Raw genomic sequence first — 69,137 nt, 5'->3', positions numbered from 1 at the left:
CTCTAGCAGTCGTATTCATCGTTGATTGGTCCTACATGCAAACAATTCAAAAATTGAATTATTGTTTGAAAACATTAAAAGTTCTAAATCACCTGACATTGTTGAGTAAGGTAGTGGTCACAGAGAAAATGTCAATCTTGCGCATGATTTTTGAACCTCGAGAGAATTGACATGTGTCTATTCAGGATCACCGAACTTCTTAAAATGGTGATGGTTTTGCCCTCCTTCTAGATGGTGAGCATTTGTGCTTTAGATAGCTTTGCCTCAACAATAATCCTTTGAATCTACGGGGTTTTTTTGAAACCCATTTTCTCTCATTAATTTATTTTTAACTTTTTTGAGAGTTATAGTATAATCAATATATATAATTGACGTTGTTGGCCCTCATTTGATTTTAATTTAAAACTAGATATCAAAATTAATTGGATTGATTTTGAATACTTTGTGTATATTGTTTGCAAAACTGTTGTCAAACTAATTGACACAATATTGGGTAAGTGTAGATTTTTCCATATTTTCCCTTCAGTTATGGGCAGTGAACCAAATTAACCGTTTGTATATGATTTGGGTTATTACTTTTTAACTTAACTTTAATACAAAATTATTAGATTTATGACCTATTAAAAGCTATTTTTAAAAGATATTATTTAATACAAACCTAAAAAGTTAAAATAACTAAAATTCTAATTCCACCTTTATTTTTTAAACTAGTTTATTAATTATTTATTAATCCAACCCTACAAAAAGAACTAAAAACTATCATTTTCATTGCACAAACAATCTCAGTTCCAAACTGTCATCATAGCACACCGCCATGGACATATTTATCTTTGAAATATACATCTAACCGAAATTATTTTAAAGGATATATGGCTCTTGGACTCGATTTTCTTTTTTTCTTTAAAATTGTTAGTACTTAATAGTTTGGTTTAGTTTCCAAACACCCCAAAACCGAGTTCAACTAAATAGACTATACCTCTAATCATGGGGTAAACACACTCAATAATTGAACCAATGTTAAGGAAATTGGTTTGAAAGAATGGTACAAAGTTTTCATTTATTTCATGTTTTGCTTTCCCCTTATCTTTTCTTCTCTAAATTATTCTTTTAATCACTTTCTTAAATTTTAAGCTAACTCAATTGTTTATAGGTAAGATCGTTATCTTTAATTAGAAGCAAAGTACCATATTTAAATACAAAATCTTCATTGCTAGTTTTCAAGTCATTGAAATTGAGATAAAAGTAAACCTTAGCGCTTGACTACAATTTGTAAACACTTCTCCTCGATCTCCTTATTATTTTGCTATTTGGTTAAATACAATGATATAATTGTCATTTTTCTTTCTCTAACCATCAATTATTAATTTTGCCAATACTTTTTTAGGGTTGATGGACCAAAAGGAAGGACAATGAAAGAGAAATTACCTTAACCCCGGTGGTATTGTGTAACTATGTAACAACCCAACTACTTATATTAGACTGAAGTAATTACCAGTAAAACAAATATAAAAACTTCTTTTAAAATAAAAGAACATATTAAATCTTTTAAAGGAAATGCTTCAATTATTTATTTATAAAATATAACTAAAGTGCGTAAAGAAAATAATAAATAAAATATTAGATAAAATACTAGTTCGAGCTCTATTTAAAACAAAAGAAAATATCATAAGAATACTCATGAGTTCTGAAATAAAATACTATAAATCATATACTGAAACATAAATGCGGAAGAAAACATAAACTATCCCCTATGGCGAACTACGCTTACTCTTTATCATTCGTCAGCTTGCCTTTACCTTTACTTTTGCCTGAAAAATTAAACATAGAAAAGAGTGAGTATAAATTTATACTGAGTAATGGACCTATTACTAGTTCCACTACGTGTCTGTTAGCTATCTGTTAGAGTCCTATAAGAAAGTACCGCTGTCTTACATGACTGAAAAGTTGGTCACACAGACATAAGTAGATGGTGATTCCGAGGGACACCCATATGATACGACTCTAACAAACAAAGCTAACAGAACACTATAGCCTATACATATATATTATAACATAAATATCATAAGCTCAATCAAACATATCTCAAACATGGCATATCTAATCATAGCACGTCTCATTCATAATGTATCTTGGTCATAACATATCTCCATCATACATAACAGTCATCTATGTAGCCATTTATAAGAGTCATCTCTAATAGTCATTTTATGCATCTTAGCTAGGGGTGAAATCGGGTTGGGTTGGGAGACATTCTCAACCCAACCCATATTTTCGGGTTATTTGTGTTGGTAACCCGAATATAGTTTCTAACCCAACCCAACCCAACCCATGTTATATGTAAACCCTAAACAGTAAATATTTTTAAAATTTTTTTTCCCTTTTTCTAGTTTCTAATGGTTATAAAAGTTTGAAACTGTTACATTTAAATTTCAAACCTACATAATTCAAACTTTCATGCAATAAATTCAAAATTTATATATCTTTAATTTGTTTTTATTAAAATTATATATATATATATATATATATATATATATATATATATATATATATATATATATATATATATTAATTCGGGTTGGGTTGGGTTGAACTGAATTTTTCAACCCTCCAACCCGAGACCCACAACCCAACCCAAAAAAATCAATTTTTTTTAACCCAACCCAACCCATATTTTAACCTAACCGAACTCAACCCTTATAATATGGGTTGGGTAGTCCGAGTTATTCGGGTTCAACCCATATTTGTACACCCCTAATCTTAGCTACATTAATGCATAATAAGGAACATACATACAAACTTTAATGTCGAAGGTCTAATAGAAAAATCTCTTACCTCGAGATTAGCTCAACCAAATTTATTCCAGCTTTCCAACGGGCAAATCCTAAACAGTATGGAAAACCCAATAACTAAACCAATATTTGTAATAGTTGGCTACGAACCAAAATTTCTCTCAAATTACTTACCTAGAGTTGGGGTTGAATTCCAATTCAACTTTAGGTGGATGAATTCCACAATTTGAATCTTCCAATTTAGACAATTAAACCTTCAAAGCAACAATTAACCCAACTTAAATCCAATCGTCCGACTAAAATTTTAGTTAAGGACTAAAAAATATTCATTTGGGCATACCAAACCCAACATAAACTCACCCAAATGGCTCAAATAGGTTGCAAAAGGCTAAAGTTGAAGGTAGCTCAGCTAGAAGAGGCTTCGACGTGTGTGCAACTTGGTGAACGAGTACCGGCTCAACTCGAAAAGGAGAAAGCTCACCGAAAGCTCACACGAAAAGGATGACTTAGGTCTTGGAACGTCGGTTGCGCACGACTGGAAAATTGCATCAAATGACCAAAACATTTAGAGAAAATAGTTTATTTCACCAATTTTTTGCACATTGCAAATATGACAAAATTAGTAATATCAGACGATAATCATAAGTTATCATAGGGCTATCAGACAGTAATCATTGGATTATCATAGGGTCATCACTCACTTTAAAATTTGTTACTTTTGCAAATTTAGAAAATGTTGCGACATAAACTCTATTATCACGAAATTTTTTGTTATTTTTGCAAAAGCTCCTATATTTTTCATAATATAATTATTTTTATCTCTCAAAATATCTTTAAAATTTCATAATATACTATTCTTATCTTCATTAATTATATATACTCTTACATATAATTATGTATGATTTTACCAAACTAAATTATCAAATAAAATTCAACTTAAATTAAATCTTTCACCATACCAAGAATCCAAAATTCAACAATTAATTAAATATTCTTCCACTAAATATTTAAATAAATCATAATTTCCACAAAACAACTAATCTTCAACGAATATCTAAAATAACATCCAATAATTCTAATAAAATTAACTAAATCCAAGATAATTAAAATTAAAAATGAGGTTGGTGTTACAAATTATTTATTCTCTCTCCTTTGATGCAAAACATGAATATAGGAGCATATATAATGTGATATTCCTTTGTTCATTATTGGTATTTGTGATTGGATGATGTCCAACTCAACTGCTGTTCTCAATAAATAATTGACTCTAAACTTTATTGAAATCCTAATGTATATTCTTTTGTTACTCTTTTTCCAATTAGTTTGTTGAGATATATATGAATGCTCTAACCTTTTCCTTTCTTTTAAAATATATATATATATATATATATATATATATATATATATATAATTCACCTTTGAAAAAGAAGAGAACCAAATTAAAGAAAATCACCTCAAAAGTTCAAAAGTAATGGTACAACATTAATTATTTAAGTGCAAAGATCAAGACTTCTAATTCTTCAATTAAAAAGAAAAAGGCTCAACTATATACACATTTAATATTTTAATGAAAGCAAAAAATTTGTGGTATCAATAATTAAAGATTACACAATTATTACCCCTTAATTCATTCCAACTTCATCACACCTCTTGACCCTTCCTCCAATTTTTTTCTAAAGATACTAAACTTAAGCAGACCCTTATCTTTTTTTTCTTTTAGGTATATTATTGTAATTAGCGACCGTTGGATGTACACTTTTAAATTTGATGCAATTCATATGTTTGATATCCTTGATTTATTGTTAGTACACTTTCTATATTTACTTATATGCTTGATTGATTTGATATACTAGAGATTCTACTGATACACTTTGATATATATTATATGTTTGATACACTAAGTTATATAATTTATATTTGTATTTCTTGTACTGGACTCAGACTTACTATTAAAACTCGTACTTGGTGTGTGATTTGATTTAAAATATTTGGTTCGAATTTAGATGACAAAATTTATATATTTAAGGCCACTTTTTCTTTAAAGACTTACTAAGCTTGAGGAGTCTATTGGGTTTAGCTAATAGATAGTCCAACATCACATCATGCTGAATTACCTTATATAACATTTTTTTTTAAAGGATCTAGACAAAGTACATATTAGTACGTTAAGGAATCCATGTAAGGGGATCATAATGCACTATCAAGACATCAGATTTTATTAATGAACAAAGTGAAGTTACAAGTATGGCTAGAGGTGGACCTAAAAGAAAAATCTCATTGCCAACATGAGCTTAGCTCAAATGACACTTGTATATCCCTGTGGATAAGAGGTTCCGGATTCAAATCACCTCTCCAGATTGTTATTTCTGACCTAAAATGTTTCGTATGTTTCAAAATCTGACATAGTGATATTACTAAGATATCTAGGTGGGAAGCACAAAAAAAAAAAAAAAAAAGTTGGACTCATTAATCAAATGACAATATAGAACAATAACTAAGTGAAACTAATTAGTATCGTATAGTAAAATGGCAAATCACACTAGTTTGTAATGGCCTTGCATTTCGAGATGTGTTTGATTTTCATTGCCTATTTTTCTTTCGATTCTGATTTATGTGTTCATATGTTTTCTACTTTAGTGTGGTAACCGGTAATTATGGTGTTAGAATAGAACTAGGGTTTTGCTTTCTATAGTTCTATGGCATATGTTTTGGATGCCGAGAAATTGTATGGAAAATTGGAAGTTAAAGATTCTTCTATTTTTTCAATATTTTTTAGCTTCGATCATATCTATCGAGTTGTATTTCTTCTCGTGGTCCTGAACAATAAACTTATGAAAGTTCAACTTTTGCACTTTGATTAAATTTGGTCTTTCACGATATATTTTTTTCTTTCCAAAATTACTTTTTCTCTATCAATTATTGCTATTTGTGATTGTATTTAGAACAAAATGGACTCAATTGGATAGTGTAAACAATTGACTAAACTTTATAAAAATCGTGTAGTTTCTTTTTATCCTTTTATTCTAGATTTTTCAGTCACTTTGGGTCATACGTGGATATGTACTGTCTTTTTTTTTTAATAAAGTTAATTTACCTTTGAAAAAGAGAAAAACTGTAGCCATCTATTTTTATCCAACCAATAATTTTCTTTAAAAATAATATTAATAATAATGACTAAATTTTTATTTATTTACTTTAAAAAAAAGTAAAAAAATTAGTAATAGCATATATTATTGATATCTCATTTTCATTATTTTAAAAAATAAAAATAAATCAATTTATTTTAAATAAAATATTTTAATATCACATTTATCTTATTTGGACTATTTTAGGAAAAAATAAATGAATTTATTTTAAATAAAATCTTCTAATATCAATTTTGACTTATTTTATATCATTTTAATAAAAAAAGATAATTAATTTTCAACAAATTTTTTTTTTAATATCCACTTAATTTATTTATTAATTTTACAAAATCTCATCTAATTTAGTTTATTTATTTTAGAAAAATGAAATTTACCTTATTAATATAATATCAAATTTTGATTATTTTTTCCTAATTGTCTATAAATAGAGACTTTTTCATTTGGATGAAAAAATGGAAGAGTTTTTTTAAACAAAGAATTCTTTGGATGAAAAAAAGTTCTTACAAAAAAATCTTCAGAGAAAAGTGATTATAAAATTTTTTCTTTAGGAGAATCTCGCGAATTGGAAGAAAAGTTTCTTAAAAAAGGTAAGTTTTTTTTATTCATTTCATTAGGATAGTATCGTTACCCTTTTTTTTGTTTCGATACTTTTTCTTCTCTTTACCAAACCAAATCTCGTGTTGAAATAAACTTTGTTAGAGGTTGCGTGTGGTAGAGTTTTACTCTCAAGGATCCGCACCTCATCGAGGAGTAATTTTCTTTGGGATTTGATCTTTTTTTCTTTTTTTTTTCTTTAAAGATAGAGAGAAAGAAAAAATTGTATAAGATTTTTTAAAATGTTTATTGGCTTTTTTTACTTTTATTGTTATTTTTATATATATATAAAAAACCTTAGTCTTTTTCTTCTCCTTAAATAATAGAGAAAAAGAAAAAGGCATAAGATTTTTTTAAACTCTGCATCTTTATTTTTTTGTAATAGAAAATTATGTCATTAATTATTATTAAAAATTATATATATTATTGTTATTATACTCGTATCTTTCTATTATTACTATACTTGTTATTGTTGTCGATATTCTTTTTATATTATTATTTATTCTAAATTATTTTATTATTATTGCTTTTTTTATATATATATACTTTTGTTTTTGTTTCTTTTCTTATTTACTCGATTATGTTTTTCTTTCTTTTATTTATTCACATTACTACAATAATTATTGTTAGATGTACTTAAATGTAACTCTTTATATTAAAATTTTTTAATGTTTAAAAATCCTTCTAATTTAAAATTCTTTATGTTTTAAAATAAAGACTTTTTTAAAAAAAATCATTTAACAAATTTGTCTCTAATGCTATAAATGTTTTATGTTTTTTTAAAACTTTCAAATTTTAACATATGATTTCATAAGGTTTTCTAAACCAATCTTTTCTAAAAGTTTATACTGTTTCCCTTAAATCTAGAACTTTATGAGAATCCGTTATTTTTAGATCCTTGAGGTAAGGGATCAATATCTTTGGAAGTTCGAGATTTGATTCCAAGAAACAATGAATTTAATTAATGTTTAAAAAAATCTTTATTCAAAGACTAGCCTATAATAGATTTTGAGAAATTGTCTCATTTTCTTAAGGTGAGAAACTTTCCTTAAATATGTAGTTTTAATTAATGAAATATTATTCAACTTATTTTATTTTAAAATAATGTCTTATCTTCCAAAACCTTCACTATGGCTGAGGCCATTCTCTACATCGTTACTGCACACATCATTTTCAAATTGGGCTCTTTCGCGCTCCAAGAGCTTGGATCGCTATGGCGTGTCAATTGTGAACTTCACAAACTCAAAGACTCTCTTTCTGCCATTCAAGTCGTGCTTCACGACGCAGAGGAGCAACAATCGAAGAACAATCAAGTCAAAGATTGGGTTTTAAAGCTTGAGGATGTTTTGTATGAGATTGATGACTTGATCGATAAGTTCTCTTACCAAACCTTGAGAAGGCAAGTTATGGCCAAACACCAAAGGTACCGAAAACGAGTACGTATCCTCTTCTCCAAATTTAAATCTAATTGGGAAATAGGTTTCAAAATCAAGGAAATTAGGCCGGGGCTACTAGCTATTAATGAAGATAAAAATCAATTTAGCTTTACTAAGCATGTGATAGAGAGAAGAGATGATGATGAAGGGTTGAGAAAGAGTTGGGAGACTCACTCTTTTGAAGTGATTGGTAGGAATGATGACAAGGAAGCAGTCATAAATCTTCTACTAAATTCCAACACCAAAGAGGATATTGCAATAGCTTCCATCGTTGGAATGGCAGGATTGGGAAAGGCTGCCCTTGTCCAATCTATTTATAACTCTAAGAGGATTATGACTCGATTTCAGTTGAAACTATGGGTGTGTGTTTATGATGAATTTGATCCGAAAGTTATTATCCAAAAGAAACCCAAATCATTCCTTCAAATAGATTCATTACAACGTGGAAAAAAAAATCAATAATAAAGAAACTTCAATCTATTGTTAATGCCATCGATGATAAATGTTATAATTGATAGATGCCACTAGTGATAGTTTTTAAATTAAGAAATTCAATAAGAAACATCCAAAATGGTGGATGGACATGACTGTTTTAGTCTTTTACGGTTTTTTATGCTATATATGCAATTATTTTATCATCGTTGCATATATGGAATTATTTTAGATTTTTTTGGCCATTTATGCAACTAAGAGTTAAAAAGTGGAGTGTAGAGTAAAACTTGATTATTTTTCAAAATAGTAATAACCATGAATAAAAACGATGAAAATTGATTATTTATATGATAAATAACAATAGGACTAAAAGAAGTTACACCTTAAATAACATACATTAGTTGTAGTTCACACGAGAACAAACTGCAGTTCAAGCAGTAAAGCACAAAAACTAAAATAATCTAATAACAGAGTTTATTGTAGTGGACAGTGCGCCAGCGCCCAAACGCCCAAACGCCCCTCTATCTCTGTGTTCCCAAACTCCCCGGATTTCGAATTTAGGGGAATTAGAAATCAAATTAGGGAGATTTAATTTGATTTGGAACGATGAGCATTGCCGCGAATCAAAGAGGGTCCCGATCATGGGCCACCGCCGAGGAGTTGCCGGTGTCCATTGGGACTCCGATGCCTCCCAAGAAAAAATGGTCAAATGCGATGCCTCTGTTCATCGCTCTCGTCGTCGTAGCAGAGATTATCTTTCTTGGTCGCCTCGATGTGGCTAAAAATGTAGCTATGGTCGATTCATGGGCTGATTTGTTCTATCGTTCGCCGCCTTCCCTTCCACTGATCGACGAAGGCGATGACTTGAATTCCCGGTTCATTGACGGCGATCGGATTTCGGAATTGGGGATTTGTGAGGAGTGGTTGGAGAAAGAAGACGCTGTGACCTATTCTAGGGACTTCCAAAAGGAGCCGATTTTGGTTTCTGGGTCTAATGAGGTTTCTTTCTCTGTTCCCCTTCTGCACCATGCTTCATTTGTCGATTGCATATAAAATATACCCTATGTACTCGTGTATTATTATGATGTACTGCATCGATATGTTATTTAATGTGCTGTTAAGACTTTGTTCTGCATCGACGTAGAAATCCATGCAATGCTACACGCAACATCTATCGATATCATTTCATATGCAAACTCTCCCTTCCATATGCAATTTTCAGTGCACATATTTTTGCATGCCTGGAGCGAGTTCGTACATTGATTTTGTATATTAGGAACTGAGATGTTTGTACCAAGATAGTGTCGTGTCCCGACGCTTGGTAGGAATTGAACTTGAATGTCCAAGCCTGAAGTATGAGACTATGAGTTGTGCTAAAAGGAGGTTGTGGCTCGGATTGGGAAAATGAATGTTCTTTAAAGGTTAGATTCTTCTTTAGTTCATGGCCCTGAATGAAATAAAAATGAATAATAATCCAACAACTAGATCCTTTCACATTCGTGTTAGTTGCGACTTGCAAGGACAGGCAAACCATATCTTAATTCATCCTCTCTTGTACTATGAGCTTTTGGCTCATTTTTATTATATTAATAAAGAGGCCGACTCGTTTTCAAAAAAAAAAAAAAAAATCATTGCCATTTCGCTTATTTGGGATGGAATGTCATTCATAAACATTGTTGGTCTAATATGATGTTTTCCTATAGACATTGCTGAGGACTTCATTCCGATCCAACTTCTTGAATGCTCCTACTTCTTGAGGATGCTTACAAATCCGCTTTAGCAAATGTGATAGTCAAGAAACATTGAATTTTCAATGAAAAAATGAGGATGCTTTGAAATGACTTTCTTCAATATTTTAAATCTCAAAAAGTCATGTTTGAAGGCCCCATGAAAAGGGGAGGAAAATTTATCTTACTTTATTAATTCATGTATGAGGATCAGGGAGACTATCTTACTTTATTCGTGCTGGGATTATCATGTGGGAATTAAAGCTCCAAAAATCCTACTTTCTATGTTTTTGCACAAAATTCTAAATCCTTTTAGGTATTTGTTTTCCATAGGGGAGGAAATCTTGTGCCGTAGAATGTGAATTTCAGGCCAGTCCAAGTAAGGATCCAGATGCTGCTTTTGGTTTGAATACCCAGGGTGGAATGCCTTCAATTATTCGATCCATGGAATCATCTCTTTATTATGCAGATATCAATATCGCCCAGGCACGACGGTGGGTAAGCACAATGTCTTATCTTACCATTATGCTGTTTGGAGTACAAAACTTCCCCTTTCTTAGTAAGAACATCCTTAATATTTATTTCTAGCGATTATATTTTCTGTTTACTTTTTTATGAATAACTTTTTATTTAAAACCAGGAAATAAAATATTTATGCATTACTGTCATGTATGATTACAAAAACCATGCACGGTTTGTTTGTTTGTTTTGTTTTGTTTTGTTTTTTCTTTTCAGTCCATCTGAATGAAATGCCCGAAAAACTTATCTAGGAGAGGAAGACTACCAATTTGATTTGCCTATGTAGGAAACAAAAAAAGGTGTCAGGATGATGCAGAAGCGTGCAGTAAGCGATATGCTTAGGTTGCCCGTGCGGCATCAAGACTTTACTTGACCAGCCTTACTGATGGACCATCAATTTAACTTCATAAGATATGGTTACAACACCATGATCCCTGGAATGGGATGAACCACCCACATTAACAAAGAGATTGAGAGGGAGAGTGTTAATTGTGGAAATAACTTTCTTTATTGAATAGCTTTGAAAACCAAAAATGTGCACTTATACAAGATCTTTCTCTAGAGATAATGTACATGGAGTGTCACTCACTACACTTGTGAATGAATACCGCCCCTTGACAAGTCCAAGGTTCCACTATTTATAATGTGGGAGGAGGAGATTATTTAGCCTAAGGATAAGGAGGGAGTGGCCTTAGTGGGTGCTTAATCATCCCACAACTTACTTTTGGGCACTCCCCTCAAGCTCTAGAACTTGGCCACCTTCCTAGTCTTTAGGAAGAAGTTGATGGATGTGGCCCTTGTGCCTAAAGTTTCTCCCCATGTTTGGACCTCCATTTTGTGCCTAAGGTCACGTCCTTCAGCACCTTGTGGGAAAGTTGATTTACTTGTCACATAAACTGGATATCTCGCATGCTGTGAGTACCATTAGCCATTTCATGCAGATCCTTATGAGGAACACATGGAGGCAATTAACAGAATCCTGAGGTACTTAAAGACAACTCTTGGTAAATGGTTGATGTTCAGGAAGATCGACAGGAGAGCTATTGAGGCCTATACTGATTTTGACTGGGTAAGGTCCGTTGTTGATAGGAAATCCACCTCTGGCTACTGTACCTTTGTATGGGGCAATCTCGTAACTTGGAAGAGTAAGAAGCAAGGGGTTGTGACTAGAAGTAGTGCTGAAGCTAAGTACAGGTCCATGAGTTTGGAGATATGTGAGGAAATTTGGCTTCATAAAGTTTTATCTAACTTTCACTAGGACTGTGAGGTATTGATGAAAATTTTCTCTAATAATGAGGTAGCTATTAGCATTGCCAACAATTCAGTTCAACATGATAGAACTAAACATGTGGAGATTGATCGACACTTCATTAAAGAAAGATTGGACAATGGACATATGCATTCCTTACATTCCCTCAAGCCAACAGGTTGGTGATGTTCTCACTAAGGGGCTTCTCAGACGAAGCTTTGACTCATGTGTTAGCAAGTTGGGTCACATTGATATCTTCATCCCAACTTGAGGGGAAGTGTTAGAATTAGTGGACTTGGTCCAAGGAAGGATTTACCCTAATTTCCTTTCCCTTTTTATTATAAGCTTGTTGTCCATTTATTTTCTCCTTTGTATCTTTTGTTAACATGAGAAATTAATAAGAAAGTAAGATCATGGTTTTTCTTTTGGTACTTGAGTTTCCATGTACATCGGTGTCTATTTTAACATAGAGTGATACAAAAGTTATCCATAATGAGCAAAAGAGTTATTTGGCATGAAATCTTCCGTGCTTTTTGATGGACCATTGTGTTGCCTCTTTTTGTTTCCAATTGGCTCAGAGTGTCACTTTGCGACCACCTACTCAAAGCTATAAAAGTTGTTTGGTCCAGTATCAATTGTGCCGTGATATCACAGACATATCCAAGTCCACAAATGAAATGCTTGATTTATCCATTTTCAATGCTTTATCTTTTTTTTGTAAAAATTTACTTCCTCTGTTATCTTTTCTCGTTACAACATGGGAACACCTTTTGTATTCCCTTAGTGGAGCCATTTTTAATCCTCTTGGATTATTTTATTCATCAATGAAATTGTTTCTTAAACAGAAAAAAGTTATCCATGATGGAGAGAAAGATCAAGAACCTCGAAGAGATGAAAGAGTTGGTTTTAGAGCACAAGTTATAAGAAAACTATAATGGAAGAAGTCTATATAGCCCCAAATTCAAGGGTTGAACTAGTGTTATGCAAGAGTTTGCCCATGAGGAGAAGAGTTTAAGGGAAGTAAGAGAGGTCAAGGTGTGGTCGGGAATCCATATTTTGTAGGTTTTTTATCTAATCTATCAAGAACATGGCAAGTTAATTGATTTGAGGAGGCTAGGAAGCTTTCTAGGCTTAGTCAATTTTAGGGGGAAACATTGGCATGTTTTCTAGGACTTAATTGATGGAGAACTGTCAAAGGAGGCTGAATTTAAGAATAACAATACAATTTGACTGTCATAGACCATCTAATCTTGAGGCTCTTATTTAATGGCTAGGCCAAGAATTGCATGATGCCTCATGTGAGTCCTTTGATGATATATGGATTGCTACCTTGAATTTCACTTCCAGGTTAAGGTGTAGATTCAGCGAGGGAATTGATATAGCTAATCGACTAGTCTGATGACCTTTGTAGGAAGAAAAGAGCTAAAAGGGTTCAACGTTCTCTACACCACGAGATAATTAGAAAACTAATGTAATGGTTGGCCTGGCTGATTGTGATAATTGGAAAACAAATGTCATGGTTGGCCCGGCTATTGTGGCATTATAGTAAGTTTATTGTTATAGGAATGTGGTGGTTAGTTGTGGTAAGCAGTCACTATAGGAAGGGATGGGAGTCCAAATGAAAAGGAGAGTTCAATCCTTCTTGTAAGCTTGGGAATAAAAGAACCATTCTTGATTTTTATTGTCCTCATAATTCTCTAGCGTAGAGTCCAATCCATGGAGCAAGGCATCCACAAAGAGTCCTTGGAGCTATATCCCTAAGCACAGTGATATTATCTGCAACAACCTCACAGGAAAGTTGGTGATGGCAGGACAACTGCTAGGAGTGATAATTGAAGTGTTTACAAGGCTGGGGTTCAGTATGATTTCCCCCAATTATTTGGTACTGCTGAAAGAAAGAATGCTTCCATAGCTGGAATTTGGGACACAACAAATAACTGCTAGATTTTGAACTTTTGTGGAAACCTCAAAGAAGATGAAATCACAGGATTGGCCTATCTTTTACCAGCTCATTCCTTTTTGCCATCCAATGACCGCCAAGACCTGTTGGTTTGGAAATTCGATTACAGTGACCATTTTTCTTCAAAATTTATGGTTTCAACTTTCATGCCCTTTCACAGGAAATTTCACTCAAACCAAGGAGGTTTACAAGAAGAAATGGAAGGATCCCTGCCCTAAAAAGTTGAAGTTCCTTTCATGCGACTCATACCTAAACACCTATGACAGGTTGTTGTTAGGTACTTGGATAAGAATATTAGTCTGTTAGTATTAAGGGTTATAATGGTCATAGATGGAAAGTTAGTTACTGGATGTTGTATAAATAGCAAGAGGATGAGTGAGTGAAGGGAGGCTATTTTGTGGAGTGATTTGGACTTAGGTGAGAGCACTCATGAGGGAGGTTCCAACTTCATTTATACATGGATTATCTTGTATTCTCTCATAGATATTATTCAATATATTGAGATCTTCTTCCTGTTAAGAAGAGTCCTAACAAATTGGTTGTTCAATTATGTGAATATTGTTTTCTTTTCAGCAATGGAAGAGGAAGTAGGTTGGTAATGGGAGCAAGTGTTAAAATGAATTGAGAATTAAAAACATAAATTGGTGGAACGAGGAGAAACGCCATAGACATGGGAGCAAGTGCTAAAGTGGATTGCAGATAACAAGTGCAAAATGGCGGAAGAAGAAGACTGGGAGGAGAAAGTGCAACAAAATCCAAAAGAAAAGCAAAAACAAGAAGAGTATGTTGATCTTGTGAGCAAAATCAAAACCAACAGTTGTTTGAAGATTGTCGATGACTCAGTTTCGAAGAAGTCGTTGGTGCAGGGTAGTGGTTCAATTGAAGGAAAGAAGAATGATGAAGAAATAGGAGAAACTCCAATATTGGTCGATATTGGAGAAGTCGAGTCCCACATTGGAAAAACCAAGGGGACTCGTACTCCATATAAGGTAGATGGGCTACTCCTCTCATTGGCAATTGGTTTTGAGATGGAACCCATACTATCAAATTTAACATGGTATCAGACCCAGTAAACCCAAACGGGTATTCGGTCCAAGATAGGTGAACCCAAAAGAGGCACCATCGTGAGGGGGCATATTGGAGAAGTTGAGAGTCCCATATTGGAAAAACCAAGGGGACTCATACTCCATATAAGGTAGATGAGCTTCTCCTCTCATTGCCAATTGGTTTTAAGATGGAATCCCATACTATCAAATTTATCAGTCGAAAAATTGCCGAAAACATAGATGGATAATGTTGGACACGATTGAAGCAAGTTTCTGAAGGTATATCAGAATAAGAGAGAAAGAAAGCAAATGAAATCGGAGAGGAATCGAGGAAAGAGAAAAATATCTTCAAGGAAGAGCAGAAGCAATCTGAAAGAAATCTGAACCTACTCGAAATTGAAGGGAAGAAAGTTATGATTTTGTTCGCACAATGGGAAAAAAATGTGAGTAGAAAGTTATTATTTTGTTCGCACAATGGGAAAAAAATGTGAGTGGAGGAAGAAAGTTAGAAAGAAATACATGATTCCAACAGAAAAAGACAATGCAAAAGAAGAGAAATCAATGACAACCACACTACGAAGAGGCAGTTCCATCATATCTAGTGGAAGAAGAAAAGGATGAAGGAGATGAAATTTACTTGCGGATCGCGAAGACACATATGAACGAAATTACGTAAATTGCTAAAACTAATGTGGTTGGAGATGAAACCTCAAGGAAAATGCGGTTGCAAGTTCCACAGTCGACGACGATGGCCTACATTTGAGAAGGCGGGCGGCAAGCGAAAGGAAGAAAATCTTTCGACGAAACCGTGGTTGAAGAAAGGGAAAAATAAGAAAATAAGAGGAAACTGATCACCAGAGACCATGATCGGCAGCAAGTGGAGGCTCGAATGGAGATAGAATTCAGGGGAGGTAACACACGCCTTTTTCGTGAAGGAGTCATGGGAAGGAAACCTGCTACACATGTGCACGGTTGGAGAAAAGAAAATTTTGGAAACAAGTTGGTTACATGTGGGTTGGGCCTTGTTAGGTTATTTTATAATGGACCAATTTTAAACAGCTTGTGAGGCCCATTCTCCTTCAATAGAGTTTTAAAAGATGGGTTTTGTTCAGGTTGTTATTTGACCCAAGACCCGACCTAACATGGAATTATGGAAACCATGGGAAGAACTTAACCCTATTGGCTCAGATGAAGGGTTTTCGGTGCGATCATCTTCCTTTGACATGCCCATGCTGCTGACAAACAGTATCGTCTACCACTGCTTGTGCTTTCAATCCTCACCATCATTTGCCTTCTACAACTGATGGAGCAACCACTTTCAGTTTTTGCTGGGATGAATATTAAGTTTTTTGTTAAAAAAGAAAATGCAGAGGAAGATGGTATGGGCGATGGATGAAGATGAAACATTGGAGAAGGTGCTGCTTTTCCTTTTCTATGGTATAGTTGGAAGTGGAACTGCTAGGTACTTAAGCACTCACACCTTAAAAGCCAACTATTGGGGTGGGAGAGCCAAGTCACTTAACTACCTTGGTTCCTATCAATACCCCATCTCGACAGCTACTCCAACAGTACTTCGCTAGGTCACACTTGATCAAAACCCTTCGTCGGTTTCACTCTAAAACGTTGACAACCAACTTTGATACCATTGTTATGTACTTAAGCACTTTGGAGAACCACACCCCAAAAGCTAGCTATTGGGGTGTGAGAACCAAGTTACTTAAGTACCACATTGATCATCCCATTCTATCCAACATGGGACAAAGACATCCCATAACTACCTTCGTTTCTATCAGGAACACAACTGTAAGAAAATTCCCTTGAGCTTTTCTTTCTCCAAACTGTTGCTGTCTATGCAAGGAAACAAGGAAGTCAAAAAGTCACAGTTATATTCATTGTCCCTCACGAAGAAAGTATGGGCTGAAGTGTATAAAGCTTTCCGATGGAGTATTGTAGTGCCAGCGGAATCCCAAGACTGGCTTCATTTGCTGCTGATAGACCATCCTTTCAAATCTGTGAAGGGAAACTTGTGGTTCTTCATTGTGAGGGCATCTTGCTGGAAGATTGGCAATGAAAGAAAGTTGAGAATTTCCTAAAACAGAGAGAGTTCCCCGCTGGAAGTTTTAAAAGCTTCTCTTTGTACTGCTATGCACTGGAGTAAATTTGGCTCCTTTTAATACCGACAAGTTACATTCTTCAATAACAAATTGGATAAATTTTTTGTAATTTCTTTGAATGGGTTTTACCTCCCCCCCAACCAAAAAATAAAAAAATAAAAAAAAATAAAAAACCCTCTAACAGTCTTTGATGCTTTTTTAGGAATGGCTATAGTATAGTAATGACCACCAGTCTCTCATCGGATGTACCTGTTGGATACTTCTCCTGGGCCGAGTATGATATCATGGCTCCAGTGCAGGCAAAGAGTGAGAAAGCCCTTGCAGCTGCTTTCATTTCAAATTGTGGTGCGCGTAACTTCCGCCTGGAAGCTCTTGAGGCTCTTGAAAAGCTGAACGTCACAATAGATTCCTATGGTTCTTGTCACAGAAATCGTGATGGAAGCACAGGTGCATTTTAAAATTTTCCTGTGACCACAAATATAATATAATGTTTTATTCATCTATTAAATCACTGGGTTTTGTTTTCTTGTTTGTACTCTGCTTTTGGTTCTAAGTCACATAATTTTCAGTCTGCTATGAGTAGTTCTCATGAACATTGTTTGTTAGTATTAAGAAAGAGGACATTTCTCTTAATTTTTTGGGTCTAGTTTGATTCTAGTGTTGTATTTGATGGTTTTTCCTTATCAGTCATTGTTGCTGTCACGTGCTTCTGCTTATAATGATGAGTGTGTGCTAGTCTTTCTATCTTTTAAATCCTGAATCTGCTTTACCTAGGAAGCATGAACGCACTCTACTTATTTGTGTGAGGCATGAATGCACTATATTATAGTGGATGATATTCTATTTTGGATATATTTAAAACACGTGGAGGGTGCACATTGTGACACACTCTAGTCATATAGGATGGATGTTTAGTAGAAGGAATTAAAAGACATGATAATTTTTCACTTCAAACTAAAGTTGTTTACATCAAGTAACTGCAATACAAGTTCTCATCTAATAAAATCTAATCAGCCTCCATCCTTTGTTTGAGGATAAAGCTCTCATCCGTTTATCAACAGGAAACTTGGAAGATTTGATTGAGCCTGGGAAATGGAAACTTTTTGGGCCATTTTACCTACGAATCAAAAAATGGAACAAGTTCAAGCATGGTAGGTCGGAGTTTAAGAGGCCAGTAGGTGGATCTCCATAAAAAATCTCCTGCTTGATTACTGGAAAAAGGTGTCTTTGCTAAAACTGGAAATTATTTTGGTGGGCTTGAAAATATTTCTTTAGACGCTCTGAATATGACCAATGTGCTGCGAGCTAAAATCAAAGTAAGAGCCAATATGAGCTCAGCCCAACACTTGTGGACAAGAGGTTTTGGGTTCAAATCTCTCCACCCTGTTTATTGTAATACTTTTTCAAAAAAAAAAAAAAATCAAAGTAAGACAGAATCTTAGTGGCGTTTTATCGGCGAACTGAAGGATGAAGTTCATGGCATTTTTTTTCTTAATTTTGGTGACATTAAAGCTATTGAAGAGCCTACAGCCATTCAGAACGCTCTTTTTATCAAGGAGTTTTTACAAATCTGATTGACATAGCAAGAATAGACCAAGCTTTAAAGGATGAAGGAGTATATTTGAAAGTTTTGAAACCGGAATGACCATTTCTTAATTTGTCACAATCAAAGCCTTAATTTCCAAGGAATCCCCTCAAAGATAGTCAAGTTCTCAAGTCAGTTCAAACTTACTCGAACAGAATCTGTTCTATAGGTTGTAGATCTGTGTGTTCTATAGGATATGTTTTATAGCTTGCTTAGCCAGTGACCCATCCTCATCTCGCCTGAATTCTTCTCCCGCCGCATTAAATTCGAAAGAGATTCAAATTTGGAGGGAATACTCAAGCAGAAATTAAAGAGGTGCCGATACGGAGGAGAGAGATTTTTTCGGCTGTGCCACCTGTCGTGGTGAATGGAAAATCAAGAGCCACCCACCTGCTTATATGAAATTAATTTTGGCTAATACACCACCGAAAGAAGGTCAAATGGCAACCATTTACTCCTCAGACTTCCAAATTCTCCAAAGAAACGACCGTTGTCTCATGCCCAAACAGAGCAGTTAGTTTCTTCCTCTCAACTGCCGCTTCAGTGCCCCACCAAATTTCCACCTGGTGAAGTTCCATCCACCTCCTCATCTACAGCTTCTCTTTCCTCTGCATCTCTCTCTTCCCTGGCAAGGTCGAAGTCCAGAGTAAAAAATAAAAACAAGTAAAAATCAAGAAAATTCCCACATTCTTTAAACCATTCCTGAACCATTTTGTTAGAAGAAAGAGATTGAAGAAGGTAACAAAGATTAAGATCTTTAAAGGCCAAGTTAGTTTCAGAACATAACCCTGATCTGTTGGAGGAAAAATGTGCCCATACCCATTCTTCATCCCTCTCTAACAGGTTAGAATCTCGAATCTCCACTTTTCATCAGTTTACCCACTCTGTTTTTTCCCTCCCTAACTCTAAGATTAAATTCTTGAGTGGTATTCTGACCACCCCCCACCCGAAACAAAAGATGATAAAGACGTACAATCTCCTTTTAGTGTGAGTAGTGAGGAAGACATCAGCTAGAGAGGTCAGATGAAAAAGAGGCTCAGCACTCGAAGGAACCCCTGGACACTGATCTCAATGCTCTGTTTCAAACTGAGGAGGATATGTTCATTGAAACACATTCTTCAGAACCACCATCACAGGATCAACCTTGTGATATTCCAGCACACTTGAAATCTATTGTTGGAAAATGCAAATTGTTCTTGGTCTGAGTGTAACAAAAAGCAATTTTTTAGTTCCCTTGGCCGTGGAACAATGAAAATTATATCTTGGAATATGAGAGGATTGAAGAATGTAAACAAGAGATTGTCACTAAAGAGATTCTTGGAAATTCACAACCCAGAAATGGTACTTATCCAAGAATCTAAGAAAGACGAATTTGATGCACTTTCCATAAAATCACTTTGGAGTTCAAAGGACATTGGATGAAAATTTGTTGTATTAATTCGAACTTTGGGAGGAAGCTAATAATATGGGACACAAGCAAATTAACAGTCACTGAAACACGAAAAGGCAGATACTCTTTGACTGTCAAACGTACCACTCTCTGTTGAAAAACTGGATAACCAATGTGTATGGTCCAAACAATTGTGGAGAAAGGAGATTTGTATGGCCTGAGCTTCTCATTGTCTCATAAATTTGTTCGGAAGCTTGGTGTATTGGAGGGGATTCCAACATCACAAGATGAGCTCACGAGAGATTCCCTTTTGGAAGAACAACCAAAGGTATGCAACTGTTTAACAATTTTATCGATAAAGCTAACTGCTGGAAGTTCCCCTTTGTAATGGCAGGCACACTTGGTCTCGAGAAGGGGCTACCATCGCAAGATCATTCTGGGACATATTTTTCATAAATAAAGCATGGGATGATGAATTCGAAAACACAAGAGCCAATAGGAAAGCTCGTCTATTTTCTGACCAATTTCCCATTTCACCCAAGGCTGGCTCCATCAGCTGGGGACCCTCCCCTTTCAGATTTTGCAATAGCTGGTTACTTGACAAAGATTGCGGTTTAGTCATGAAAGAGGATGGAACAGCAGTAGCTCAGAAGGTTGGGCTGGTTTTGCCCTTAATTCTAAACTGAGGATGGTTAAAAATGCAGTAAAAGCTTGGCTGGTCTACTTCCAGAAAAATAAGAAAAGAAGGGAAGAAGACCTGATTAAAGAAATAGAAAGTTTGGATGCTTTTGCCAATTTAACAAGTCTCTCAGATTCTAAATTAGCTTCCAGATCTTCAATGAAGGCAGAACTGATGTTCTTATACAGATTTAAGGAGATTAATTTAATTCAGAAAAGCAAGTTGAACTGGATGCAGTTGGGGGACGAAAATACGAGTTTTTTCCACAGATTGCTTGCAGCTAAGAAAAGGAAGAATCTGATTACAGAGCTGGTTAATGAATTCAGGGTGCCTGCCAAATCTTTTAGAGAAATTGAAAGTCTGATTCTCGAATTTTATACTGAACTCTTCTCTAAAAGTCTGGGCCTGAGAAATATTCCTATAAATTTTGATTGGCCTTGTATAACTCCTCAAAATTTAATGCTTACAGTAAGGTTTTCTGAGTTTGAAATAAAAGCTGCTGTCAAGTCCCTTGGAAAATGCAAAGCCCATGGACTAGATGGCTTTATCACTGAATTCCTTATAAAATATTGGAATTTAGTTAAACCAAACTTGCTCTCTATTTTTGAGGAATTTCATCGAAACGGTAGGGTAGATTAAACGCTTCTGTGCAAGAGAATTTCATTTGCTTGATCCAGAAAAAAGAAAATGTGGTGGCTGTCAACGACCTCCGGCCAACTAGTCTCACAACCTTGCTTACAAGGTTATTGCCGAGATACTTAAAAAGGTAATTGTTGATTTTATGGAATTAATCTATATTTCATTAATTACTTAATAGAGATACAAGCCTATATATAACCATAGAGAAATACACTTAAGAAAATAATATCAAATAATATCTCCAGAATAATATCTCCAGAATAATATCTCCTAAGAATAATATCTCCTAAGAATAATCTAATTATATTAATACCCTCCCTCAAACTCAAGGTTGAAATCACAAACTTGAGTTTGCTAAGAACTAAGAAAAGAAACAATATATCTAGAATAGAATAAAAAACCCGAAGAACAAACACACAAAGAACTTCTAGGCTAAAACAAACCCACGAAGAGCGAAACGAAGAACTTCTGGGATAGAAACATAGATCCTCGTATAGAGATCTATAACGGAACCTAGGAAGAACGAAACAAGAACTCCGGGGGCAAAATGAAAGAGCAAAACTGAAGCAAAGTAGAATCAAATCAGGATGAAAACGTGGTCTGAATTGGGCAGGAGCGTTTCGTCATCAGAATGGAACTGAACGAACTAAACTAAAGCAAGTCAGAATCAAACTGAACAGGAAATCTGGGTGAACAGAACGAAAACTGAAGAGAGCTGAGAGGTTGAGTAGATAGAGAGCTTTGCGGCGTTCTTCGCAAAAAGAGAAGATGCGTTTCATGACGGCGAGCTTCACAAATGGAGAGCGGACAAAGCCGAACCTGTGCGTCGTCGGCTGTGAGTGGAACGGAGCGGTGGATCATGGATCTGAACAAAGATTCACCCTCTTCAGGATCGGGAGTCTTCAATCTAAAGAGATTGTCTGGTACGAGTAAAGGGCGGCGGCGGCAGGTCGGTCTGATCTTGAACAGTATGATTCGAAGGCGAAAGATGAAATAAAACAAGGATCTGGAAGTCGAAGACACGAACAGAGATGCACGAACAAATCGGTGCTTGCAATGTGCGCACAAGTAGATCTAAGTGAGGACGAATGTGAGAGCGGATATGGGTCGAGAGTGCGACGAACTGTGTGGATGGAAGGAGCAGTGATGGCGGAAGGAGCAGTGATGGCAGAAGGAGTAGTGGCGGGCGGCGGCAGAATCAGAGACGAGGATTTTGATCTAGGAGGCAGAGCGAATTACTTGGAGACATGATGTGTATTGATTACCGATGGGTATGGCTCTGCCTCCGTTGATTTCCGTCGACAAATCAACGGAGGCAGACGAATCAACGGAGGCAGAATTCAATAAGGCGAAAACCCTAGAGCTCTGATACCATGTTGATTTTATGGAATTAATCTATATTTCATTAATTACTTAATAGAGATACAAGCTTATATATAACCATAGAGAAATACACTTAAGAAAATAATATCAAATAATATCTCCAGAATAATATCTCCTAAGAATAATATCTCCTAAGAATAATCTAATTATATTAATAGTAATGTCTTATATCATTGCTCCTTCGCAAAACACATTTATAGAAGAAAGACACGTATTAGATCCCATCCTTGTTGCAAATGAAGTTTTTGAGGACTATCGGACCAAGAAGAAGCAAGGATGGATCCTTAAGCTTGATATGGAAAAAGCCTTTGACCGAGTTGAACGGTTGGGACATCCTTAAGAAAATTTTGAAAAGCAAAAAGTTTGATCACAAGTGAATTGAGTGGATAATTGGCTGCGCTAAGAAACCAAGATACTTTGTTTTTTATCTGGAGGAAAGGTGGTGGCTTCAAGGTAAATCGGGCAAGGAGACCTAAGAAGCACTGACACTTCTAATATGGCGAATTATTGGTGTCGGGCACATTTTCGACACCGATACGCCCCAGCATGTCGCCAGCATGCCAGCTGGCATGTCCATTTATTTTTTACCTTTTATTTTTCATTTTCTGACACGGTAAAAATACTGCACATACCCGGTTGCTAAGAAGCACAGACACGGACACGAGACACGGATACGGATACGATAGAACACGGCGATACGCAAATTTCTAAAATAATAGGACACGGACACGTTGGGGATACGTTATTTTTTTAAAGTATTTTTTTTATATAATATATATAAATTTGATACAAAATACTAAATGTTTTTCATTTCTTCAAAAAAAAAAAAAAAAAAAAAAAAAAAAAAAAAAAAAACTAAATGTTCTTCAATCTTCACTAAAAAACATAAAATGTCAAACTAACATTTAACCATGGTGAAATGTTAATTTGACATTTTATGTTTTTTTAGTGAAGATTGAAGAACATTTAATTTTTTTTTTTTTTTGTTGAGGAAATGAAGAACCTTTAGTATTTTGTAACAAATTTATATATATTATATAAAAAAATAACTTTAAAAAGTAACATATCCTGAATGTGTCTGTGTCCTATTATTTTAGAAATTGGCGTATCGTCGTGTCCTATCGTATCCGTGTCCGTGCTTCTAAGCAATAAGGAGTAAAAAAGGAAAAGATTTTGGAAATAGGAAAAATTTTCCGTATTCTTTCCAAAAATACTCTAAGGGCCAAACCCACTAATTCTAACACTCCTCCTCCAGTTGGAATGTAAATATCAATGAGGCTTAACTTGCTAACACAAGAGTCGAAGTTTGGTTTGAGATGCCCCTTGGTGAGAACATCAGCAACCTGTTGGCTCGAAGGAATGTACGGAATGCATATGCTCCCACTGTTAAGTCTTTCTTTGATGAAATGCCGATCAATCTCGTTGAGTTCTATCATGTTGAACTGGGTTGTTAGCAATACTAATTGTGGCTTTATTATCACAAAAATGCTTCTATGGTGCCTCACATTCCTGATGAAGATTTGATAGGACTTTTTGAAGTCAAATTTTCTCACATATTTCCAAATTCATAACTTTGTATTTGGCCTCAGTGCTGCTTGTAGCCACAACACTTTGCTTCTTACTCCTCCAAGTTACAATATTGCCCCAAACAAAGGTACAATAACCGAGGTAGACTTTATGTCAACAACAGATCCCGTTCAATCTGAGTCAGTATTTGCCGCAATGATCTTTCTGTCTGTTTTTCTAAACATCGACCCTTTACCAGGTGTTGTTTTCAAGTATCTCAGAATTCCGTTGACAGTTTCCATGTGTTTTCCATAAGGAGCCTGCATAAACTAGTTGACAACACTTGCAACAAAGTAAATATCAGGACAAGTATGTGATAAGTAAATCAATTTATCCATGAGACGCTGATATTGTTCTTTATCAATGGAAACTTAATTATCAGAGTTTCCAAGCTTACAGTTGAATTCAATAGGAGTATCAACAAGACAACATTCCAACATACCTGTCTTGGTTAGTAAATCAATGGTGTATTTTCTCTTAGATACAGAGATACCTTCTTTAGATCTGGCCACCTCCATTCCAAGAAAATATTTCAGATTTTCCAAATCCTTGATTTCAAATTCATCACCCATTCTCTGCTTTAGTTGATTGATTATCATCTTTAGTCAAAACAATGTCATCCACATAAACTATTAGAACAACAATCTTCCTTGTATTGGAAACCCTTGTAAATAAAGTATGATCAGAGTGCCCCTGACTCTACCCTTGGCACTTGACAAAGGTAGTGAATCTGTCAAACCATGCCCTGGGAGACTGTTAAGACCATATAGGGATTTTTGGAGTTTACACACTTGCTGACCAAACTAGGCTTCAAATCCAGGCGGGGGACTCATTCCTCCACAAGGTCTCCATTCAAAAAAATATTCTTAACATCCAGCTAGTGTAGAGGTCAATCTTTGTTCTCTACAACAGATAGCAGGACTCTAACAATATTCAACTTAGCAACTGGAGAAAAAGTTTTTGAATAGTCAACACCATATGTTTGAGTAAATCCCTTTGTAACTAACCTTGCCTTGTGTCTGTCAAGAGTGCCATCTGTTTTTTATTTGAGAGAGAACACCCATTTGCATCCCACAGTTTTGTGTCCCTTGGGTAGAGCACAAATCTTCCAAGTTCTATTCTTTTCAAGAGCCTTCATCTCTTCCATGACAACATTCTTCCGTTTTGGACACTCTAAAACAGTGTAGATATTTTTCGGTATTATGGTATAGTCAAGGCTTTCTGTAAATGCTTTGAACTATGGAGAGAGATTATCATAGGAAACATAGTTGCAAGTGGGATGTTTAGTACAAGACCTGGTACCTTTTCTCAGAGCAATGAGAATGTCAAGAGAGGGATCATACTCATCAAGTTTCTCTCTATGACCTTGTTCAGCTTCATTATTATTGGTTTCTGTTCTGACCTCAATCTCATTACCACTGTTCTTTTCTTCCACATTTTCAAGAACAACATCAGACCTATCATTCTCACTCATCGTATTATTAGTACAAGTTTCAGTAGGATTTTCCATACCTTGATCTCGAGGATGTTCGGAGTCTTGGACTGGAGCCGCCGGTTGACTAGTAGGGGACCCGACTTCCTTTATGAGATTCCTTCTGTAATGCGTTTTTCAAGGAACTTGGTTTGTGGGTAGGACTATAGGATGAACATCAATGTTAGACCCAATACTAGGAGTAAGTTTGATGTATTCAAAGGTGATGTTAGACTCTTCACTCTCCCCTTGAAGATGGCTAACAGGAAAGTGTGGTCGGTCCTCACAGAAAGTAACATCCATAGTGGCAGTATTTCCTAGACGACGAGTGAAAACATTTATAACCACGTTGGTGAAGGGGACCAACAAACACACATGCCTAAGCCCAATGGGTAAATTTGGTCTAATTAGGCCCAAAATTATGGACATAAGTGGTACACCTAAACACACGAAGAGGAACCTCAGAAACAAGACGAGTAGAGGGGTAGGACTCCTTAAGAAAATCTTAGGGAGTCTGAAGGTGGAGGATACGAGAAGACATTCTATTGATTAAATGAGTTGCTATAAGAATAGCATCTTCCCACAGGTATGAAGAAAGGGAAGTGGATAACATAAAGGAACAAGCTACTTCTAGAAGGTGACAGTTTTTTCACTTGGCCACTCCATTTTGTTGAGGAGTGTAGGCACAGGAGTTTTGGTGAACAATCCCCTCAGAGGCTAGAAATTCACTAAGGTTGTGGTTTTGAAATTCCCGATCATTATCACTTTGAAAAGTAGCAATTTTTTTATGGAATTGTGTTCCAATAGTGTGATAGAAGTTTTGGAAAATAGAGGAAACCTCAAATTTGTCGGTGATAAGGTAGATCCAAGTAAAATGGGTATGATCATCAATGAAAGTTACAAACCACCGTTTTTCAGATGAGCGGTGACCTTGGAGGGACCCTAAACGTCGCTGTGGATAAGGGTATATTGTTGTGAGGGAAAAGAAACTCGATGTTGTTTTACCCGAATGCACACATCACAAGATAATGAGGAGACATCAATTTTTGGAAAAAGATGGAGAAACAAATATTTCATATAAGTAAAGTTCGGGTGACCCAATTGAAAATGCCACAACATAAAGTCATGTTCAAAAGTGTGAAAATAGGAAGACAGCAAACTAGTCCTAGGGTTACTACTACCGGAGGTATCATCATGAAGAATGTAAAGTTTCCTGCTATGCCGAGCAGTGCCAATCGTCCTCTCTGAACTCAAGTCCTGAAAACAAACAGATTCAAGTAAAAAAGTAGCTTTATAGTGCAGCTCACGAGTGATCTTACTGATAGATAACAAATTGTAAGAAAGCTTAGGCATATGCAAAACATTCTGGAGAGAAAAACTGTTAAAGAGAACTATTTGTCCTTTCCCAGCAATCGAGGTTAAAGAGCCATCGGCTATCCTGATTTTCTCATTACCAGTACAGGGGGTATAAGAGATGAATAAGCTGTCAAGTGATCTATGGCCCCCAAGTCCAAAATCCAGGGATTCTTCCCATCAACACGAATAAGACCAAGGGACTGAGGCATACCTGACTGAGCAATGGTGCCTAGAGTAGGAGGGTCGGTTTGGCTAGCAGTAGTGCCAGTTGACTGAGAGGTGCTGGTGGTCTCCCTAACATTGATATGCCATGAGTTCCGTTGCTTGTTGGAAGAACGTTCGTTACCTTTTGGAATTGAGCACTAAGGGCAGCAAAGTTTAGTTATATAATTTGAAAGTACATTAGAGAGCGAAGTTACCAAGCTCTTTGAATACATCGGTAGATCGGTCGATTTAGACTATGCCAGGGATGCACCAACTTGAAAAACAGCTCTGTTGTAAGTTTGGTTGATCCTAGGACCACAAACATATGCCTACTGTGAAGGGTCAAATGACACAGGCGCGTGGAGACCCTCCTCCCTTATTCTCTTATGGGATGAAGAAATCTCTAAAGAATGAGGTAGAAGCCATGTTGAAAGAAAGAGACTTGGCAATCAACGCCTTGAAGGAAAATCTGTGTGCAGCCCAAAACAGATTGAAAAAAAATGGCAGATCGGAATCAAAGAGAGTTGAAGTTTAAGGTAGGTGATGAAGTTTATTTGAAACTAAGACCCTATAGACAACGCTCGTTAGCTAGGAAGAAATGTGAGAAACTAGCACTAAAATTTTATGGGCCCTATGAAATTATTGAAGAGATTGGGGAGGTTGCTTACCGTCTGAGATTACCACCAGAAGCTGTCATACACAACGTGTTCCACATTTCGCAACTGAAACTGAAACTTGGAAAACAGCATGTAGTCCAACAACAACAACCTATCCTAACCGAGGACTTCGAATTGCAGTGATGGCCAGAGATTGTGTTGGGAGTACGTTGGAACAAAGAGTTGGGTGGAAACGAATGGTTAATTAAATGGAAAAATCTACCAGATATCGAGGCCACGTGGGAATCAGTCTACTTGTTGAATCAACAATTCCCTAACTTTTACCTTGAGGACAAGGTGAACTTGGAACCAAGGGGTATTGTAAGACCCCCAATCATTCACACGTATAAAAGGAGGGGCAGAAAGGTAAATGAACAAACAATTAATGATGAGGGAATGATGGAAAAGGATCGTGCGAGTAGGGCCCATGCGCAGGAATGAAGGAATGATGAAAGGAGGTATATAAAGAGGTCATTTTCGGGATTGGGTAGATATGTTTTCTTTTCCTTTATGTCAAGTTGGCTGCTATAGCTTGGGGAGGGTATTCAGCTATCACAAAAGGAAGCTGGGTATGTTCTTTACTGTTTATGCTGTTATTTTGGATATTGTGACTAGTGTAATCTTTGGCTTATACATAAATAAAGTTTAGCAGAGTGCTGTCTCTGTTTTGCCATTGTGTGTGGAAAATATCTTGTGTGTTTAGGAGAGTTCTTACACTATCACATTGCTAGAGTTTGGAGGTTGGTTGACTCTTTAGCCTCCTTTAACCTTGGTAACAGTCTTAGAATTGGTTTTTGGTCAGATCCTTGGGTTGGTAATACCCCCTTCAAGGAGCAGTTCTCTTCACTCTTTAGAATTGGTTTTTGGTCAGATCCTTGGGTTGGTAATACTCCCTTCAAGGAGCAGTTCTCTTGACTCTTTAGAATTGCTCTTTTGCCCTCCGGTTCAGTAGCAGCACATTGGGACCATGATACTTCATCTTGGTCATTGGCCTTTAGAAGAAGCTTGAAAGATGAAGAAATCGTAGAATTTCAATCACTTCTATCCCTCCTCTCAACCGAAAAAGTGGTTAATTCCGATGACTTTAGATCATGGTCCATTGATCCCCATGGTCGGTTTTCCGTTAAGTCTCTTTCGACTCACCTAAAAACAGCCTCTCCGATGGATAAACATCTTTTTTCAGCAATCTGGAAATCTGGCAGCGCTCGGAGAATTAACATTTTGATATGGATTATGGTCTTGGGTTCTTTAATAGTTCAAAAATTTTGCAAAAGAAATCCCCCCAATAAATGTCTCTCTCCTTCGATTTGTCCTCTTTGCTTGAAGGCTAGTGAGACCTTTTACCACATTTTCTTGTACTAATGTCAATTGACTTAGTGATAAAAAGAGAGTCTCAATAAATGGCTAAGAGGTCAGGGTTCAATCCATGGTGGTCACCTCTTTAAAAATTAATTTACTACGAGTTTCCTTGACGACGAAATGTTGTAAGGTCAGGTGGGCTGTCCAGCGAGATTAGTTTGAGGTTTGAGTTAGCCCGAACACTCATGATATTCGTCACTTGACTCACATATGAGTTTTTTGCTTGATTGGTTATTTGGCACAGTTTGTTGTGAAATTTATAACCTTGAGAGATTATAATATACCTTGCAATATTCTGGTCAACTCGTAAGATAAAAAAATTGCGGGGTGGATATCCTATTAAACTTGCAGGGATCAGAAATTTAGATTTTTACCAGTTTTATTGCAGTGAAAAGTTCTGTAATACTCATTTCTAATTTGCTTTCTGCAGTGAACAAATTGGAGGCTCTAAAGCGCTACAAGTTCAGCTTGGCTTTTGAAAATTCCAACGAGGAAGATTATGTGACAGAAAAATTTTTCCAATCTCTAGTTGCTGGTAACAAAATTGGATCTCTTCACTGACTCCTGAATATATCCTTTCTTCCCTCATACGCTTCATTCAATGAATGAGGTCTTACATGATCATATCTCTTTTATATACTTCCCTATTAATTGAGTTATAGTTTACAAAGACGAAGAGTTGGATGAAAGTTATTCGCTTATGTTTTCAATTTTTTTGTTTCAAGTTGTCTTATGGGTACTGCATAAAGAATTACTTCACTTGTCGTTCGATGTTTGAAAATCCAGTCCTTGTTTTTGAAAGTTGCGGCCTTTCTTTTTCTTGTCGTTGTTGTAGGAGCTATTCCAGTCGTTATTGGAGCTCCAAATATTCAAGATTTTGCTCCATCACCTACTTCATTTTTGCATATCGGGGAACTTTCAGATGTTAAGTCAGTTGCCAACTCTATGAAATACCTTGCAGCAAATCCTGAGGCATTCAACAATTCTCTGAGGTGAAATTAAATCCGTCTTGACAATTGGGACATTTCAGGTCTATTTCTGATGTTTCATCTCAACTTTGTGCATTTGGTCTTTCCCATTTTAGGTGGAAATATGAGGGTCCATCTGATTCTTTCAAAGCACTATTGGATATGGGAGCAGTTCATTCGTCATGTCGCCTTTGTATTCACGTGGCAACTGGTATTCGTGAGACCGAAGAGAAGGGTTTAGCATTCAAAAATCGACCATGTAAATGCACCAGAGGTTCTGAGACCGTTTATCACTTGTATGTTAGAGAAAGAGGAAGGTTTAATTCTGAGTCCGTTTTCTTAAGGTAATCCATATACTCTTCAAAATTACTGTATCAAGTGACTTGTCTATTTCTTTCTTCAACAAAATGTGGGTTCGGATTGCCTGTTTGGAATGATTTTCCTTGTGGTTAAAAAAGAAAGTCTTTACGAACAAACTTTTAAAACTGAGAAGTGTCTTACCAGCAAAGAATTTATTCCCTAGATTGTAATCTTAGATCTAACAAATATGAGTTACAGGATTGAAACTATGGTTTTGTGTAATCTATGTTTCAAGGCATGATAAAGTACAGTAGTCTTCTTGGACTTAAGCGTAAGGTGTAAATAAAGGGTGAGCTTCTTTTTTGTGAGACACTATATATGAAAGTACTACCTATAGTAAGTAGGGAGCATAGTTGAAGTGGAAATATGAAAAGAAGACCTAAAAGATAAGAAGTTTTGCATTGAGGCTGAGGCATAGTAAATATGATTTTTTAGTTAATGACAAAGGAAATTCCTAATTATTGCTGTTTTCTAAAAACAATGAAAAAGTCCCATAGCCAAGGCTTTAAGAAAACTGCCTCTCAAATGTAGGTTTGACTTTTCAACTCTAAATTATACGAACTTAACAAGTCCAAGTAATCTTCTGCCCCCTTCTCAGAATAGGATGTCTAAGACCTTAGTTTGCAGGTCGAGTAATCTGACGGTTGAAGGGCTGGCCTCAGCAGTGATTTCGAAGTTCACTTCTCTGAAGCACGAACCAATATGGAAGCAGGAAAGGCCTAAAAGCTTAAAAGGAGGTGATGAATTAAGGTTGTACAAAATATATCCAGTTGGGTCGACCCAGAGGCAAGCTTTATATACCTTCAGATTTAAAGGGGACTCTGATTTCAGAAGATTCGTGGAAGATAACCCTTGTGCTAAACTTGAAGCCATTTTTGTATAGTTTGAAGGTTCTTTCATTTCTTGTTCTACTCTATTAGGCTACAAAAAAACCCTTTGTAAATGTTCTGTTGAGATAATGGCCAACGCCCATTTTAGTTTAGATAGAAAATTCAACGTTCTATAATCTTTTCACGGGAGTGCATAATAATCTAAATTATCATTTGTTTGGGGTCCAAGACAATTTCAATTTTCTTTTCTTCTCTTTGTAGATTTGTTTCTTTCCTTTCAGGTATAGCCAGATGTCAACGGGAAGTGCAACGTTACGAATTTAATTTCTTAATTTTGATGATGGTTTATTAGGAATGTGTTTGGTATTAAATTCAAATTTTGTTTTATGTTTTCAGATTCACTCAATTCAGCAGATATGCGTCTGGTCGATATTCTGTTTTTGAAAACTGTTTTTGGATTTTGTAATCCAAACAATACAAATTCCGAAAACAATTTTTTTATGTTTTTATTGTATCTAAAATTTGAATTTTACATTTTAAAGAGCGGAATTATATTAAATAAATACAATGTCATGTTACTAAATCAGATAAGTAAGACTAGTTTTATGATTTATTTATAATAGAAAAAATATTTAAACATTTTTTAAAACTATAATCCAATTATTGTATCGGTTATCAAATACATATTTGAAAACCTAAAATTGTATTTGATAACCTAAAATAAGTTTGTTTTCATTGAATCCCTCGTGTTCAAATTATTTATCAAACATACTCTTAATTTTCTTTTTTGGTAGATTCATTTTTTTCCTTTCAGGTCTTGCCCGATGTTAATGCCCGATGTTAATGCAACATTGGGAATTTAACTTCCTAATTTTGATCATGGTTTATCTATCCTATATCTTTTTTTAAAAAAATTAGGTCAAATCTATACCTCGAGTTATGATTGAATTTAGTTTATACTAAATGATGATGGGATTAGACATAGTAGATAAATAAAGAATGATTTTGCTTTAATAGGATAGATGAAATGGAGGTTCATGATAACAAGTTGGATAGAATTGTCATTTCAAAGGTTGAATTTTTATTTTTCTAATTAAGAAAAATATAACTTAGTGTAGATAAGTAAATAACGTCAATTGCGTCTGTCTGTTTGGTTGACATTAGGTGTAGCCTTTTAAGAAATGTGGTTTGGCATTAACCAAAAATGTGAATGAAGTTAGTTTCAAAGTCCTTAACTGTTTTTTTCTTCTTCTAGGTGTAGCCATGGAAAGAATGAAAACAATGATGCTTACAAAACCAATACTTTTCCACTGTCAAACTTCTGTCAAACATGGCTCATACAGTTGTCAAGTCTAAAATAATTGGTCTGAGGCAGAATAAATATTGGGAGGAGACTGTGGTGAACCAGTTTCAAGTAAAAAGCTTCTACTACAATATGACCTAGATGTGCTTGATGAAGAAGCAAGATACCTTCCATCTCCACTATGGAAAATCACATCACTTTTATGCATTTTTCTCTTGCTCATGCTCTGTCTCCCTTCAGTCCCTCCATATTCTTCATCATCCACAGCCTCCATGAGCCCTTGATGCATTGGATCTGAACTCTCGTACAACAGTCGAAGCACCTGCTTAATTGAAGGCCTTGCCCTGCCTTCTCCCTCGGTGCACCATCTCACAATTGACACGATCGTGTGAAGTTGGTCCAAGTTAAAACAACCCTTGATACTTGGATCTACTAATTCAGATATCCTTGAATCTGAAATCATGTACCCTAGGGACCATTCAACCAGATTCTTCCCGTCTTGTATAGCGCGTCTGCCAGTAACTATTTCCAGAAGTAGTACGCCGTAGCTGTATATATCACTTTTCTCAGTAAGTTCTTGCGTGATGACATACTCAGGATCCATATAACCTGGAAATTAATTAGCAATGAGATATTACTAGCTTATGAAATGGTAATATCCATACACAAGTTGAACAACTCCTTGTCTTTCAAACCTGGCGTTCCTCGGATATCTGTATTTACAGGTTCAAAGAAAACAGAACCGCCCTTTGAAGCATGTGCAAGGCCAAAATCGGCAACCTGGAATATAAGATAGAATTATAATAAGTTATAGCATTTGGATCTGCTGATTGTAACCAAAATTTATTTTCAGTTCAGTTGTAAATTTATTTTGGAATTTCTAATACAAATCTGTCATATGGCGACCCGCTTGGACCAAACAAAAGAAAAGAGCAATATTTGTCATTACAAACAAATTTGCTCAGTTACCTTAGCTACAAAGTTCTCATCCAGTAAAATGTTGCTGGACTTGATGTCTCTGTGGCACAGTGGGGGATCACAATAATAGTGAAGATACTCCTGCATAGGAGAAGTTCAGATGAACGGTAAATGGTTTTTATTCAATAAAAGAGTTGCAGAAACCAGCTTTTGATGATTGTTTATCTATTAGTTTATTAGCTCTTCATGAGAATAAGAATAAGAATAAAAATATCGGTAGGCTACCAGAGCATTGGCAACATCGATGGCAATTTGGATTCTTGTCCGCCAACTTAGAGGGGTCCTGCCAGGAGCTGCACGAGCGTGAGAAAGAATTCATTTATACAAAATGCAAGGGAGGATGATAAAAAGAAGCTCATTCATTTAACCTACACACTTGAAAGGGTTTCTAAATACTTTCAGATTCTTCCGTTTCTTTCCAACCATATGGCAGAAAAAATGGTTCAAATGAAATTTCATCAGGAATTTTCTTTTTATTCTAAAAGGATGTGACCAGGGAGCATATGAGTAACAGTAGGTTCTAAACCAAATTTTGTTGAAAGATCGTATGAAGATTGTTTTCATAAATAATTTCCGGAAATTGCATTTTAGTTAATCTTGTTTAAAATAATTTAGAATGAAACGTCATTCATATTTTGAGAAATACAAAGGGGAAAAAGGAAAGAACAACCAAGTCCGTTACAGCAACTGACATACCATGAAGATGGTCCTTCAAGCTTCCATTAGCCATAAACTCGTACAAAAGGAACCTGACGAGGAAAAAAAACGAAGCATTTCATGTTGCCTGTCACACGACGTTAAATGCGTCCACAAAAGTATTGACATTTAGTGAACTACCGTTCATGCTTTTCAACACAAAAGCCTCTTAAGGCAACGAGATGTCGGTGATGTAATCTTGCAAGCAGCTCGATTTCTCTGCCAAATTCATCTTCACCCTGCTCGGAGACTTTGTTCATCCTCTTCACAGCTACTACTACGTCATCAGTGAATTGAGCTTTATAAACAGTTCCATATCCTCCTTGACCAATTGTTGTACTAAAACTATCTGTTGCCTTCTTGATCTCCTTATAGCTGAACTTTTTAAACATGGAAGGTCCTGCATGAGATGCCGGAGACAACAGAGGGCATAAGACACAAAAGAAAAAGATAACTGAAAGATGACTCGAACATGTATGTTCCCAAGGCTAAGCAAAGAACTTGAAAAACGACAGAAGTACAGATAATTCACCCAACCTTCCTGATACTTTTTGATGGGACGAGAGGGGAAAGATTTTGAAGAGTTGGCATCCATCTTATCAGAATCCTTTAGCTCTCGGCTTTTCCTTCGAATCAACACAATCAAGACAACCAGCATCATTACAGAACCGACAGTCACCGCGATGCCAATACCTGCCACTAATGTTAGATGGTAGGAATGATGTTGGTGACTTTTATCACCGGCAACATCAAGCGTCAGTGACCCTGGGCTTTCAGCAGCTGATGGACTTGGGGAAATTTTTGGTGTAGTCAAAGATGGGGGTGGAGCTGACAACAGCATGAAAATTTAAATCACACTATACTCTAAGTTGGAGAAGATGAGTTTGGGGAAAATAAAAAATAAATCATTAACGAGGATTAAGGAAACTTGTATCTGACCAACAACAAATCATGATCAGAAAAATAATGCCCACTTCTGTGTGCACCATCCCCTCACCTAATATCCTCTTTTATCAGAAAAGTATAATAGCCTATAAAGGGAGCGTGGATGGTGATTTAAGGTTTAAAACTAGAATTTCGTCTACTCTAGTCTGTTTGTGTAAGCATACCTACCTTTATAGGTTGCTAAAAATTTATGCTTAAGTAAACTTTACAACTGACGTACAATCATACCTACGTAATGGCGTGTTAGGTACCTAAACACAAAATATATGAAAACACTAAAGGCAACTGTATTGTAATATCAACGAAGAAACAATATTAATAGCCTTTCGAGAGGGTTATGTCTCTCCCAAGGCCTTATGGAAACATCTTATGGAAATGTGCGACTCGATCCCTTTTGTGGTGCATTTGGAAAGAAAGGAATAGTAGAATTTTTGAAGATAGATATAATTCTTTTGATTCTTTTTGGACTGTGGTACAACATTCTTTTTGGACTGTGGTACAACACACAGCTTCTTGGTGGAGTACGAATTACACCAAACACTTTTGTAATTATAGCCTTTCAATGATTTTCAACAATTGGAAGGCTATCATTTCTTAGTTCCTTAGCTTCTTCCGGGGAGGATCATCTTGTCCCTTGCCCTAATATCCCTTACCAGTTAGTACTCTCACATGATGTTAACAACATTCTGCGAAACTAGGGACAGATGGTTGAGCAACATACATTATGCAAATGATAGCTATTGTAATTGAAGTGTATGCAAAGAAAAGAACCAAGCCTATCTGGCTCTTACAAAAGAGGAACTATACAATTTTCATATTTGCTTATTTTATATTCATACCTGGAGGCTTGTGAAAGCCTTGAACTCCAAAGAAGCAGGTTGCAAGATCAATAACTGAAGCAGGATCAAGTTGGCTAGCAAGTGCAACAAACGTAGCGTCACGACAAGTATTTAGCGTTATATTATCTTCTCTTCCAATCAGATTTCGGAGATATAAAATTCCAGAATTAATACACTTCCTACAAGTACTCTCCTCTGATATTGGCAACTTGCAATTTTCACTGACATTTGTAAATTTTGGAGATTCCAGCATCTGTGTGACGGTCTCTCGACCTCTACACGCATAGTTCACTGGAATTTTGGTTCCAACCCCACAGAAAACCATGGCATTTCTAGGAACTCCATACAGTCCCATGGTTTGAAGTATAAATTGCAAGCAAATGTCAGATAAGTCTGAAGAAACTCCCAATTCACCTGTTGCATTTGCAAGATGAGCAACAGAAACTGCAACAAATGCATTGATATGGCGGCAGCACTTCCCTCTTTCATTGGGGTTAGAGCAAATAGAGGCAACTAAAGTAAAGTTTGATCCACTCAAGTCCAAGGGACAGTCTGTGAAATGTTTAGAACAAGAAGAAATTAAAAGCTAACCATTGAAATATAACGTCGACTCCTGCAAAATCAACCTGAAACCTTTCTCATCTTAATCCAAAAACAACAAAACAACCAAAACCAAACTCAGCCAAACAAGACCTAGGCCCACAAAAGCAACCTCCAAGCTCCAACAAATAGAGGGTAAAAACAATCCCAGAAGTCAATACAGATTCAAATTTCAAATTGACCTTCCAAAACAAAGAACCATTTAACCCTGAATCATTCCACCGATCTTTTTCCATCATTCACTCTGTTTTAAACGAGACTAGAAACCCATTTCAACAAACACCATTTCTTCTCAAAAGAACTGTTACTAGATCAGAGAAATCAACTCCAGAAAACAAATCAGAGTGAAAAACGAAGATCAAAAGAGAGAAAGATACAGAGATATAGTGACTGACCCGCCATTGTTTCAGGAAGCTGAAGTTGAAGAAATAGAAGAAAGCCCATTAGAAACAAAGCTCTACTCAGTGCGGTGGCGGCCATGATCGAGACAAAGAGCCTTTAAAAGTTCCCGCCGCCGGAGGCAGCAAAAAAGCCGGTGGCGCTTAGAAACGGCGACCGTTTTACCACATTTTCAGAAGCATAAAAGAGGGAGAGTGAGGAATCGAGAAATGGTTAAAGCTTATGAGAGCGAGTGTTTCAACTCTGTTTCTCCCGATTTGTTATACGATTTATGGTTACATCTCCCAGTAGGACCCAAAAACCCATGGCAGTGCCACTGACAATTATAAAAAAGGGTAAAAAAAAAAAAGAAAAGAAATTATAATTTGGGTATTGGAAGAAGAAGATTACAGAAGCAATGTTGACTAAAAAAGACAGACTCGAGAATCAAATTCATCGTTGTTTCTTTGTTACACATAGCAACTTGTGGGTTTTATTTTTAGCTTTAAAAGCTCTAACTTTTAAGAACAAATGACGTCAAAAATCGGTAACCAAACAATCTTCACGGTACATTTATCAGAAAAACATGAAGTTGTTGACAAAATACGACTTAGTTTTTCTCATTAATTTATGACATTCTAAACAGAAATACAGACATTATTTGCTTTAATGTTCAATTATTGTAACTTTATACTTAATCAATGGCTTTAATAATCGCCATTAATGGTCTGCAACTGTAGTTTTAAATCCAGGTTTGGGTTGCTAAAAACAAAAGAAAATGTCAATTTTAGAAAACAAAGGACACAGTATATCGTAAGGAAAATATGAGATTCTTGAATCTTGGCTGAGGAATCTCTTAAGCCAACTCTTACTTTTCCTCAAAGGTTTCATTCCATAATCAACTCCATCATTATTGAAAATTATATCAAATTATTCATTTTTAACTTCATTTTGAAGTTAAAAACTCAAAACATAATTGACAAACAGACTGCAACACATACAAATGGGTCAAAAACATTTTGATAGTAAAATAAAACAGAGAGAAAAAAACCAAAAAAACACCTCTCTCTCTCTGTAATTTGTAATTGTAAAAGCACACAGATAGAGAGAGGTTATAAAAAAATCTCTCTTTTCCCTCTCTCTCTCTCTCTGGCATTAGATTATACCAAAAGGACTCATATCAGAAAAATCCATTTTTATTCCTCTCCCCCCTCCCCCATTCCCTCTCCCTCTCTCCAGCATCATAGTTGTAGTTCAATAGGAGAGAGGAAAAGACCACTTTTTCAAAAGAAAGAATAAAAAAAAGACCCGTAGAAACAAAGCCCCTTTATCTCAATCTCGTTCAGAAGTCATGAGAAAAAAAAAAAAAAAAAACTTTCAAGCAAAAATACCTTTTCTCCCCTCTCTCTATGTGTATTTAGTATTATACATAGTAAAGCAGAGTGAAAAAAAAACCTGTGTAAGTGAAACCCCTTTTTCTCACATAGACTGAATTGAGAAAGGAAAGGGCTCATATAAAGAAAATCCTAAATTGCAAAAGTAATCACCAACTCTTTTCCTTTTGAATATAGTTACTCCATACAAAATATGGAATTCCCAATTTTCCTTTTGAATCACCAACTCGTTGTAAGTAAAATGTCCGCGAGTCATTTGACTCATAACTAAATTTTAATAGTTTACTCTCTTGTCACTTATCTTTTATTTTTTTCTTACTTTTACATTTATTGAAAAATTAACCACCTTTGTTATTCTTAATCTACATTTCATAGAGAAACTTATCTTAAAACTTTAAATTCTAAACATAAATTTATTAACTCCACGCTCCTTTAAACATATTTTTGATGCACGGGAAGTTGGAGAGTGCCGAAAGGAAATAATATGTTAAACCATTTTTCACTTCTTATTCTCTTTCTTTAGTATAAAACCCCCCTTCTCCCAGTCTCTGTTTTGAACACATATTGCATTGTTGTTGTTTTTGGAATGAATTTCTTACATCATGAATATAGACCGTAAAAAATGGAGAAGAAACAATAATAATAAAAAAGGTAAAAACAAAACCATCCATGTCCTTGGAAGTGACACAACGAGCATGTGAAATTACATGGCAAGAAACAGAGTATTGAGTGGTGCCCACTGCTTCTGCTTTTGTGCTCTGTTTTTTTGTGTTTCGATACAGCCAAAACATATTCTCTCTCTCCCTCTCTCTCTCTTCAAATTTTTGTGTGTAAACAGACTGTCTTTTAGTTTCACGAACATCAAATAATGTTTTTTCTTTATATATACTCTGTCCAAGTGTTTCATGTCTTCTTTCTCTTTGTTATTATACTATCTCAAGTCTCAACCATAAAGTTTAATCACTTTATTTAATGTTCAATATTCAAACATCACGGATTTGAACTTACGAATTACTAACTTTTTAGTCAAAAGTACTTCTTTAAATATCACGGATTTATACAAACATTAGACCGTATCTTGCTTACATCATTTCTCATGAAATTACTAAAACCACCCTCATTCTTTCTTTCTCTCCTCACCACTTTCTTCTTCTGCTGCTCGGTCCGTTCTCTTGGTTTTTGCAAATTTTCAAAAAAATCTCTCCATCTGCAACTTCTTCTTCTTCTTCTTCTACAACCTCTCTGTCTGTCTTCTTATGTGAATTCTTCCTCCTCCCTCGCGTGAATTAGAGCGAGATTGAGAAGAGAGAGAGCAAGGTAAGAGGTGAGAGGAAGAATCTGAAGGGGAGTGTAAAACAGATTTGAAGAGGAAAAAACCCATAAAGCAAAATAAAGGAGCGAGAAGCAAGGGTAAGAAACGAGTTCCACATACCCTATTTTGTTCATAGAGCATGTTCGTGGGTTAAATGGATATTTCACAGGAAGCTTGCATAAGCATAAAGCAAATCTCATCTCATTTCAAATAGAGAGCCAAATTTTAACTGTGCCCAAAAATGGATCATCCGTAGATAAAAATTGTATCTTTAAGTTGCACCCAGAAAATTATTAGTTGCCTTGTGATAAATTGGTTTTTTTTTAGAAAATATATTTTTCCTTTGTTGTGGAGGAGAATATATGGAGATGAGTGTATATTTCACGTCAGTATGTTCATGTTGGCAAATACTTTACTGAAAGAAAAATGCTAAATATATTTTAGGTTCCACTCATTATATATTGCATCTCGGTAGACCGATAGTTTGCCATATTTGGCAAGGCATTAGTCAAGAACCTTGTCCTGAGATTTTTTGTTACAATAGTCCTCCTACAGCTATGACACACGTTCTTTTATCATTTTCCTCAAGTGAAAATCTCCTTTTTTTTTTTACAATTTTTTTGAGTTGGTCTCAAACTCCTTACTCTCTCTCTTGTTGTCCAACTTTTCTTATCCTGACTTTCGTTGTCTCTTGATCTCTATTTTCAAACTTTTACTGGAGATGTTGGTTTCTGCCATGAGTTAACCTAATTGGATTGACAACCCATCATATAATTTGTTTTCCTTAAGAAGAGTTGGTTCAAAGCTCAAACTCAAATCACTAGAGTTAGAGGTCTTTTATCTTAAACCAAGATTAAAATAGAATCGTTTCGAAATTACACTCAGTTCAAGCTTATAAGCTTGAAAAAGTTGAAACTCTCAACTCTCTTTTCTTAATAATGTGACTTACCTGGAAAAGAAGTATAAGAAGTCTCCCTTTTATCGAACTTTTGAAGTTTGTTGTGAACTAGGGAGTCTAAAGGGTACATTTAGCTAAAGGGATTCTTGTCAAGATTCGGTTGTTGGTCTCCAATTCCTATCTAAAAGTGTATGCCTTTAGCTTCTAATTTTGAGAGCTCTGAAGAGAATGACCTTAGAGACGATGTTTGTGTCGAGAGTATCACGTTCAAAATTTGTAAGGATACTTAAATTCTTTAAAAGATGGATAAACTACTACTTTCATTGTCAATATATATTTTGAGATAAAATAATCCTATACTATCAAATATGGTATATCGAAGTCTATAGAACCTAAATAAATATTCGGTCTAATAAAATGAAATTGACAACTCAACATTATTGAGAGGGAAGCATATCTCCTATCATTAACAGGAATGCACTTAGTAGAAGAAAAGAATATACAATATTTTGTTCAAATATCAATTAATCCAAAGACATTCTTAGGTTGATCGAGGGTTGATCCTGACCTTCCTATATTTAAAAAAGGCAAATTCATTCTATCTTGAACTTAAAATTGACATCCTTGCCTCTCCTCTTCTTCCTGTGATTAATTTACTCTTTTTAACGTGGTGAAATAACATTTCCATAAAGTATTTCTACTCTCCTTAGATGATCTCCATTCCTCTTGTCCCTTGAGGTGAAAAAATTCAAAGCCCCGTGATATGTTGGCCCAATAACTTTCAATTTGTGTAAAGTAAGTCTTTCTAAGATTCCATTACAAGTAATGAGACAATTTACCTGTAGAAAATACACTACTCTACAATCATAGCGTTTGCTCCCTCCCCGGAAGTAGTGACAAGGAGATTTATGCTAATTCCTTTAGGATTAACATTTTCTCTTCAAAATCTAACCGAAGTGTTGATTTGGATTCTCACTGGTCTATCCTTTATTCACTTCTCACTCGCCATGTGGTTGGTGGAGACGTAGAAGCTCATCCTCGGTCAATGTAAGTTTTCTAGATTGCAATGAGTTTTCCATATACATAAGAAAACATCTCAAATCCTTTTGGTTCATGGTCTAGCTTCTTCCACCATGGATTTTCTTTTCCTCTTTGACTCTCCGTCTATGGTTTCTCCTCTGATGCTTCTGACTTCTCCTGAGATCGGATTATATGATCTTCATTTGGGTGATTCCCTCTAGTTTGCCTAACATTATATGATCTTCATAATGTTTTATGAAGTAAATACATACCCACGATGTAATGTGTTTTCAATGTGCAACAAAATAAGGTTTTTTTAATATGTAATCCTTAATTTCGAACGATAATTTAGGATGGATTTTGATCAATTTTCTCAAGATTTATAAACATTTTATTTCACCTCCAAATACCTTTTTAAACATGCACATGCATTGGGATGATAACATTATCAAATTGGTCTGTAATTAATTAGGATTGCATCAATGGAAATAAGATGGAGTAGGCTTGAAGCAAGAAGATGGTCCATTTATAGTTGAGTTAATTGAGAATTAATTGTATACATTCTTGCTCTAAAAAAGGATATTCAGTTATGTAGTAGTAATTATACTATCGTTTGAAAGAATAGCAAACCTGAAATTTTATAACAAAAATACCACAATCCTCCATCTCACATGTCTTGAAGTTTGATTAACCCTGAGATGCCTTCAGCTGGTTTTCAGTTAAACTGTAGCTAATTTTTCAAATTTTCATCATTTCCTACTTTGTATTCCAATTTTTTTAATGCTTATTGGGATTCTCAAACAACTTTATTTGTCTTCTCCATCTCCGACTTGACCATCAACTTAAATTAGAGATTTTGTTGATGATGAAATAATAATGATCATCTGAACTTAAAATTGACCAAGTAAAAGAGCTAAGGCCAAACTTTCCAAATCCACCCGATATATGGATTGTGTTGGTATATTAACCCATTTAGTTACGATTCTTAAAACCACCTATAGAGACTTTTTGACGAAGCTTTATACCAAATATATGAACTGTGTTGAGTACCATGACATCAATTGTTTGTTCTGCCTATGAGGTCTCCAGTATCACTATCAAAATTTTTGGTACGTTTAGCATAGATCATCACAATTTGGATGACTTAGTTGTCCAATTTTTTTAATTATTTTTAAGTTTAATGTATTTGTGGACTTAGTCTAATGGCTAATTACATTCTTCCTAATCAAAATATACAATATATTGTATGTCATATAGATATCCATTGAAGCGCACTAAAGAACTTTCACAAAATCATCCATTGCAATTTTCACTTACAGTGTAACTAATCTTTTCCTTTGTTTTCCTAAATATCTCAAATGGTATATATAATCATTCAATCAAATATATTTTTTTTTCAAATATCAAAACAGAGACATTTACCACTCATTTAAAGGAGACTTTGGTTGAAAGAATAATTGAAGTTCTCAAGCTTTGAAGAATCTCGAATCAAACTTCTACATGCTCTCAAGACATGCAAGTTCGTATCAACCTCGAGATCAACAATTTTTGAAAGATTGAAGACTCAGAAGATTAAACTTTTCTTGGATTCCAGAAGATCGAAGTTCAAATCGACTTGCATCTGCAACATCCTAAAGACCGAAGATCAAGAAGTTCTAAGTTTTAACTTGTATTCAAGAAAAAACGTCAAATGAGTAAATACTAGAGATTGTATCCATTATATTCATCAAAGTTCAATCCACGAAATACATTTCTTCGAAATCTCGTGTGAACAGCTACGATTTTAAAAAATATGCCTTAAAACTTTGTAAAACTTTTAAAACTTTAAAAAATATTGCTCTTCTCCTTGTGTAAAACTTTGCTTTGTTGACAAAACTTCCAAATATTCCAAAAGTTTTTAAGGGTATATTGTGTATTTGAAATGGAATTTACATGTATATGTAATTTTCTTTATAATTTACAGAGCTATATTTCTGATATGCAATGTTAATGGTAACATTTTAGGGATTATAATAATGTTTTTACTGATTTTAAAGTTCATGTGCTTATATACATAGTGATATTGGTACTATATTGATGATGAATATATATATGTCTATCATATGATAATGATATGTTTATATGCAGTTGCAAGTATGGTTCGTAGAAGCGAAAGAGTGCTTGGCTCAAGTTATAGGCCAAGAAAGTCAAACAAAGATGATCCCATTGTTATCGATGATGCAAATGTGAAGTATATAGGTTGTTATGTGCATCGTTAGCCCTTGATAAACATATATAATGCATATTATATGAAATTAGTATGATATATTAATGGTATATATCATATAGGATGAATACATGAGCAAATATTACTCTTCACATTCTGGAGAGAGATATGATGATTGTCCATGGACTACCTTCCTCTAGCATCGGTGTATCCAGAAGATGAAGATTATGACCAAATAGAGCCACATGGAACACAAATAATGCTCTACGAAGAAAAAACAGAGTTAAAATCATACATTGTGATTGAAACATCGAAACAAAAAGTGTCATCATAATATACTGCAATGTTGGTTATACCTGATAAAAAATAATAGAAATATATATATATCATTGTATAATACTTTTTAAATATACAAGGGTATATAACAATATATTTAAATCGAAAACAGTTTCAGTAACGATAAGATTTTACAAATTAAGTTCCGATATATATATGAAAATCAATGTAAAATGGATGTAATATAACAATAAGTATATATAATAAATTATTAAATTAGATTGTATACATGAAAAACAATGCAAAACCAAAGGAAAGTACGTGGTTTATATACTGAACTGATTGTAGACTATAATTCACTGACATACTATAATTCACAATTTAATAATATGAAACAAATATGCACTCAAACAAAATGAATGTAATATAATTATATCACTGTACAATATTATTTAAAATATATAGGAGTATATATTGATCTACTTAAATCGAAATCAGTTTCTAAACACTATAAGAATTTATCAAAATAAATTTCAATATGTGAAAAATAATGCAAAATAATGCAAAATGGATGTAATATAATAATTATAAATCAAGATTTAGTAAATTAAATTTGGTGGTATATATAAAAAACAATGCAAAACGGAAGGAAACTACGTGACATGTACACTTTATTCATTGTAAATTTTTTTAATCGGAAAACTTTACCAGAAAATATTACCCGCACACTAAAATTCATAATTTCATAAACAAATATGTACTCATCATAAAATTTGGAGGAGATGAACAAAGTAAGAAAGAATGTACGGATAGAGACCATATGAGACATAGATAGAAAGTAAATTGAACTCTTCTTCTTCCTTTTTTTACTAAAATCACTAAAAGAAATATAATTAGGGGGAAATTATGAATATAATGTTACGTACCCTTCTATCGTATTTACTTTATATATCTAATAAATGAAAATAAATATATTAATTAATTAATAGATTAAATATGTAAGTTTTAATATAAATAATAAATGTGTAATAAAATATTTAATAGATTATTTATATTTTAAAAATTGTGTAATATTTGAACTTAATGCGAAGGAGAAAAATCGGTTAATAAAAATAGAATAAATGAGATTTTAAGACATTTATTTGAAATCAAAGTAAATCAGGTGTTTTCTTAAATTTTTTCAAAAACAAATGTCAAACTTTTAAAGCTCACTAAAATCCACAATTAGGGTCATAAAAGATTCAAATATATCATCTGTTCATAGTACATATTGGTACTATCTGAAATAAACAACTGATCGTCTGATCGATTAGATATTGGTATACGATCATTCACGATCATTTAAATTTCATACCAATATCTTTTAGATCTTATATCAAGAAGAAAAAAAGAAGATGAAAAATAAAGAAATTTTAGAAGAGGAGAGGAAGAAATCACAACAAAAAAGTAATGGGAATATGAAGAAAAAGAAGTAATAGTACAAAGTGAAGAAGAAGAAAAAGAAGTGAAGTGAATAGAATGATCATGTAATATTAAAAAAACAACAAAGGAAAAATCTGGAATTTATGAAAGAACAGTGGGTGACTTCATGGACTTTAATTTTTTGTTACACCAGTTGTAAATATTTTTTTAGTTTGGTTATATTTATGTAAATTAATCTTTTCCTAAAACATATGGTTTATTAAAAGTCTTAAAAAATAAATTTGAACATTGAAATTTTAGACATTAGACAAAATGAAAAATGTTTAATCTTTTGTTTTTTATGAGATGAAATCATTAAGTGTTTGTTTGAAAACGTTATGTTTTCTATTTCTTGTTTTCGTTTCTTATTTGTCAAGAAACTACTTTTCGTTTATTTATTATAATTCCTGTTTCTAGTTAACAGAATTTAAACACATGTCAGAATTGGAATAATAAAATGAATTGGAATTGGCTTTATTTTTTAGAGTGACAATATTTGATTGTTGAATGCATCTTCTTGTTATGATTTTGTGCATTTGAGATTAGCGTTTGTTGCAGCTGTGGATTTTCATAGCTGGTGATAGCTGAGTCGCGGAGAACGTCGACACTATTAGAGTATTGGATGCTCTAGTGAAGGAAGAACAAAGTGAAATCAAATGCATAATTTTGTTTAGTTTTTTTTTAGCGATGATGCACATTGCTCCCCACCTCTCCACCATAGACAAATGTGAAAATTTAATGATTTGGATTTGATCGGTGTCTTAGAACCATTTGTAGAATTCATTCAAGTGGTTTGAATTATTGCTAAGGATAAGTTTGTGAATTTTGTTGTTTGTGGAGGGGTGGGTTTTAAATAATATTAATGATTTGAGCTTCTTTTAGCGTCTTAAAATTGTTTGAAGGATTCATTAGAATGGCTTGAAATGTTACTAAGCATATAAGTCTGTGCTTCTTGTGTGTGTTTGTGGAGGGGTGACTTACATTGTTACTAACTGTTGCTAATGTTGCGACTAATTAATTATATTGGATGATGCCTTGGAAGTGACTTTTGGAGTTACAATCTTCATGTAAATTTATATAAATAAACATTATTATTGTCTACTATTATCTCTCTTACGTGTAATAATAATTTTGGTTGCTTTTACTTAATTACTATCGATTTGAGTTTTATAAATTTGAGGTTTATGAGGATCAAAATTAAAAATATATAACTTAATAAAGAATATTTAAAAAAAATAATATGAATCTCCTAGCGGTTAAACACCTCGTATGGAGATTAATTGATCTTCCAATAATAAACTTTCGATGGAGATTTCCTGACTATACTCTCAACATATTTTCGATTATTTTTTCGACAATTGTAAACATCAGAAGAGTACCATTTTTTCCATAGTGATTTATCTTATTATAATACTTGTATACTTATAAATATGCAACTACTAGAAAACTAGGATATAATGACATAAAATATGTGTCACAAATAGGATATTTAACGACAAATCCAAAAAAGTGTTGTTAATATTGCATAAACGACATTGGTTTAATGTCGATAATCAACTTCTCAAACATTTACCACATGACACCATTAACTATATTTCGACATAATAAAATTGTGGTTGTGAGGTCCAAATTGGTTTATTTTGTAACATTTCCTTACTGATAATATTTTTGTTGTGTCATGGATTGGCGTTTAGTAAAATTTAATTACTACTGTCTATATACACAATCTCCTACTAATTTTGGTGTGTTATATTTTCTTATATGCTGCAAGTACTTTAGTGTCATTAATTTTTTAGATCCCAACAATGTCTTTACAATAATTTAACTACTTAATTCTACATTATTTATTTCCTATAAAAAAAAACAAATATGGAATTTTCACCAGACACATTTGCCTCGTCATTTATTATACAATTTAAAGAGAAAAGTAGCCATATATGTGAGACTCATTTCTAATTTGGGTAAGGAAGTAAAATTCGGCTAAGTATTAAGAAGTTGATGTTTGAATAAATCCGCGGCCGGAAATGATTAAGTGATAAAATCTTTTATGGTTAAATTAAAGTATACGTTTTTGTGATTAAGTGAGTAGTTCGCGAAAGAAGTTGTGCGATAACAAGAGAAAAATTTGCGTAAGTTAAGAAGTAAAAGTTGGTTAGTTCACGTGAAAGGTTTTTTATAGTAAAAATATAACCACGTGATAAGGTTATTCGTGAGAAATGATTATGTGGTTGAAAGTTATTCGCAGTTTGGGTTAGGCGAGAAGTAAGGTCTGGCGATGAAAATGTCAAATATGATTTGACAGGGGTTAACATGTAAGATTAAGGATTTAAGCATGACTAGGTTGAATATTAAATTTACACGTGTGAAGTTTTAAGCAGAAGCTCGTGAACTGATAAGAGTTTATGCATGACTAAGTTAGTTTAAGGACTCTATAAATAAGAGGATTTAGGTAACAAAGGAAGAGATGATGAGAACTTTTTTGAAATGGTGAAGTGTTGCTGGTTTAGCCACGCGAGAAAATGTTTGCGAGAAAAAGGAGGACTTCTTTAGTAAAGTTTGGTGAGTGACTTTCTTAAACGTTTTCATGTTAAAATATTTCTTGTAATTTTCCTTTACTATTTTGAAAGATGATTTCAATGAGAAAGTGTTTCAAAAAGAGATTCTATGAAAAGTTTATATGTGTTCAAACATGTGATATATAATGTTAAAAGCTTGATTTGATAATTACGATTTCAATACTATGAAATGGTTTTCAAACTATTAGTTGATTCCTTGAGATGATGCTAACTTTTATGTGCACATAAAGAGTCAAGGCCACCGTGGGGTGTACGGACTACATGGTGATATGAAGTTGGCTTATGCGTTGAAAGAAACATATAAAGCTTAGCAGCTTGAGCAACAAGGAGGAATCAGTATGTTCTTGGATGTTGTTATTTCAGTAGTCAAATGCAAGGTAATGAGATCAAGCATAGAGAATGACACGGGATCCTTGGTAAAATGAATGACTGTTAACTAGTGTGTGTTTATGTGAAATTATTATGTTATAAATGTGTTTGTTAAGCATAAAAAAAGTTTATACAAAATGAAAGGATTTGATGTTGTTTATGTGAAATGATTATGAAAAGGTATTGCGAAAGGTTTTCAAAATTTCACTAAGTCTTTTAGACTTACGTTTTAAAAATCTATCTTCCAGGATTAAGCGTTTAGACCAAGTAGAGAAAAATGTTGAAGGAATTGCGACGAGGTGATTCAAGGCGTTTTGGAAATGGTTAATGGTTATTTGGTCAAAGTATTATAATAATGTATAAAGTCTGTTATTAATAAAGTTTACATTTTGGTTTGCATTTACTTTGCTTGGGATTTCATTGTCCTCCATTGCGTTTTGAGTGTTAATAGTTTAAAAGAAGTTGAGAATAAGATTTTGCGATAAAAAAATTTCAAGGTTGTAACAAACTCGCATCCTATTCCTACTATTTCAGCGTTATTGTCGCAGTACTATTTGGGGTGTGATAATATGTCTATAAATTGATCTATATATTTATCTGAAGAGTTAAATTACATTATCAAAGCAATATTTGGTTTATATTGTACGAGAAGCCATACATAAAGCATTACAATGAAATATATGGCATATATCCTTAACAAAAGACCATGAAAAGTAGCATATCTATTGTGACATGTTTCTATGCTCCATGGATTATCCGAAAACCTGCAAAATTGCAAAAACCTATGCTCATAAGATTTCTTACAATATAATATTTTACCTATACAAAGTATTATAACATTATCCACCAAATTAACAAGTACTCCCACTCAACATACCAAACATACCAAGCACTCACACTCAACACAACAAGCTTATAAGCACATAGAACTTAATGGAAATCATAAACATCTTTGACAACAAGACTATAGGACAAGAACATCGCAAAACTTATTGAATCAGGAAACTAAGCTTACCAAAACTAAGAAAAAAAGACTAATATCAAACAAATTCATTTGAACAAATACATAAACATAAACTAATAAAAAAGACTAAAAAATGAGTTTCCAAAACTATATACTACTTTATAATGCTCAAGGGAGAAGTTCTTAATCAAACTACATAGATGAAGGCTATACTTGTACCAACCATGCATCCATCACAAACAATATATTGTAGATAATTGAATTGTATAATACAACATAGTATACTCATTTTAACAAATTGTTGCATCTCAAATAACACATAAAGCTCTTTTAAGTAAAAATAAGTTGTCGTAACACAATAGACCTACATGTCACACACTAAAGGATCAAAACTATATGCATGTGTCTGGGCAAGGTCCACTTACGACTGCTAACGTTGATAGTACACTATATGTCATGCCTCGCCCCAAAGTCGCCCCTGCCACCCAATGGAGATGTGCCACCTAGACCTTTATCGCATACTCCTGATAACTTGTAGAAAGACAAGTTATTGTAGCGTTTTAAGTAAAATAACAAGTTTTATCGCATGAAAAGAAAAGAAAACAAAGAGAAAAGTAGTTAATTTGATTACTCCCCAAAAAATCTAACACAAAAGAACTTCATTCATGTTTTACTATGTTTCAATGCTCTTTCGCAAGATTCTAAGCGAACAAGAGTGAAGCTTGGCGAATAGCACGTTAAACACAAGGAGACATACTCAACCTTCATCGGACGAAGAAGTAGTACCAAGCGATCAAGCCACTAGCAAACAAAAGAGGTTGGCGAGAAAGTCAGAAAAGGACAAATAGGTCAAGCTGTGAGTAGCCATAACTTTTTAGAGATCTTAATGGCGCGTTTTGGCATGTCAGCATCACTCTCCGTATATAAATAGAGCTTTTCACTCCAAAATAAGGTATGCACATTTTGGCTGAAAAGCAAGCTCTTCATATCATCCATTCTTCTCCCTTACTTTGAGTTTTAGGTGAGAGCTTAAAACAAAAAAGAGAGATTCACCCATTCCACTGTCCCCACATCTATAGGCAAAAATCAGAACCAAAGAGTATGTGAGATCAAACTCTGCGATGTAACACATATGTTATATTTCCAATTTCTATTTCTTATATTGTGTTGTTTTGTAAGCAGAACTTCATGGCCAAAAGGCATAAAGTGTTATTTATGAAAACAATGCATTTCTTCTTCCATTCTCCAATTTTTTTTATCTCGCCTATATACATGTAATTGATTAGCTAAGTAGTAATGAATGATGTATTAAATGCTAAGAAAGTTATAATGGATGTCGTAAGAGTTTTGCTCAGTTAAACGTGAGTATCTTAATCTTGTTCATTTAAAGAAGGGCGAAAAATATAGATTGTAATCACCAAGCACGTGATGACCATATTTAACTAAGTGGCGAGAAGAATGAAAATAGTGCACTCTTGTTGCCAAGCTCATCCTTTGCATATATTACCGAGAGGTTAATGTGTGTGGCTAACGCACTGAAATGTGTATGTCTTAATTGAGGATTAGTTGTTGTTACTGCATTTAGTATGATTAGATACACACATCACTTAACTTGTGTATTTGCATCTCGAAAGGCGAGCAAGTATGTCATTGCATGGAGAAGTTGTCCGCCTTAATTCTTAGTTAATGGATGTTTGTACCACCTCAAGGTAGTGAATCATCAATTATTGTATTTAGTTGTTCAATTTTCTTTTTCCGCTATGTCTATACTGAGTTCATATTGCATCGCATAATAACACCATATTCACCTTGCACCACCAAGCACAGTAATGTAAATAGTTAGGGTAATTATTATATTGTTCATATGATTTACTGTATAGTGTATACATCATAAGTAAGCAATTGGATAAATTAGGAGCTTAAATTCCCTGAGTTCGACCCTAGACTTACCAAGAAACTTCTCATTGCTTATACTTGGACGATAGAGAGGAAAGCTTGCATGACAATGTTTAATTATTATGTTAGAAACAGATAAATAAGAGTACACATTTTATCGCATAACTCTATTTTGCTGCCCTTTACTCATAAAAATTAGAGGCGTCCATGCTAATCTACGAATGTAACACTTGAGAGAATCTATTGCATGAAAGAAAACAAGCAACTCCTAGCGGGTCACGCGCTAAACACCTAGTAAGCGGAATAACTTAACTCCTTTTCTCTCATCTTAAACGTTACTATCTTCTTTGAAGGACACATGATGCAACAACTTAACCTTTACTAACGTGTTCTTGATAGTGCATTCTCTTTTTGCCTTGTATTTAATTACATGATAGAAACGCATAATACAGTGGAATGAGTATGAAATGTTTTTTTTATTAACTTAACACTTTTACAATGTTCTACATAATTTAAACTTTTCTCTTATAACACGACTTAAAACATGATCCTATAGCTTGGTACCTCTTTTTCATCTTTATGTCAGATTTACTTGTCTCATCGTGTAGCAATGTACCAACCTCTCTTCGCCACCAAGATGCAACTCTTTGTGTTGTGGTGGGAGGGACTTGGTAGAACTCTCGACGCTGGCATTCGACCCCTACTTTAGTTATCGCCCATTTCTCTTCTTTGCCTCTTCAATTGCCTCCTCGAGGCAGGCGCATGGAGAAGTGAAGCTTTTTTCTTCTCTCCTTTTTCCTCGTTCTTCGTGCAACCTCAAACTGGATGACAACCTTCAAACACAATTCTTAATCTATACCAATTTCTAAACCTAATCATTAGCAATAATTTCAAAAATAAATATATTATAAGTACAACCAAACACATAAAAAACAATAAGTTTACTTTATAATATTAAAGAAATCATCCACATAAGTAGTTAGAAGATACCCTCTTGTTTGCTTGTCGTTTTACAATTAAAGTAAGTCAAGTTCAAAAATTGGACAAAGATGGAGAATGACATTAGAGACCCTCATTGGACTACCATTTTTTTTTATAGCTTAGCATATATTTTGACATCCTCAAATTATATTGAAATTTAGTGATGTTGAAATCCTTACTCTTTCAATTTACACAAAATCTCATGAAACTCATAAAACGGCCATAAACATGTAAATTAACCACCAACAACACATGGATAAACACATTTTAATAGCAAATGAGTTGAAAATTTACCAGTAAAAAATTGAATCTAAAGTAGTAATGTAAGAAAAATTGTAGTTTTGAGACTCATTTTAAGCTAAGACTTTGTTGAGATGCGACATTTCCTCAAACAAGTTTTGAGCATACTAATAAAGGTTGTATTGATGGAGCAAGCTTCTGTGTAATGTAATAAATTCAACAGTGAGGAATAAGGATAGATATCAAAAATTAAACAAACAAAATCAATGAGAAAAACAAGAGAGAGAAAGAACGACTTGAGAGATGGATGACTGAACTTACCTTTGGAGATAAACAAAACACCACCTCAAACTCAATTCACCAAACTACAATAAAATCTAACAAGACATAACTACCTTTTACAATAATCAATTATTGTGAACCAATAGATTCATGCGTTTTTTAACTTAATATATCATAATCAAATGAACAAAGTTCTTTCATTTACACGTCATAGTTCAATACAAATGGGCAACACAATAATATTATGGATGCACATGTTGAACCCTAAACTAAAACATCATGCATGTTCTTATTCCTTCAATACAGTTCATAGTATTGTACATTACTTTCTTCCACACAAATATGGAGTACCACTTTTAGGGTTTAGGATTTATAACTATAACTCTAATATGAATGAATCTTACAAGGAAACTCACAAACATAACCATTACAGCTTCACAATGCCAAATCAAACACAAGAAGGATGAAACATGAAACAAAGCACATAGCTTGAAATTATTAGTTGAATTGAGTTACTTTAGAAGTTGCCGAAATCGTTGCACAATGCTCAAACAATTGGAACAGGAGCCCAATCAAGCCAAAAACCCCAAACCTGTTTGGTGGCGACTGAAGCTGGACGACAACACTAAATTTGGGATTCGTGAGATGCAGTTGACGAAGAAGAGAAGAAAATGTCAGACAGAAGGGGAGAGGGGTGACAAAGGCGACGACTGGTGCTTGCATCAGGGTTGAAGGAGGTGGTAATCGAAATCATGGAGAAGGTGAAGAGGCTTACTGAGGAAAAGGGTTGGTGTTTTTTCGTGAAGGAGTTTCTATCTTCTTTAAAAAAAACATGCCTGTTTAATAAGAATGACACATTTTTCCTCCTAAACCCATTTATTTTTTATTTCATTGTGTCATTGAAATCTCAAATTGCAGTAATGGTAGTTTGTAATGACGCAAACTTAATATAACGTGAATTGTTAATTAAAAGATGTGATAGAGTGTTTATGGAAAACCTTTTGCTTCCAAGAAACATATATAAGTGCGTGAGAGAGAGAGAGATAGAGAGAAAAGGAAGGAAGTTGATTTTGATTGAATGATGAACAGGAATGATAGATAGGAGTCCATAAATCCATAATATTATAATACAAAGTGGGGTTTGATTAGGGATAAGGATTAGTATTTTCTTTGAAGGAAGCTCTTTTTATTTATTTAATTTTTTGCGTACACCCTAAACCCCACCACTTCAACATCAATATTTATCTTTTAAAACATGCACCATGTACCAAAATTAATTATTTTTATTTTTATTTTATGTTGGTTGAGCATACACTACACTACTCTACTATCATACTTTCTATGTACTCTATAATTTTTATGTTAGATGAGAATAGAGGTACACAAATTACAAGTGGGGATGTGAAACACATACAAATATAACAAGAAAAAAAATACTATTTTTTTTTTAATTATTTGTCAAAAATTTAAGGATGGGTCTTATTTTTTTCTCCCCACATTTATTAAAGAAGTAATAATAGCTAGCAACACACTCAATAAGGAAGTATTTTTCTTGGCCAAAAAAGGCATTTCAAATTCTATAAATCAATAAATGTGATTCAATCAATAAATACATTTCCTTATTATTATTCATATTCAAAAAATAATAAAAAACAATCTTTATGCAACCTGCCTAAATATTCAATTTGTAAGAATAGAACCTTCCTTGACATGTTTTTAAAGACCACATACATATTTATAAATTTTTGAAAATTAAATATAAACACTATTTACCTTTTATTATCCATATTTTCAAAATTCAAACTAAATTATGAAAGTTATTATTATTCTTTTAAAATTGTTTCTTAATTAGTAGAAGGTTTCAACTTGTTTCTTAATATATATGAAAACTATTCTCTAAAAAAATTGGGTGAAATAGATTATTCTAAAAGATAAAAACTAAAACTTTTATTTTCAAATATATTTTTATTAAAAGAAAGAAATAAGTGAGAGTTGAGTGTAGTAAATATCCGTACGACTCTGCGCGCCTTACAGTTATGAACTCTGCCTTTCGTTTCTTCAAAGGCTTTCCAGATTCCCCTCACTCTCTCCATTTCTCCAGTCCCCCACCCATTTTCCTATCTACATTCCCGGAAAATTTCCCGCCTGTAATCTCTGCTTTCTATGGCCAATCTTCATTTCTTCCTGGCACTCCTTCTCTTTCACTTTCTCTTCCATTCTTCTTCAGCTCTTAAGGTTCTTTTTCCCCTTCATTCTATTACTCACTTCGTTTTTCCTTCTCTATTTAATGGGTCTCTCTGTTTCTTCTTCAGGAAGGTCGAACTTGTATTGTTAACGGAAACTGCGGCGCCGGTTTGCATTGCGAAACCTGCTTCGCCGATGGCAATGTCCGCCCTCGCTGTACTCGAATCCAACCGATCAGTCCGATTTCAAAGGTTATAACGTAACATCGCTCTGTTTATTTCTGTTTTTTCTGGGTTTGTGGGTTCTTTTTCATTTTGGTGGTATTGGGTTTTTTTTTTTTTTTTTGGAGCAGGTTAAGGATCTTCCGTTTAATCATTACACATGGTTGACAACCCACAATTCTTTCGCGAAATTAGGGGCGAAATCGGCTACTGGGTCTTTGATTCTTGCTCCCACGAATCAACAGGACTCCATTACTAGCCAGCTTAATGTACGTTATTTCATTACTGCCTTTCCTTTTCTGTTTCGTTATTGTTGTTTTTTTCTTCTGTTTCGGTTATGGAATATTCGAGAGAAGAGTAAAGTAGAATTTGGAAAAGGAAATTTAAGAATTGTGTAACGTTTATTGGGCGGTATAGCGGTGAGTCTTATCGTTGCTTTAGTTGAAAATTGCACTAGTTTTTGGATGTTCGATTCACCTGCCCTTGATAGCGAATCTCACATCTAGTATTGCTCATCGTCTGTTACTGGAAAGACCAAAACTCCTTTTGTTTTTCACTACTTGAACCCTAATTTGCTCCCATTTGGACATTTTTTTCCCCTGATGGAATTACGATTAGATGTATGCTAAAAATGGTAAACATATTGAAATAGGTGATTGGCATTGGATGGGCTCTTTAACCCTATACTTTGCTAACTTTGGACTATTCCAATTCCACTATTTGAATGGAACAGCATTTTTGTTCTTTTTTTATCATTACTGTTATTATTCTTAATCGGAATATCATAGTTAATGGGGTTTTGAGTTAATATCTTTTCCAGAATTGGTCAGGATTCACTGATCCAGCTAATTTTTTTAAAAAAATTATTTTCTTAAACAAAAGACAATATACTTTGTCTTTTTCTTTCTTAATCTATAAAATTCCAACTCTGACACCCAAATTCCTTCCCAGCCATGAGTTTAATGATTGACGTCACTAAATTTTAGTATTTTACGAGGTATTTTTATATTTAAATATTGTAGGATCAACAAGCTGTTCTAAAGGTTAGTTGAATTGTGTGTAATATCACCTAAAAACCTGTAATTATAAAATAAATTTTCTTTCAGAACTCTTTGGGCCTTATTTTGAGCTTTTTAACACTCCAATTAAATAATTAATTTATGTACTTAAAACGATGTATATGATATTTAAACTGCTGACTACTGTTTTTAATTCGACATGTAGAAATGGGTAAAATAGTTAGAATATTATTGAAGAACTGTTTACAAAAGAATTTAGAAAATGACCCAAATGACTTAAACCAGCACATTCCTGTCTAAAGACCTCAACTCATGAGGTTGAACTGAATTGTTCCTATGTATTATTTGAACTAGAGAAATTTGCCTTAATAATTGAACTGAATCTCGAACATTTATTTAACCCAGCTAAAATCAGACTAGGAGCTGTGATGGATCCAAAGTGAAGGAGAAGGACAATTCCCCCTCTTTTTTGTCTCTTATATATTCACACATACAAACTTTACAATTTAAATGTTTTCCTCCATGCCTCCTTTTAATAGTTAGAATTAATAATTATCCGCATAAAAGACAAGAAAATTTTGATTGAAAATTCATGATCATGCCCCAGTTCTATTTCTAACGGGAGCCCGTTTTTAGGTTGCTTTATTTTAAATGGAAGAAACATGAAAATCTTTGCTTGACAGGCCAACCCTGCCGATATCTTGACCTAAAAAGTTTAGGAAGATTTATTTCCACTACTCATATTATAAATAATGCTTAGGCGTGTGTTTTCTGGTTTATTCCTTTATTGTTTTATCATTTTTGGTGCAAGCGTGACTCAGTCACTTGAATATTCCACTCTTTTCTTTGTCTTACCCATTTTCAAATAAGCATATGGCCTCTCTCTCTCTCTCTCTCTTTCACATGTGCTTGTGAATATTTTGGTCCTATTATGTAAGAGATTCTCTCTCTCATGCGCTGGTGATTTTTTTGGTCCTAGTTCTCTATTTTAATTGGGAGGAAAGATACGGTCGCTTGACAACTACTTAAGCTACATTGTTGAAATAATGATACTTTGTTGACTCTTGCAAAAGGCAGTTGAGGTTCATGTTGCCATCAAGAATAAGCGAACCCAAAAGAACCATAAATCTTTAAGCAAAAGCCAGTTAAAAGAAGTTAACATTTTAGGATTGGTTTCTTAACCTTTTCTGTTCATAGTTCTCATTCTTGTAAACCTTTCTTCTTCCTTGCTTATTTTTACTTTTATTATTAGTAGAAGTATTGTTAGACAGGGTCTTACTTTTCGAATATCTCGATGACCTCTTTAACGGGGAGGAACACACGATCAATTTTAAGACCCTGAAAAAGAAATGTCATACTTTTATGGGAGTGTTACTTTTAGAACTATTAAACCACCAATTCATCCAAAAAATTTAAGCCGGTGGTTGAAGGAAAATTTAATTATATATCACCAACAAGAACCATTCATAATCATATTAACTGTTTAGTATAGTCTAATAACTTTCTCTTCAAATGAAGTGTCTTGATGAAAGTTGTGTGGATTAGATTCGATGGCTCTGATCTGATCAAAGTAACTAGTATGTGTCTACCTTTTGAACAATATTTACATGAACAGACATATTTGTTACAGTTCTGATTAATGTTTTTTTCACTACATATTGATTATTAATGAACCTGTCTTTGTGATGAAATTTTCATTTTGCAGAATGGTGTCAGAGGGTTTATGCTTGATATGTATGACTTTGAAAACGATATATGGTTATGTCACTCTTACGGAGGCCAATGCTACAACTACACAGCTTTTGTAAGTATGCATATTGCAGACTGTTATTTGGTGTTCTGAAATTTGGCTGTGATATGCCTTCATTTTCTTGTTTATGTTATTTTGAACAAGTTCATGCAAAAACTTTAAATGACCAGCAACCTGCCATTAATGTTCTCAAAGAGTTCCAAGCATTTCTTGAAGCAAACCCTTTCGAAATTGTCACCATCATCATCGAAGACTATGTCACATCACCCAAAGGCCTAACTAATGTGTTTGGTGCTGCTGGTCTGAGAAAATTCTGGTTTCCAGTATGGAGAATGCCCAAGAATGGTGGTAATTGGCCCACAGTTAGTGACATGATCCAGAAAAACCAACGTTTGCTCGTTTTTACTTCAAAAGCAGCAAAAGAAGCCTCCGAAGGAATTGCATACGTTTGGAGATACATTGTAGAAAACCAATGTAAGTTCATTTCATAATGAGTAGACTGAATAAAACTTGGAAAATCCAATAGCTTTTCTTATTGGTTCAACCGTTCTACAGATGGGGATGGAGGAATGAAAGCAGGTTCATGCCCGAACCGAGGAGAATCACTGCCAATGAACACGACTTCAAGGTCGCTTGTGATTGTAAATTTCTTCAGAGATGCTGCAAATTTCCCTGAAGCTTGCAAGGACAACTCAGCTCCATTACTCAACATGGTGAACACCTGCCATAATGCGGCAGGAAATAGATGGCCCAACTTCATTGCTGTTGACTTCTATAAGGTAATAACTCATAAATCAGTCCCTTCAAATTCCTCTGAAATTGATGATTGATGTATATACTAAAACATAGTTTAATTTGGTATGAAAATATTCCAGAGAAGTGACGGGGGAGGAGCTGCCAAAGCCGTCGATGTAACCAACGGTCACTCTGTTTGTGGATGTCCAAACATTTCAAGTTGCAAGGTTAGTGATTACTCCTATACTACAATCAAAAGGAAACTTCTTGCAACCTCAATGTTTGGAATCAACAAATAAAGAAATAAAAAAACGTAAAAAGATAGATAGACAATTGACACAAAGATTTATGTGGTTCAATAATAGTATATTAGTTTTAAATAGTATCTTAGCTAAGTTCACCAATAGAGAGACACCTCTATGTTTAAGGGGTTTTTATACATACATATATCACACTTCTCTATTAGTTTTTGAGATCCTCATACATGGTTGTTCAAAGCACCAGATAACAAATCAAGAAATTTCAACACTCAAAGATATCTCTGTACATTGTCTTTGAGTTTGGAAGGAAATATAGATTGAATGTAGAAGAAGATTAAGAAAACAACTAAAACAATGGCATTGAAACTAAAAAATGGTCTGCATAATCATTTTTCTAGCATTAGAAGCTGTCAAAATGTTTGGTTTTGATGAACTGTGGTCGATCATCCAGGAAAACATGAGATATGGGGCCTGTGAGTTACCTGAGGCAATTGATGCAACAAGAACATCCTCAGCAGCAGCAGCAGCAGCAGCAGCAGCAGCAGGTGATGTGCAAAGCAGCTCTGCCCAATCAAAATGCAGATCAGCTCAATTGTCTGCTTTGACCGATACATTACTTGCTGTTGCCGCACTCTTTCTCTTGTCACTCCAGGAATTTCATGTTTAGAATAATAGTTCATTAGTATCCTCAAGTAATTTAAAGGTCGTTTTTTTTCCCTCCTAAGTGACAAATCATACGTATGTTAAAAAGAACTTGGAAAAAAGTTGAAAAAATATGCTTGGTCTTGAAATTATTAAAATTATTTATATGTTCAAAATTATTTTTGAATATACTTTTCGGGACATGTTTTAGAGTGATTTTGAAATGACTAAAATAAATCACTTCGTTTGTGTTGAAAATAAATATATCTAGAATAATTTTGAACTATTTTAAATACGATTTTACAACATTAAAATTTTAGATTTTATCATAATAGACACTGATAGACACTAATATGCTTCTATTAGTAATAGAAAGTTATCCGTTTCTATCGTATAATCCAAAATTTTGCGACAGTTTGTGAATATTTTAGTTTATTTTACTATATTTAAAAGTGTTTTTTTTTTCTTTTTACATTTATCATAACAACCATTTGCTTTCCCTATGTTTAGACACACTTATATGTTATAAATTGTAGGATGTGTTTGTAAATATAAATAAGTTATGATCACGTGTCAATGCAATCTTAACAAAAAAAAATGCTTTTGGTAGAATGTGTTTTTAAATTTGAAATAAAATGGATTCTATGTTTAAGTTTTTTTAAAAGAGATCAATTTGTTTTCTAGATGGTTGCGTGTTGAACATTTGACCTAAAGACTAATTTATTTTTACCATTTTGAAATCAAATATGTTCTTTAACAAATTAAAGAAAAAGAATAATAAAAATAATTAAAAATCACAACTAAATCTGAAGGTGGTTAATCTTCAACTAATGTATATTATCTAAGTCTAGGAGCAAAATGTCTTGGACTTCATACTACGTGGAACAGAGTATTGCTAAATATATTGGTATTTGTTTCGCGAGGCTAATTTTTTAATTGAGAGTTTTGTGTGGATAGCCAAGGTGCATAGAACTAAAGACTATATAATATATTCATATTATTTCTAGGAAAATTTACAATTGTATTTTTAGTAATTGTTTATAATTAAAAATTAGTTAAAGGTAAATTATAATTGTTTAAATCAATATGCAATGTGAATTATTTTTACTCATGGTTTTTTTTGTTTTTTGTTTTAATTTAAATATTGTGTATTTAAGAATTATTTTCTTTATATTTAAATTTAAAATGCTAAGAAAATATTTGTCATAAAATAAAATAATTTTTTTTAGTAAAAGATAAAAGTGAAAAAAAATAACAAGCAGCTTAAAATAACAAACAAAATGAAATAAATGAAAAAGAAAATACAAAGGAACTTTCTGAACCGAATGAAGACATGAAAAGTGTATATTATTTTATCTCTTATAGGATGAGTGTGTTTCCCCCTTTTCTCTCTTATATGAGTAGTGAGTGGAGCACTCGTTCTTTCCCTCTCTAGTGCATCAAATCTCTAATAAGTTATTAAATTACAATATTTTACCAATACATTTTTTTAACTTCAATATTTCAATTAATCATCCTCAAAACTTCAACCAAACACAATTTTGAGAATATATTTTAAGTTCTTTTAACCTGAAATTATTATATGAGCTATGCTTCACAATTGAATTCTATCCGGGAATTCTCATAAATAGGATAAAATTGGAAGGAGGAAAGAGTTTTGGGATATAATTTTAAATTTAAAGAATTGTAAGACAAATTATTAATATTAATAATTAACCATAATTCTAGTACAATAAATCTAAAAAGTGTCTAAGTGATATTTCTACAAACCATCCAAAAACTTTAAAAAAAAATGTCGTATAATTTAAAATGTCACGTATGTTTCTAGCATCCAAATACTAAAAAATGTCAAGAGTTTTCAATCAAAACGTTAAGTGTCTAAGTGTCTAAGTGGTACTTCTACAAACCATAAAAAAAAACCTAAATTTGAAATGTCACAATATGCATGATTGGCTATTGTAACTGCAAGATAACCACAAAGCATTTCAACTCAAGTACAAAAATAAATGTGAAATGTATGCATGATTGGCTACCGTAACTGTATGATAGCTACACACAACATTGAAACATGCTTTAACAATATATTTTTAAAAATTCTAGTTTAGAATAACATGTACGTAAGTGTTTGAAGGTGCATCATCTTCCTCTTCCTCTCCTAGGTCCAACTTTTTTTTTTTCTATGTGAACCCACCTTTGTTCCCATTTTGCAAGTTCATTGGTTAACTTTTCATTTTCTTCTTTAAGGCATGTCATCTCATTCTTCTCTTTCTCACGTGTAGATGACATATTACTATCTAATGGTTCACTACTTTTTTTGTTGAAAGTTTGCATTGAGCAACTCTCTAATACAATTTTGCATGCCTTTGCTCTAGAGATCGTCTTAATACCATCTTCAGTTGACTCTACAATGATACGTTGCATTTTCAACTGAATGAAAGATAGTTAGATTAAATATATTGAATAGCATATGAATTTACTTAGTCATGATAAAACAAATTTACGTATGCATCTTTTGCCTTATCATTGACCATCCTTCTTTTTCACAAAAATGTGTTTGATGGAATACTTCTATCTCATCAACATCAAAACCTTTTTTCTTTTTCTATAAAAAGAAGGTAATTATGATTACAAACAAAAAATGTCATATAATAGTACAAAATATAATTCCAATGCATCATACCATTTCATGTCAAACTTGAAGGAATGACTTTGCCCTAGTGACATGGTTGAACTTGAAAGCAAAGTGATTTCTTTTGTTTGTCTCTTGTTTTTTCTAATTGAAGTAGTAATAAGAACAAATACACTATATTCATGTAAAACAACTTGTTGAACTAAGGAAAACATACCTTACATGCATCTCTTTCCTATCTATCAAACATAATGTTTCAATCCTCATGTGTTCTCCTATCTGGAGGATTTGCACGAGTTTCAATAGGATCGTGATCAAATTCACAGTTATCTTTGTGCAAGCCTGCTCTAAATTCTCTAAAAGCATTATGGATCTTTTCTTCTAAGTATTTTCTACAACTATGTTAGTAGGGTCAAATTCAAACAGGTGTCTGCATATTTAATAATATATGTATAAATGAACCACTTTTACATTTAAAACAGTATAAAAATGCATAAAAGAAACATAAACGTCCCTCTAACCAATCAATCACGAGCTCTCTTATGCTTATAGGTATCGTCTTCCATTTAAAACTTGTTGATTTCAATGGAATGGTGTTTCGATTTGACTACCAATGCCTAATGCAATTTTAGGGGCAATGGCAATCACTGGTTTTCCTTCCTCCTTGTTAATCTCTATCTTAATCTTTTCATGTTTTTCTACAAACTTGTTCAATTCTATGTTTCGAACGTACCCTCTCACATCCTTTAAAGTTGTTTCCTCACTTTTTAGTCTATGATTAAGATCCTAAAAGTAAAACTATTTTTTTTGGACAATTTTCACAATTTTCCAATTATTATGGAGTTTTGGGTCATCAATGTAGAAAACTTGCATGCCTTCAGTAGCTAATATGTATGAGTCATCCGTATACCAAAAACGAAAAGCATTAATTATTTTAAACCCTAAATCACAACAAAATTAGTTTTTTCTTAACATTCGTGTCAAACCAATTACATTTGAAAAGACATGCATGTCTACACTTAGGGTATTCTAAGTCCAAGACCTCTTGCAATACACCATAATAATTCGTTTCGTCAACTTTGGTTTCTTCGTATGCCATAATTCCATTATTCTAAGTAGTTTGACGATTTACATGCTCTATTGGATGAAAACGTAATCCATTTACAAAGCAACCATTATAAGTGCAAACTTGATTAATAGGTCCCAATGCTATGAAGTAAAGATCATCAGATGCTTCACCTCTTTCACGTAAGGAATACATCTACATAATGTTGTGTAGGTTAGAATAACTACTAATAGCTCAATAGTAAAACAATATACTTTGAAGCTAAAAACAACATTTACATGTGCTCTAAACAAATCAAGAAATTCTAATTGGTGCCTCCTAAATAAATCTAATCCATCATCTCCTCTGGTATTTATCAAACTCAAATGTTCTTGGCTTAACAATCATATCAAACATTAAAAAGAAATTTGACTTATTTATATACAATATGAACTGACAAGTAAATTATTATACAAAATGTACCTGTGATATGATTCTGTTTGAGAACAGCTGTTCAGAACATACTAGTGGCACATTTGTTTCTCTTCTTCAGATAGCGTCCTCACAACTCACCCCATCCCCCCCCCCCCCCCCCCATTAGTCGCACATTCTGTTTAAATACATCAAAGTACCCACAACCAAGTTGTTTGTTCATTGAGTCGTCATTTCGTGGATTCCTATTGAATCTTGTCTCTATTTCTGTTAGATACATCGAGCAGAAGGTCAAACATTCATTCATAATGAATGCTTCTGCTATGGAACCCTCAGAACGATCTTTGTTCTGTACATATTGTTTTAATGTTTGCAAGCTTCTCTTTATGGGATACATCCAACTATAGTTTATTGGACCAGCAATCTTTGTTTCAGTCGGTAAAGGAACTGCAAGATGTATCATTACCTCAAAAACTGTAGTTGGAAAAATTCTTTCAAATTTGCAAAGTACGATCACTATATTGGCTTCTAGGCGATTCATGTCACTGATACGGATTGTCTTCGCACACAGATCACGAGAAAAATTACATAACTCAACAATAGTTGTACAAACATCCTTACGTAAGTACGTGAAGGGATAAAAGTCATAGGTAATGAAAGATTTTACAGAACCATTTCTCAAATTAATTTGAGAATCCCAAAATATCGGTACATTAGCAAAAATAATTAAGGAACTAATTTTCTTATTAAGCATGTTTTAATAAAGTATAGTTTAAAGAAAGAAAAACTTACGTAGTTTGACGTCTTTGAATCTACTAAGTTTGGGGACACCACTCGTCAGAGACCTTCCTATCTTCTAGGATGAGATTGGTTTGTGAGAATCAATTGGAATTGGGATGAGAAAGGTTGTAGAGAGAAACTTTGTTTGCAGAGAGCAAAAATATTGACTTTTTCTTTTTAATTAAGAAAAACTGTTTTTCTTCTATATCTTCCTTTCCATAAGAGAGAAGGAGACAACCATTAGATTCAATTAATTTGAAAAAAATTTAAATTAATAGAAAATTTAAATCTACTAATTAATTAATTAATTAATCAATAATTAATTATCAATTTAATTAATATTTTATTTAAATTATATTTAATAAATATCTTTCCAATATCTTGTAGTTTCAAATCAAATTTAATTAAATAAAATAAAATTAAACTATTAATTAATTGTTCTTCAATTAATTAATAGTTAAATTAAATATCTTATATTCAACTTAAATTAAATATATAGTTCTCTCCTAACTAATAATTTTAATATGAATTCAATTCACATTAAATTAATATTTGAATTGATTCAAATATTTTATCTCTCATAAATTAATTTTGAATCATATCCAAAAATAAATTTTTATAATAAAGTGATTAAAATATATAAACTGTATCACCATACATTATACTAGTTGCCAAAATAAATTTGAACATTTCAAATTATAACCAATATAAATAAATCTCATTAATCTTTACGGACTAGGAAATGGACCTACTGAACATGCATATCAAAAGGTACAACGATATGAGATTAATTGACTAAACTCATTAACCACATTAATCAATATTCGTTAATTGTGTGTACACTCCACTAAAGACTCACCACTGAACTCTTCTCACTGTAGATATATTTATGTGTCCATGGATATAGACTAGTCTTTCACAAGTGTTCGTAACATCAGTTGGATCAAATTACCGTTTTACCCATGAGTTATATCTAGTCTTTAAATATCAATGCTCCTCCAATGAACAACCTGTTATGGTCCAACCAATAAACAAAAACCCCTCTCGTGCCATTGAGAAGGTATGACCCTTGGTTCAAGTCTCGAAGACACGATTTAAGAGAACACTTATCTACTTATCCTAAAGTAGGAAATGAGTGAATTTCATCATTTGTAATTATATTCTCAGCTCTCCACTCGATCTTGTTTTCAAAATGATCGATCTTGTTTTCAAAATGATAAGCATATTGAGTCGACAATTTATCCACTCTCACTCGTACAAATCAAGGGACAATCCCTCACAAACAAAATTTCATAATAAACTCAGAATTAAGACTAAGTTACCTAAGTCATCCTAATGAAATAAAAATCTAACTAGTTAACGAAGTTACATCTAGTGGTTACTATTTCGTGGTCTGATCTTATGCAAACACATTGCATAAGATACATTCATATGTCACCTACACGAACTCATTGAATCATTGTGTTTGTATCAAATACAAAGTGAGTCGCATCCATAGTGTTACTAAGATAAGGTATCCAACCTTATCCCTCTACTATAGACCCTTTAAGTTGATCTCAAACATTAATTCTTGTATGTCTTTACATATTGTTCAAGACCCATCAAACAACTTAAGATGTTAGTTTATTGGATTTATGTTATTAAGACAAAGCTAATAATATAATCAATAACATTTATTATAACAACAACATTTTATTAATAACAGTCAATGGATTATATTTACAATGTACGAGTTTTAGGACATAATTCCCGACAAACTTCCACTGGGACCAAAACTCTAGTCTCTATGGGATGTACGTAATAAAGTAATTCTCAAACATTGGAAATGATAAAATGTACAAGTATATTACATAAAACGTATATATACAAATACAATAAAATAGGGCATTCTCATACCCCATTGCACATCTTCCACTTGCCCTAGATTACCTAATGTACATATCTCGCAGACCTAGACTTTCTAGATGACAATCAAACACTTTAGCCGTGAGAGTTTTCATAAATGGATCAGCAATATGCCCCACTGTTATCATAATATAAAGTGATGTACATGTTTATGTTTAGAATAACTTCCAAATCATGTTGGAATTTTCTGAGCTAAAATGCTTCTTTTGCTGCTTCATAAGCAACGACGAGCTCAACCTCCATAGTAGAATATGCAATGCATCCTTGCTTGATACTACGCCATACCACAACACTCTCGTTTAGGGTGAACATTAATCTTGACGTGGATTTCCTAGAATCCTTATCGGTTTGGAAATTAGAGTCAATGTATTATGTAAGGTTATAATCCTAACACTGATCTCAACAGGTTACATGTTTCATTCATTAACTCCTAAGAAATGCTAGTAGTACCTATTTCATTGACATCTTCTTAAAATTATTCATCAAAACCATCTTCATCATCAAAATTTTATTCCCTTGCGATCATTGATCCTTGCAAATTAGTTAAAAGATCTAAAATTTGAGTGTCCTCATCACCAACATTAGACTCTCTACTAAATCTATCATCTTTTGATGAAGTAGCACCCTATTTAAATCGAGCTAAGTTCGTTGCTTCTCCATGATAAACCCATTTGTTATATAAAGAGGATATTTCATATGTAAATAAATGACGCTCTACTCTGTCCAATGTTTGTGTCATTGAATTTTGACAATACTTACATGAACACCTAGTTTTCCTCCATATCATTTACATGATACTTAGCCACTTCCATAAATTGAGCAACTCCATCAATACATTCACCTGAAAATCTATTTTTTTTAGTTTAATCCAACCCCTATTCATCTTCAAAGATAATGGACAAAAAGTCAACCCTATAGCAATTACCAAAGCATATTAGCTTAAGTGGATAAAGGATAATTCAATGTCAAACCGACCTAAAAAACACCAAAAAAGTGTCTATGTTTCATTTTAACTCAAAACAACTTAGAACATGTCTAAGTGTATCTTTCTAACTCAAAACCAAACATAAACTTAGCAATAGAATATACACTTCATATACTAACTTTAAAAAGTGGAGTGTGGTAGCATGCATAACTTCCAACACCAACATCTTAAAAAGGGAGAAAGACTATTAAAATCTGCTTATAAAATTGTAGATTTATGAAGACCATATAGAGTAAATGAGTAATTTAATCATAAATGTAACACAACAATATTTAAGAATAAAGTTCCAAATCAGCCATAGGGACGACCATGAGGAGGATGAAAACCTTTTACAAGATCACACTCAATGTTGATTGCCCAATACACACTCCAAATAAAATTCTTTACATTTTTTTTCTTTTTCTTTTCTAATTTATATTTTAGCCCAACAATATTTATGGTTGAGAACAGAAAAAATAAAACACAGTTCCCATTGCTAATACATAAAAATAATTGTACAATAATAAAGAAAAAAACAACACCACCCCAAATAATAATAATTAGTACATGAAGTGTATATTCAAATAATTAGGTAGTAACAAAATCCCTAGCCAAACCTGTGATTCAAACTAATAGTAATAGTAATAATAATAGCAGATTTCTCACAATAAACTGCACCATCAAAATGTGGTCAATCAGTAGAAAAGAATAAAGATCCTTAGATTTCTCACAATTGGTAAAACAGAACGCTTATCAAAATTTCAACGTCGTCTCTAGTAATCCAAAGAAAACAGTAAGTAAATATTAAGTGGTAACAAGTGAGAGCACCTGATGGAGCTTGGGGTGGCAGAATGTGGGTGACCCGTTCGTTGAAGTGAACGAGTTTAGGGTGAAACCGACGTTCGAAAAGAAGAAATCTTGTGGGGGTGCTCTCCGAAGAAGAAATTCAAAAGGAAGAGGGGCTTTCGACAAGAGAATAAATCGGGTGGGGGATGTTCGCAAACAGTAAAAAGGTTTGAAATAATTATGTATCGCTTGCTTTTCTTATTTCATAAGAATCAACCTTTATACAAATTAGAATGGAATGAATATGGTAAGAAATTAAAATAGAATCAATTTACAATAAATGACAAAATAATAGGAGAAGATTATGGACCTTCAAATATCTCTTAATATCCTCCCTTAAAGTTGTACTCATCTATTTTTATTCTATCCATATTTTTTCATAAAAAATAATATTAATAATAATGGCTAAACTTTTTTTTTATAAAAAAAAAAAGTAAAAAATTAGTAATAACATAGTATCTTATAATATCTCATTTTTATTATTTTAGGATAAAAATAAATCAATTTATTTTAAATAAAATATTTTAATATCACATTTATCTTATTAGTACCGTTTTAGGAAAAAATAAATGAATTTGTTTTAAATAAAATCTTCTAATATCACTTTTGAGATACTTAAATCATTTTAGGGTTTTAATAAATTTAGTTAGAGG

The 69,137-nt window shown here is 33.7% G+C and overlaps 3 protein-coding genes and 1 long non-coding RNA gene across 4 annotated transcripts; 2 read left to right on the top strand and 2 right to left on the bottom strand.

Annotated features, from left to right (window-relative positions):
• Positions 1-8,838: 8,838 nt before the first annotated feature.
• On the top strand, positions 8,839-31,711 carry LOC101202837 (glycoprotein 3-alpha-L-fucosyltransferase A). The gene is made up of 7 exons (XM_004140756.3): positions 8,839-9,396; positions 10,458-10,618; positions 17,215-17,459; positions 29,731-29,835; positions 30,136-30,292; positions 30,385-30,612; positions 31,256-31,711. Exons 1-7 carry the CDS (start codon positions 9,004-9,006, stop codon positions 31,509-31,511), a joined length of 1,545 nt encoding a protein of 514 aa, XP_004140804.1. The 5' UTR covers positions 8,839-9,003; the 3' UTR covers positions 31,512-31,711.
• Positions 31,712-32,674: 963 nt separating this feature from the next.
• Positions 32,675-37,808, bottom strand: LOC101219079 (probable receptor-like protein kinase At1g49730). Its single transcript, XM_004140654.3, has 9 exons — positions 37,215-37,808; positions 36,220-36,771; positions 34,973-35,263; positions 34,577-34,835; positions 34,436-34,488; positions 33,965-34,032; positions 33,731-33,820; positions 33,457-33,541; positions 32,675-33,370 (listed from the first exon to the last, which is right to left on the bottom strand). The coding sequence occupies exons 1-9, from the start codon at positions 37,297-37,299 to the stop codon at positions 32,811-32,813; spliced, it is 2,043 nt and encodes a 680-aa protein (XP_004140702.1). The 5' UTR covers positions 37,300-37,808; the 3' UTR covers positions 32,675-32,810.
• Positions 37,809-52,026: 14,218 nt separating this feature from the next.
• Positions 52,027-53,976, bottom strand: LOC116402643. Its single transcript, XR_004215109.1, has 2 exons — positions 53,589-53,976; positions 52,027-52,402 (listed from the first exon to the last, which is right to left on the bottom strand). It is a non-coding gene; the product is annotated as an uncharacterized LOC116402643 (long non-coding RNA).
• Positions 53,977-55,094: 1,118 nt separating this feature from the next.
• On the top strand, positions 55,095-60,099 carry LOC101203073 (PI-PLC X domain-containing protein At5g67130). Its single transcript, XM_004140757.3, has 8 exons — positions 55,095-55,307; positions 55,385-55,507; positions 55,609-55,746; positions 58,202-58,300; positions 58,417-58,720; positions 58,802-59,025; positions 59,122-59,208; positions 59,693-60,099. Exons 1-8 carry the CDS (start codon positions 55,236-55,238, stop codon positions 59,906-59,908), a joined length of 1,263 nt encoding a protein of 420 aa, XP_004140805.3. The 5' UTR covers positions 55,095-55,235; the 3' UTR covers positions 59,909-60,099.
• Positions 60,100-69,137: the final 9,038 nt, after the last annotated feature.

Source organism: Cucumis sativus, chromosome 3, assembly GCF_000004075.3.
Source record: "Cucumis sativus cultivar 9930 chromosome 3, Cucumber_9930_V3, whole genome shotgun sequence".
Lineage (NCBI taxonomy): Eukaryota > Viridiplantae > Streptophyta > Magnoliopsida > Cucurbitales > Cucurbitaceae > Cucumis > Cucumis sativus.
The sequence above is the reverse complement of the archived record's forward strand: the minus strand, read 5'-3'. Positions and strand labels throughout refer to the sequence as shown.

Coding starts and splice junctions, on each gene's coding strand:
- LOC101202837 (XM_004140756.3), top strand. CDS start 9,004: ATGAGCATTGCCGCGAATCAAAGAGGGTCCCGATCATGGGCCACCGCC. Junction 10,619..17,214: donor AATATCGCCCAGGCACGACG/GTGGGTAAGCAC, acceptor ATGCTTTTTTAG/GAATGGCTATAGTATAGTAA. Junction 30,293..30,384: donor GCATTCAACAATTCTCTGAG/GTGAAATTAAAT, acceptor TTCCCATTTTAG/GTGGAAATATGAGGGTCCAT.
- LOC101203073 (XM_004140757.3), top strand. CDS start 55,236: ATGGCCAATCTTCATTTCTTCCTGGCACTCCTTCTCTTTCACTTTCTC. Junction 55,308..55,384: donor ATTCTTCTTCAGCTCTTAAG/GTTCTTTTTCCC, acceptor TTTCTTCTTCAG/GAAGGTCGAACTTGTATTGT. Junction 55,747..58,201: donor CCATTACTAGCCAGCTTAAT/GTACGTTATTTC, acceptor TTCATTTTGCAG/AATGGTGTCAGAGGGTTTAT.
- LOC101219079 (XM_004140654.3), bottom strand. CDS start 37,299: ATGGCCGCCACCGCACTGAGTAGAGCTTTGTTTCTAATGGGCTTTCTT. Junction 34,033..34,435: donor CTTGAAGGACCATCTTCATG/GTATGTCAGTTG, acceptor ACGCTCGTGCAG/CTCCTGGCAGGACCCCTCTA. Junction 33,821..33,964: donor TCGATGTTGCCAATGCTCTG/GTAGCCTACCGA, acceptor TCTCCTATGCAG/GAGTATCTTCACTATTATTG.